The sequence below is a fragment of the Myotis lucifugus genome, unplaced genomic scaffold (genome assembly GCF_000147115.1).
Source record: "Myotis lucifugus unplaced genomic scaffold, Myoluc2.0 scaffold_101, whole genome shotgun sequence".
Classification (NCBI taxonomy): Eukaryota; Metazoa; Chordata; class Mammalia; order Chiroptera; family Vespertilionidae; genus Myotis; species Myotis lucifugus.
The window spans coordinates 2,437,384-2,503,575 of NW_005871149.1; the positions used below are offsets into that span (position 1 = coordinate 2,437,384).

Sequence of the window (66,192 nt, forward strand, 5' to 3'; positions counted from 1 at the left end):
CTGAGGACTGACCCTGGTGCAGGTGAATGAGGTTCAGATAGGCAAACGTGGCTCTGTGATGGGTGCAGCATTAAGAGCCAGTGCCCCTGGCAGGAGTTTGGGTAGAAGGGCATAAACTGAGTGTGAAATCTCAGTGATGTGGACCTGGGAGGGGGGGGGGTGGTGTGAGGGGAGGCTCAGAAGAAGAGGGGTAGGCATTCTACAGCAAGGAGGTCTTCAAAGACAGTCGTCAATAAGGCCCCAGAAGCCTGGCAAGATTGAGTCAGGACCCAGGTCCTAGGAAACAAGTGAAGTGACCACAGTATGTAGAACAGGAAGAGAAATCAAAGCAGAGACCTAGTAACAAGAATGAGGGCACAGGGGTTAGAAACGGCAACAACTCAGAGCAAGGTCACTAGAGTTAGAAGCCACACCAGGGGTCACCTCACCAACGGCGCATGTTGTTACCAAGCCTGCTCCACTGTTGCTCTCAGGAGGCTTAATTATCTCCTGATTTAGGTTAGTAAAGGCCTAAGGAGTGGAGGGTGGGCTGAGTATGCAGGTGGGACTCCAGTGGCCCCAGTGATGGTGCAGAGCAGGAATTCATCTCAAGGCAGCAAAACTCATGTTTTCCCCATTGCACCCATCCAAAAAAGATGAACACTTACACTTCTCCAAGAGAGATCACACGCACACACATACACACACACACACACACACACACACACACTTCTCCAAGAGAGAGAGAGAAAGACACACTAGTTCTTGGGATGTTCACTAGAGCAGAAACCGAGAGAGAGAAAGACACACTAGTTCTTGGGATGTTCACTAGAGCAGAAACCGTTGTATTAGATCACTTGTATTAGGTACTCTCGGAGTGCCTAGCAGGGCCTGGCACATGCTCAAGGAATATTTGTTGAACAGAGACACAGTCTGTATTAGATGGGCATCCACAAGGCTCTCCCAGAGTTTCGGTGAGATTTCCTTGCCCTACACATTCTATGCCCTTCATTGTTTTTATTCCGTGATATCCAAGCAAACTGCTGATAGAAAAGTTGCTCCTCCTGGTTTCTTCATACTGGAAGTGAAGCAGATCCAACTGTTAGTCGTCGTCACTTTTCTGTGGCATTGACTGTGTTGACATCTGGTTAGTACCTTGGTGACATGTGGGTTAGTGGGGAGTGACAGTCTGTGAGCACGGACACCGCATTCTCCCCATTGGCTCATCTACTGGCTCAGACACTGTGGATACAGACAATCAGGTTTTGTCTTGAGAAATCGAAGCATCTCGAACATTGGGTCTACTTCACTGCGTGGCTGCCACCAGTGGCTACCGAGCGATGTTCCTGTTCGTACCAACCTCTGCCCTCTCCTGACCAAGATGCTTCATGTCAGCTGATGTGTATCATCAGGTGTGAACTGTTATTCTTCCAACAAAGTGCAGAGTGAGCTACTGTATTGTGTTCCCTCCAACCATGTATATCACCTGCCTGATGAGTGTCAGCAGTTGAGTGTGAGAACCTTGCTTCACTGGGTAGCTCTTCTGGCCTCCCCAACAACAGCCACCATTCCCCGAGCCCTTATCTACCCAGCACTGACCTAACGCTTTCCAGACATGACCTCTTTCATGCCTCTAAAACCCTATGGAGTAATATGAGCTATCATGTCCATTTTATGAGTGTGGAAGCTGAAGCTCAAAGAGCTAAGTTACTTGCCCAAGATTATAAAACTTCTAATTGGTGACACTGAGATTCAAACTTCGGTCTGCCAGCGTCCCCAGCTGGGACCTTAAAACTTCACATCACTGCCTCCGAGCAGTAATCTTACAACAATGGAATTATTGCTCCCAGGCAGTGTTTCTCCCTCACACTCAGTCCCTGGGGCTGACTACCAGGAAGAGGGGCTGACAGGCCCTGCCCTCCCCCTGGCCATGGTGCCAACCCACTCCTTGTCACTGTCTGATGGAGCTTTGCTTTGTTGGCTCTGAGAGCTGGAGAGGGAGGACAGGCGTGCTGGGGTCACTGTGACTCTGGGCAGCAGCCCATTCATTCATCACTGTCCCTGTTTTGCGTGTGAGCAGCTAGGCCGTCCAGTGCTATCCCACGGTTGTCCCTGGGAAGCTCCTATAAAGGGGCCTGAGCTCTAGCCTCGCAGCTCCCAGACCGTGGACATGGGGAGACTGCTGCTGTGGGTCGGTGAGTGTGTCACTCACCCAGGAGGTGCCAGGCTTCCTCAGTCTGTCAGCCCTCTGGTGCCAGGAGGCAGCCTGGGCCTCCGGGGGCCTGGGTTAGAGAGAGGTGGACGGGACACAGTGAGAGGCCAGAGGGGCCCAGGGAGGAGGGAGGAGGGAGTGGTTGTCAAACCTGGCTGCACATTAAACACTTTTATGTCTGGTTTCCACCTCGGACGAGTGAAATCAGAATCTTGGTAGGGAGGAGCCGGATGCCACTGCTTTTCCATCGGCAGCAGGCTGGGCAGCACTGGCCGGGAGCTGTGGCCGGGACTTCTGAAAGTCCTGGTTGTCCCCGTGCACAGCGTGTGTAGCTACGTGGTGTTCACCAGAGTGAGAAGGAGTTAGGTAGGTCAGCTTAGAGACAAGAAAGAAGTAAATGAACAGCTACGGTGCTGGGCAGGTGGCTGCTCTCGAGGGCTGGAGGGCGTGCTGGGGTGTGTTACTCGCTCTGGGCTATGAGCTCTGGGCGGGCACTGACTTCCTCTGTTTGCTGCAGGGCTGGCTCTTGCGCTGAGACCCCGGGATGAGCCCCCCTCTCCGGAGCCAGGTCGATTCTCTGGCTGAGTCGTGCTCTGCGTTGAGTGTCCCCCGCGTCCTGACCCTGCCCTGGTCCTGTGTCAGGGTCACTGAGCAGCAGAGGATTCTGTCACCTGCTGTTGGTGTCACCGTCTGTGTGCTGGGATCCAGACCCGGAAATCTGCTCTGACCAGGATTTCCCAGGCCATTCTTTTCCTTCTGGGACCTCAGCAGTGGGGGGCGTCCGTGTAGCTTTGGGGTGTATGTCTGTGTGTGTGTGTATGGGGGTGAGGGGTGTGGCAGTGGCCTGGCCTCTCGGGCTGTGTCCACGCTGCTCTGTGGAAGCTGAGCCCCCTCCCCTCCCTCGGTCCCTGTTGACTAATGTTTGCCCTCCCCTGCCAGGCGCTACCCACAAACTGGTGTGTTATTTCACCGACTGGGCACACAATCGACCCGGCCCTGCCTCGGTCTTGCCCAGTGACCTGGACCCTTTTCTCTGCACCCACCTGATATTTGCCTTCGCCTCAATGAATGACAACCAGATGGTGGCTAAGGACCTCCAGGATGAGGAAATCCTCTACCCGGAGTTCAACAAGCTCAAGGAGAGGTGTGTTCACAATGGATGTGGTGGTTGTACTTTCAGATTTTACAGACGGAAGAGAATGAAGACCCCCTTTTTTTTTCGGTTAATCCTCACCCAAGGATATTTTTCCATTGAATATTTTTGAGAGAGTGGAAGGGAGTGGGGGGGAGGGGTAGTGAGAGAGAATGAGAAAGAGAGAGAGAGAGAGAGAGAGAGAGAGAGAGAAACATTGATGTGAGAGAGACACATTGATTAGTGCCTCCCGCAAGGGCCCCAACCGGGGCCAGGGATCGAACCTATAAACCAGGACTCTTCAGTGTATGGGCTGATGCTCTAACCACTGAGCAAGGGCGAGAATGAAGCCTTTTATTATTTGTCAATGTTCCTCCATTCTTCTGGTCTGAGCCTCCCTCAAGCAGGACTCCAGAACTCCCTGAGTTGGGACTGATAAACACCCTGAGCTTTTTCTAGCCCCTGCACCCCCGCCTTTGCCTTTGCAGTGGCTGTTGCCTCTGCCTGGAATGTCCTTCTTGCCCTTCTCGGCCTGGCTACCCCCAACTCTCCCTTTAAGGCCAGTGGGGGAGGATTCCAGGCCTTTATCCTGTTAAAGTGCTTCATCCCAAATGCTTCACAAACACCTGCATTTTCATTGCCTGCAACCCCCAAGTTGTGAACCCCTAAGGGGCTCCCTGGAGGGGGATGCCTGTGGGTGGATTATGCCCCTCTCTTCTACTTTGTTCCCCTTTCCTGTGCTCTGCTCTGCTCCTTCCCTCCTCCTGCCCTTTCACTTTCCCTCCCTCCCACCCCTACTTCCCATTGTTCCGCCAATGAATGCAGCTGCCCACAGACCTCCCCGCATCCTAGGAACCCGGAGCTGAAAACCCTACTGTCCATCGGCGGCTGGAACTTTGGCACATCCAGGTGAAACTTTGCCGTCCCCATCTTCTCTCTGGGCGGGGGCGATGGCAGGTGGGAGGGTGGAGCAGGCTGGTAGGAGCGAGGGCAGGTGGGGAAGCCAGAGGAGCTAATGCAGACGCTCGCCCCAGGTCCTGATCTGGCCCTGGAATCAAGGGCCCCCTGAGCTCTCCACCTGAGTGAGAGACTCAGGGAAGTTCTCACAGGTGATGGGAAAGGGGGTGGGCGAAACGAGGGGCAAAATGGGGTCCTCATAATCGTCCTCCAACCCTTCATAAGAGGCAGGGGTTTTGTCTCACACGGGGGAGCCTTGTTTAGGGCAAGAGGAAGAAACCCCAACCCTCATAGGGCCTGAGTTTGCTCACTTTATAAATGGATATTTACAAATACCCACCTCAAAGGGTTGGTCGGGGTGTGGGGTGTGGGGAGGAAGTAGCGTAAGTGAAATGCCACACGTAGGGCCTTGGCACATGGTGGCCGCTCTGCGAGCCCCTCACCCTCCACGAGGCAGCGTGCAGAGGAAAAACTGCCTTCGTGTTCCCTGAAGGAGCATTTCCCCAATGTCATGGCTGAGGCCAGGGGTAGAGGCCTCCCTGCCTCCTCGCCTGGGAGGAAGGAACCACAGGAGAGGCGACCTGGCCGCCTGGGAGTGCGAGGATGCACCTGTGGGACAGTGGAGGAAGGACTTGGGATGTTGGGTGAGAACTGGCTCCGCCCACCCAGGCCTCCCCTCTCCCTCAGTGGCCACGCCCCTCCCTCTGTGGCCACGCCTCTCCCTCTGTGGCCAGGTTCTGAGCATTGGCCATTGCAGACGCTGGACCAGGAGCTTACACACAAGAGGCCACAGAGTGGTTGTTTGCTTTCCACATTTGCAGAAAAGAGAGCAGGAGTGGGAGGTAAAAGGAACCTGCCCTATTTCATGCAGGTGTCCCTCAGTGATCAGCCGCCAGGAGGTGGCCTGCCTCACCCTGAATCTGGCTGTGTCAATCAATGCACAGAACTAGCCCAGAATTGCTTAAAGTTCAACTCCCATAAATTGGAAGTTTTCCAACAACGGAGAAAAAAGTAGAAAATCATCAAACAGCCAATGAACAGAAGAGCCAAGGGACCAGAACCCCTATCAGAGCCTGGGCCTCTGGCACCACGTTTTGCAGCCCAGGCCCCGGTCAGCTCTGAGATCTCTGTGGAAATGCTGGCCCTTGGCTGGGTCCCTCCCTTACTCGGGCCAGGGAGAGGATGTCCGAGCTAGGACAGGTGGTGGGAATTGAGTTGTTCCCCAGGAGGGCACAGCAGGGGCAGAGTGCCTGGCCCGTGGGCACCGTGTTTTCTGCAGCCGTTGATACTGTGAGCCTGCTTTCCACCCCAGGCCGGCGCTGGTTCTGTGTCTGCCTGAATCCCCATTCCTGGGTACTCAGCCCTGGTGCTGGGAAGGAATTTGAAGACGGTTTGAGATGTTCAAAGACCTGCCTTCCTCTCCTCCAGCCACATCCCTGTGCCCTTCATGGGGACAGGGACCAAGGGACCTTACAGGAAGTCATGGCTCTACAGAGAGAGCTCCTTGCCACCCGCCCCTCCCCGTCTCCCCGCAGGTTCACCACTATGCTGTCCACATCCGCCACCCGGGAAAAGTTCATCAGTTCGGCCATATCCCTCCTGAGGACGCACAACTTCGATGGTCTGGACCTCTGCTTCTTGTACCCTGGGCTGAGAGGCAGCCCCATGTGTGACCGGTGGAATTTCCTCTTCCTAATTCAAGTAAGGCCAGGCCGGCAGCTCCGGAATCTGGAAACCATTCTACTTTGATCATAGGTGGGCTCGTGGCATAGGAGGAGCAGGAGGCCAGGGGCATGGGCAGGAGAGCCGTCAGGGAATGTTCCTTTCCTGCCACCACCCTAGAGGTGTGGGACCAAAGAGCTGCGGGGCAGGTGTCCTGCGGTGGCTCGTGCTCTGTCGTATCCAGCGCTTGCCCCAGGCCTCCCGCCCAGGTGACGCCTTCTCGGGGCAGCGTCCTGGACTCTTGCAGGCAGGCAGTCCGACCCCTTGCTCCGGAGCCTGCCTGCCACCCTCTATGCAATCACTTACCTCTAAAGGGCCTGTGGACAGGGCCTGTGGCTGACTCACCTTTATGCTTCCAGAGCCTGGTCAAGGCTCCGTCTATAAAGGCATCCTGGGTGGTGTCCTCTCTCCCTGACTGTTTGCCTGGTTCTCTGCGTCTCCCTCTCTCACGTCCCAGGAGCTGCTGCTCGCCTTCCAGAAGGAGGCCCAGCTCACCATGTGTCCAAGGCTGCTGCTCTCGGCTGCCGTCTCTGGGGACCCGCAAATCATCCAAACGGCTTACGATGTGCCCCATCTAGGAAGGCGAGTGGGGGCTGCCTCGGGGGGCAGGACATTGAAGGGCAGGAGGCATCTCGCGCTCACACCCCCAGGCCCAGGTGGGGGCAAGGATCGGCTCCATTAGCCCTCGCTTTCTTTAGGCGTCAGAGTGAGGTGATGTGGTACCAGCCCCCCACATCGTCGTGGGGAGCGTCTCTGTGTAGCCCCCTGCTAGGTCTCACAGGAGAGAGTCCCATGAGCCCGGCCTCTGCTGCCCCGGAGGACAGCTGTGGACACTGGCCGTTTGGCAGAGGGCTGGCATTGAGAGGCCGCTGAGTACCAACCACTGACACAGAACCAAGACTGGGCAGGCCCCGTCGGGCCTAGTTTGCAGAGCAGGTTGCACAGCCAGATAAAGAATAGCTCGTAACTCCTTCTGAACGGGCCAGCTCTGGACTGATTTGCTCAGATTTCAAGAATCGAGCATTTACAGAAGGGAAACGGAGGCAGATGCAGAACAAAGAGAGGCTGGGTGCTTCTGTGAGTGGTTACACCAGGGAGTGTGGTTTCAGTGTGAGCAGAAGGGTGGGAGACCCAGGGGGCATGGAGTTTGTGCGTCTTACAGCCAGGCAGGGCTGAGGGGGTCCTGCCTTCCCCAGCTGGGTGACCTTAGGCGAACTGGTTAACCCACCCAGTTTCAGTTTCTCCAGCTTTCAATCGGAGACAGTCACGGTCCTGGGAGTATTGGCCGGATTGAAATGAAATGAGATAAGCCATGTAAACCCTTACACCAGCGACCTGGTAAGGGCTCAATTACACTTGGCCACTAGGACAGCTTTCCGGATGCGGTGGGTTTCAACGTCCCTTGAATTGCAGACGGGCAGAAGCCCTCTCACTGCTGTGGGACGGCACTGCTTTACTCACGTCGGTTTCTGCAGACCTGTTAGTACGTGTGTTTTCTTGTCTGAGTCCTGCCTGTTTCCATGGATACGCTCAGGACGGCATAGGTCCCCAGGCACAGTGGTCCCTACCTAATAGTTTGTTCTAGTGGCAGTATCTTAAGTGGATGGCCCAGTATGGGCAGGCCCATCAGGCAGAAATAGCAGGGAAGCTTGGGTGGCCAATGCACAGCTAGTTAGCTAGTTAGCTAGTTAGTTAGTTAGCTAGTTAGCACAGTGATGATCTGACTTAAACATCTAGCTAGCCCAAACCGTATACACATTTCCTCCTCCTGCCCTGTACAGGCTCCTGGATTTCATCAACGTCTTGACTTTCGACATACATGGGAGCTGGGAAGAGTTCACAGGGCACAACAGCCCCCTGTTCTCTCAGCAAGGAGACCCCAGATCTGTGGTAAGAGAAGGGAAGGTCTCAGAGGCAGCCGGACCTCTGCCCCAGAGCCCAGGCCATAGTAACAGGAGGGTTTGTGATTTCCTACGTGCAGGCGTATGCCATGGATTACTGGCGGAAGCTGGGGGCCCCCTCCGAGAAGCTCCTCGTGGGGTTCCCCACCTATGGGCGGACGTTTCACCTCCTCAAGGACTCTGAGCATTGGTTGCAGGCAGCAGCTGTGGGACCTGCATCCCCAGGGAAGTACACCAGGCAGCCTGGCTTCTTGGCTTACTATGAGGTGACAGGATAGGGACCTCTGTCTATTCGTTAAGGCTCCCCCACCTGCAGTGTGGGCAAGAGTAAGGTCAAGGGGCAAAGGAAGGGCGAGGGCTACAGACAGGATGGAGAGGTAGTTTACTGGGGCAAGGGAAAGCCTCTCTCTGGGGTCGTTTCTTTTTCTTCAGGGAGGTTATTTGAGTCCTTTGTAAGGGATGAGGGGCTAGGTGGAATCTGAATAAAGGGAAACAGATACTTCACTCTTAAAAAGAATCTTAAATGTCATACACGCCAATCCTGACTTACTATACGGTCTAAATATAATTAATATTTGCTATATGTGTAAAATTTCAAACATTTGCATAGTAAAAGAATAGTGTGACCTCCTCTCCCTGCTGCCACTACCACATACCACTCCCCCCACCCCCTGTTTCATTGATTAACCTCTCCTGGCCAATCTTGTTTCATCTCTGCTCCCTGACTCCCTCCCCACTACGAGATTATTTTGAAGCAATTCCAAAAATATCCTCTACTACAGATTCTTCCTTCTCTACCCCAGTTCCACTTCTTTAATCCCGGTCTCAGCAAAGCTTGCTGTTTTGTGGAGGAAAGACCCAAAGACCCAAGGGAATGTAAGACACAAGAGAAGATAATGAGAGGCACAGAGTGTGTGGCTGTAGGATTGGGAAGGGTCTTATGGAGCAGGTAGAGCCCTGATGGGCAGGAATGACAGGGTGGGAAGGACCTCCCAGGCAGAGGACAGGACAGCAGGTACAAGGGTGCCAGAAGGAGACTTACAGCTTTGCCTTAAGTAGTAGTGGCGGGGCCAGTGTCTCTCCAATCTTTGCTCTGTGCTGACCTGCTGGAATGTTTTCCTGCGAATCCAATGAAGCCGAGTGATGAATGGTAGCACAGTGAAATAATGTTCTTGAAGGGCATTATGGGTCAAAGAGCTCTTGATAGAACTTTCAAAGAACAACAACAACAAAAAAGACTTAGTCATTAACTTCTGCAGCCCAGCTTGAACGCTTCTGCTTGCTGGAAACCCAGCTGACATGCAGATGCTGGATTGATTGCAACAACCGACTTCTCTTTGCCTTTTGAGAACTTTAAACTCATCAGAGGTTCAAAGGCTAGTTTGATAACTATCTAGTTGGGGTACTTTATGCCCATTTCTAATGAACAGAGGAGAAACTTGTTCATGAAAACTCTTTAGAAACATACAGGTTTGGTCAAGGGTCAGGTGTGCTACTGTTGGTACGTTGGTGTTGACATTATTCACCAAACCCAGGTTGGGTTTCTTAAGGAAGTCATCCACCTTGGTTCTCTTTCTATCGTTCCCATCATGGACACTAGAGGAAGGAATGTGTAATAGCAGGAACTTACTCAGAATAGATGGGAGGTCCTTCGTGAATGGCTTCCCCACACCCTCTTGGGTCTACCTTTTTCTCACCCCCTGGTGAGGAATTCTTTATTCCTGGGCAAGGAACAGTGTGTCTGCTGGTGCTTCTCTCCATGGCCCTTCACAGAACTAACCTGCGACCCCCCTGGCAGATTTGCTCCTTTCTCCAGGGAGCGAAGAAGTGCTGGATTGAACATCAGCGTGTCCCTTATGCCTACAAGGGGGAGGAGTGGGTCGGCTATGATGACGCCATCAGCTTCAGACACAAGGTGAGGCCTTGGTTCTTTCTTGATCCAGCATATAGTTTCCCTCTGGCTGCCACGAGGCCCTTGTCTGTGCTGTGTGTGTGTGTGTGTGTGTGTGTGTGTGCGTGTGTGCGTGCACACACGCGTGCACTGGGTGGAGGATGAAAATGTGAGGGTAGCGATGTTGGGTGAGTTTTAGGCATACCTGATCTAAATGGGGTTTCCTAATTCCATCTAACCCAACCCTCTTATTTTGAAGAGAAGAAATCTCAGTTTTTCAAGATCCCATAGCTAATAAGTGGTAGAGGCTAGGTTCAAATACAGGTTATCCTCCTACCCATCCTGCTGTATTGCCTCCTGGGAGTCCATCTTCTGTTTTTTGCCATTGTGCTCAATCTGGAGGGCGGCCAGTATAGCAGGTTGACTGACTACTCCTTTGCAGGCATCGTTCATAAAGAAAGAGCACTATGGGGGGGCCATGGTATGGACATTGGACCTGGACGACGTCAGGGGCACTTTCTGTCGTACTGGCCCTTTCCCCCTTGTCTCTGTGTTAAAGAACCTCCTGTTGCAGGCTGGTGAGTAGCTATGACCTGGAAGCTGGGGTCAGAGGTTGTATAAGCAGGCACTGGGTGGGTCCCTTCTGTTAGATCTAAAGGCTTTGGTAAGGCAACATGACATTGAGAAAAGAGCATGAGCTTTGATTATTCTCAGGCCAATCTGTTTTCTAATCTTGGTTTGGATGTGTGCTCCCCTTGATCGCTCTGAGCTTGGTTTCTCTATCTGTAAGATGGGAATCATCCTTATACTCCTGGCATTATTATAAGAACTGGATGAGATATGGAATGAAATCCGTGCTGGCTCATAGTTAGCACTCAGTATATGTTAGTTTATTTCTCTATTTGTTTTTATCTCCTGCTTTCGTGGCCAAGGGCCAAAAAGGAAATTAGACTTCTTTGGCTGCCTCTTTGATTGTAGAGCCTTCCCTGGCAGTTAGGAGATGGCCTCACATGCTAGAGCTGATGGTTGATAGTCCTCATTTTATGGATAAGGAGCTTAGGGCTCAAAAAGGTACCACAGCTATTCGGGGGTGCAGATGGGACTCCAACCTGATTCTTTTTTTAAAAATATATTTTATTGATTTTTTACAGAGAGGAAGGGAGAGGGATAGAGAGCTAGAAACATCGATGAGAGAGAAACATCTATCAGCTGCCTTCTGCACACCCCCTACTGGGGATATGCCCGCAACCAAGGTACATGCCCTTGACCGGAATCGAACCTGGGACCCTTCAGTCCGCAGGCCGATGCTCTATCCACTGAACCAAACCAGTTAGGGCTCCAACCTGATTCTTTATGATATACTGTCCAGAGCAACTTTCTTTCTTTCTTTTTTAAATAGTTTTTTATTGATTTTTAGAGAGAGAGGAAGGGATAGGGATAGAGAAATGGAAACATCGATGAGCGAGAAACATCATCCATCGGCTACCTCCCGCACACCCCCTACTGGGGATCAAGCCCACAACCTGGGCATGTGCCCTGACCAGGAATCAAACCAGCGACCTCTTGGTTCATGGGTCAATGTGCAACCACTGAGCAACACCAGCCAGGCTAGAGCAGCTTTCTTGACCTCAACGCTGCTCCTGGTGCCTCCTACATTGGGGGACACAGGAGATTTATCCTTGAGGACTCAACAAGTAACGAACTAGGCCATGGGGGCAAGGTCTTGCTGAAGGTGCCGCTAGAGAGGTCAGAGTGAGGGCTCAAGGATAGAGAACTGGCAGGCTCCTTCTTGGGGTCATTCACCAGGAATCTAACAATCCCCTGAGTGCCCATGGGCATCTGGGATCCTGTGAACATGATGGGGTGGGGGAGCAGGGCTTCCAAGTGGTGGGATTTTATCTGTGTCCTCAAGTACGTGCATGGTGGGATCCTCCAATTTTGGATTTGGGGAGTAGCCCTGGAGTGGTGCTAGCCCTGCTAGTAGCTATGGGATGGGAAGGAAGGGGTAGGAGTCTCATCTTTTTCTGATGATTTTCTGTAGAGACCAGTTCAACTCTTTCACCAAAATTTTGGCCCTCATCTGCTATGAATTCTTCAAGCACTGGCGCTGGAGGGCTGACTGTGACCAAGGCACTGCCCACTGTTTCGGGGAGTTTGCTCTCAGGAGGAGAGGGTGTGGCCACTGAGACCCAGAGAAAGACTGAAAATGTGACCACAATCCCCAGAGGTGGGATTGTGACCCCTACAAGGGGAGCTGCATCCTTTGTAAAGCACAGTGTAGTTCTACAAGGGAAGACTGAGACTCCTGGGGAAAAGACCATGACCCCTGTGACCCCTGAACAGATGACTATGACCTCTGGGCACCTTGAGACTGAGACCTCCAGAGTGAAGATCATGGTCCGTGGAAGGAAGGCTGTGGCACCTGCAAAGATGATTATCCCTTCGGGAAAGATGACAGTCACCCCCGATGGGAAGACTGAGACTCTAAGAGGAGAGCATTTGACATCGGAGGTGGACACAGACCCCTGACAGGTTACTTTGCTCTTTAGATAGAAGCTGCCCTCTGACCTGTCATCCAGCTCCCAGGACACTCCTTTGGCCTTGGCGACCCCTTTGTTCCCACTGATGGAAACCATTCTGTCAACCGATGATCCTTTCAACCAGGACTCTCTCTCTAAAGATAGGAAACTCTGCTGTGGATCAAGGAGCCTCCGCTCTGTTGGTGGCGGACGCTGGGGAAAGCCCGTGTCTTTTCTTCCAGGTCGCCTGGCAGAAGCCTCCTGTGCCTAACCCTTCATAAACCATTCATGGGCAAAGCAGGTCCCAAAGCCACAGTGAGCTAATCTCTTCTCTGTTTAATAAACTGGAAGCAAAGAATCCATCCGAGTTCTTTGACGTAATTTCTTTCTTTCTTTCTTTCTTTCTTTCTTTCTTTCTTTCTTTCTTTCTTTCTTTCTTTCTTTCTTTCTTTCTTTCTTCTCTTTCTTTCTTCCTTCCTTCCTTCCTTCCTTCCTTCCTTCCTTCCTTCCTTCCTTCCTTCCTTCCTTCCTTCCTTCCTTCCTTTCTCTCTCTCTCTCTCTCTCTCTCTCTCTCTCTCTCTCTCTCTCTCATTTTCTTAATTGACTTTATTGGGGTGACATTGGTTAGTAAAATCATATAGGCTTCAGAGGTACAATTATATAATACATCATCTGTATATTGTATTGTGTGTTCACCACCCAAATCTGAAGTTACTTTCTTTATTTTTAATCCTCACCTGAGGATATTTTTTCATTGATTTTTAGAGAGAGTGGAAGAGAGAGGGAAAGACAGAGAGACATATTGATGTGAGAGAAGCACATCAATTAGTTGCCTCCTGCAAGTGCCCCGACCAGGGCCCGGACCAGGAGGAGCCTGCAACCGAGGTACATGCCCTTGACAGGAATTGAACCTAGGACCCCTCAGTCCTCAGGCTGGTGCTCTATCCACCGAGCAAAACCGGCTAGGGCTGAAGTCAGTTTCTTGAAATGACCTGTATGACCCAGTTTCAGCTTCTCCTTTCCAAGGTCACTTTCCCCTATTGCCATTTTTGGAAAGTGGGAGTTGTGTCTAGCCCACACTGACGTTTTCCACTGTGGACTATGTGTTTCTCTCTCTCCCCTGAATAACCTCTCACTTCACTTTGGTCAGAACCAGAATCTCTTCTAGAGAAGTTTCCTATAACCCTCAAGGGAGGCTGGGAGAAGGAGAGGGGGAGTTGAATCTTCCAATTATATTCCCTGCTTGGTAAAATCTTAGTTGTCTCTAAAAATATATCTCACCCATTCTTTTCCATGAGGAGCAGTTGAGAGGAAGGCAAAACACTGCATTTTGGGGTGTTAACTGTAGGCTTCTCCTAGGTCTCCCCCATAAACACCAATCCTCACTACACATTGCCATCAACCTATGGGGTGTTTTCCTGGGCATGAAGGACCCTCATACGTTAGTATAGACACAGGACCACTTTCTAGTCCTCCCCTCTAGGAGAGGATGATGCTCAGGGTGGGTGTCATACTTATCACCAATGTTACCATTCTTTTGAAAATGCAGTCTCCAAGTCTTAAAATGAGTCTCAAATTAGAATTCCAGTAGTGACTTACCGAACAGGCTAGAGAGGGAAAGGCTAGAATGAGCCCCGTGGTGTTGGAATCAGAGGTATCAATATGAAGTCATGATTCTAAAAGTGTATACAGATAGGTCAGTAGAAAAATTGATATAGAAATACAGTATGTGTATACATAATTATATTCCTAGCTTGGACCACCGAGAGGGCCTGGAAGCAATGACATTTCAGAAGCAATAAGCTCATCTAATGCTCAGATCTTGACTTCTAAATTTTGTTTCTCAATAAAAGGAACTGGGGATCCTTGCAAAGATAGCTGATTCTTGGGCTGGGGCAGGGAAGGCACAAGAAAAGACTAGAATATCTTACGTTTCCATAAAGTAAGGAAGTACTCAAAAATCAATGAGGCCATGTCAGAGGGATACCAGAGCCACCCTGAAAGAGTTCCAAATGGCCCAAATTGGGACAATTTGCACAACAAAATAATAATAGACTTTAACCCATAGAATAAAGTAAATATCATGGGTTCATACGCTATCGATGAATAACTGAATTTAAAAATGGAGAAGAAGGGACAGCTGCTCCTTAAAATAGAATGTCAGTTAATAAATGTTGAAAAAAGAGTCTAGGGTGTGATAAGCATAACCAATGGACATAAGACACTGGAGGGTAGGGGAGGCCAGGGGAATGTCAAGGGGGAGGGAAAAAAAGGAGACATATGTAATACTCTTTGTAATACTTTAAGCAATAAAACAAAATTTTTAAAAAAAAGAGTCTAGGGTGTGACAAGAGACACAGATGTGGGATGGGAGTCTTAGGAACCACCGGCAAGGTGACGATTTGAGAGATTGACATGGGAGAGGGGCAGGGCGCAGGCTCCGAGGGCATGACTAATGAACAGGTATGGTTGTCTACACCCAGGAAAGTGAGCTGAGAAGAAAATGTTATGAGCTTTCGTCACTTTCTAATTTGAATTTTCAAAAAACGATTTTTGTAAGTTAGAAATACTGCCAATAGGTGGCAGCAGCATGCAGGGTTACATTTTTTTACGAGGACCAGAAGAAAACTTGGTCCTTGTGTGTAAATGAATGAAAAAAAATTTTCCCCATAAAATAAAATATCTTTTTTCCCCATAAAATAAAATAACTTTCCACAAAAAAGGGAAAGCAAATATAAATCTCTTTGTTGTTATTATCATTAAGATTGATAGTTTCATGCACATTGAAGCTATGAGAGCTTGCGTACACCAGGCTCAGAGAAGAAGGCTGTGGTTAGGTAGAGGTTGAGTTCAGACACACCAGAGACTTAATCCCACCTCTACCATTTATTGACTATATGATCATGGCCGGGGGGGGGGGGGGGGGGCGGCGGGGGCGGTAATTTGATTATGTGCCAGTCATTTCAGCAGGAATGCAGACATTTGCATACCAGGGCCATTTCTTAATGGTCTTTGCACTTCCAGAGCTCACTACGGAGGTGAGCATAGAGTGGGCCTTCACTACATGTTGACTAATTTGTGAACTGAGACGCTGAAAATGAGGAGCAGAGAGTCGTGGACTATGAGAATCTATGGAAAGCTATAGACGGGACTGATCAGAGGAAGAGGGAGGAGAAAGAGAAGTAGAGAGTAGACCAGTGATGGCGAACCTTCTGAGCTCGGCGTGTCAGCATTTTGAAAAACCCTAACTTAACTCTGGTGCCGTGTCACATATAGAAATTTTTTGATATTTGCAACCATAGTAAAACAAAGACTTATATTTTTGATATTTATTTTATATATTTAAATGCCATTTAACAAAGAAAAACCAACCAAAAAAATGAGTTCGCGTGTCACCTCTGACACGCGTGTCATAGGTTCGCCATCACTGGAGTAGATTGTAAATCTCAAAACAGCACATGCCCTTTGAAGCTAAAGAGCAAACTGTTCCGTTGTTCTGGCAGAAGTTGCTAGCACCCACTTCCCAGCAGGCACGGGCACCAGGATCTTTTGTCTCCAGTAAACTTTACATTTGTTATCACAGCCTAATCTTTAGACTCCATCAGCAAAGCCACTAATTGCTTTTTAAATAGGCCACAGAGTAGATAAAGTCCTTCATGCTTGCCAAAGGGAAAAACAAATAGAATTCATGGAAGTGTAGGGGAACGGGCTGTTACACAAGCAGAAAAGTCCAGGTGCCTAGAGATGAAAAGTGCAGGGAGATCAGGGTATAAGAGAGGGACCCGACCTCCCTCTGTGCGTCCCAACACTTGGGTCTGTCACTGTGTCCTGTGTGTTGGTGAAAATCAGCGCCATGAAGATCCTGGTCTTGGTCTTGGTTTACCTACACCTCTCAGAGGGTGTGGAAAGGTGTGTATTGGGATGCAGCCTCACTGTGAATTCCAGCTCCAAGGGAGCGTGACAAGCTAGAGAAGAGCAAAGGGTTGCAGGTCTCTTGGAGAGGCAGTCAGATTGTACCATGAACTGAACATCCACTGGGAGCCAAGACTTGAAATGGATGGATGGATGGATGGATGGATGGATGGATGGATGGATGGTGTGTGTGTGTGTGTGTGTGTGTGTAAAAGTGGGTTGAGTGTTTTGTTAGTTTAGAAGAATGGACAACCCTTGTCCCAAGCTTATAGCAGGCGCTGGGAAGAAACAGACAGTTATTCTCTGGAAACAAGATATAAGCACAACCCCCCCCCAAATATTATGTAGTGTGTTTCTGTTCTGGAAATCCAGGAATGACTGTAGTGGTCAGAACTTGCTAAAATCCAGGAGGATTTCTTGTATTTCACTCTTCCTGAGCAGAAAGTACTGAAGAGATTTGAAAAAGTTGCTTTGTAAAGTACTGAAGAGATTAGAAAAAGATCATTGGAGAAGTTGCTTTAACAGGGCAAGGTGAAGCTCATTCATTTTTTAACCCTATTCTCTGCAGAATCATTCTTAAAAAAGGCAAGTCTATCCGCCAGACAATGGAGGAGAAGGGCGTCCTGGAGAAGTTCCTAAAGAACCACCGGAAGGAGGACCCAGCTGCCAAGTATCATTTCAACAATGATGCTGTTGCTTACGAACCCATCACTAACTACTTGGATGTGAGTGAAGGTGGAGGGGTGTCCATCTCTTGGCTGATAACCACTTAAAAGTACTCATTTATGCCCCTCATTTGCTCTGATTTGGACTAATTACTAAACCCAAGTCTCACTATCCTACGGAAAGTATCTAAAAAAAATTATGGGTTGGTAGTATCTAATAGGGTAGTAGCTCCCTTTCCTTTCCCCCTTTCTCTTATTACCGGCCCATCGCTCCAAAGCCCCATTTATATGGTTAAGAGACTTATAGGGGTAATGTTCAACTCAATGGAGAGATCCCAGGGAAGTCCTAGCAATGAGCTGCAGGAGAAAGAAGGAAAACATGTGCCTAGCTGGTTTGGCTCAGTGGATAGAGCATCAGCCTACTGACTGACGGGTCCCAGGTTCAATTCCAGTCAAAGGCACAGGTTGCAGGCTTGATCCCTAGTAGGGGACGTGCAGGAGGCAGCCGATCAATGATTCTCTCTCATCATTGATGTTTCTATCTCTCTCTCCCTCTCCCTTCCTCTCTGAAGTCAATAAAAATATATTTTTTTTTAAAAAAAGAAGGAAAACATGTGCAAGGCCACTAGGGAAAATCGCCCCCTTTGGAAAGATACACTGGTGTCCAGAGAAAGTATTAGAATGTTCTCGAGGCTATGATGTCTGCTCAGGGCATCTTGACTTACTGGTGTCCCGTGGACTGTTCTTAGTAAGATGTTATACAGAGCATCAGAGCTGGAAGCCACTTTAGGGAATCACACATGGGGTGGGAAAATTGTGGGAGAAGCCTCTTATTCCCCTAAGGAGTGATTTGGGCAAAATGTGACGCCCAGTGGGTCAGCTTCTTCCCCACCCTTAGGACAAGGCTAAGCTTCGTAATGAGGGCAACGAACCTTTCTTTGCAGGCTTTCTATTTTGGGGAGATAAGCATTGGGACGCCACCCCAAAATTTCCTGGTCCTCTTCGACACGGGCTCTTCCAATCTGTGGGTGCCCTCCACCTATTGCCAGAGCCAGGCCTGCTGTGAGTATACCACCATGCCACCCCTGCCATGGATGAGAGCAGAGTAAGGGGCAGAGTCAGGATTGGCCCAGGTTATGATGTCAAGTACAGAGTTCTTGGTGCATATCCATGATCTCTTCCTTCTTAAATTAGGAACCTCTAGAAATCTTGCCCTCAGTCTTGCCAACAGTTTTGGAGAAAGGCAGCAGACATAGACTAAAACTTCCACTTCTTTCTACATTGTCCCTTTCCCTCCTCTCTCTCCAGTGGGCCAGAATCCCTGACATTTTTGAGGGGACCCATCCCTCAGGGAATGATGGATTGAAAGGAATTCGGGCAATGTTTGCTGCCTAAGGGGACAGACTTTTCTGGGGCTAACACGGGTTGTCTATATTGTGAAGGATCCGAGGCTGAGCCCCATCCCAGACTTGGTCTGAGGATCCCGGGCCATTGAGGATATGTTTCCTCCAAGCATCCTGAAAGCAGTGAACGATGCTAATATTTCATTCTGTCTTTCCACAGCCAATCACAACAGGTTCAACCCCAGCCTGTCCTCCACCTTCAGAAACAACGGGCAGACCTACACACTGTCCTACGGGAGTGGCAGCCTGAGTGTGGTCCTGGGATATGACACTGTGACTGTGAGTGATGTTCTCATAGCCTCTGAGGTTCTGTGCTCTGGCTCCCATTTCTAAAGCCTTAAGTGCTCAGACAAATCCACGATTACCAGTCAGGTCAAACCTTCCCAGGAGCTGAGAGTTGGAAAAGGCATCAAAGGCCATCTCATTCAACCTTCCTCCCAAGACAGGAGTTGCCTCCACAGCAGCCCTGGCTGCAGAAAGCCCGTTATGCTGTGTTGAAACTGTGTGTCTTCCTGTGACTCTGTTCCCTGCTCTTCACTCTACCCTCTGCAACCACACAGAACGTCTGCTTCCTCCTCCATACAACTTCACCTTGGTTACTTGAAGATCTGCCCTTTCACTGTTTTCTTATGTTTTTATGTCTGACACCCATAGCTTCTCTACAGATTTTGCACGTAGACTGCTCAACATAAAACCAGTCGCTGTCCATGGAAATGGAAACGAACTCCAGAAAACAACCGCCTTTGCTTCCCCAGCACCCACGCTTTTTCCTAAAACATACGTGGTTGGGTGACGCTCTTGCCCTTTCACCTCCCACACCCACACCCAGGAGCGAGCTCAGCATGAAAGAAGCCAGCTTCTCCCCCCCAGATCAGGTTCTAGATTCCAGACCCTGGGCACCTACATCCGGGAAGGATTTGTCCACGTTGAGTTGTTCAGCTGCTCTGTCTGCTTGGCCCAGGTTCAGAACATCGTCGTCAATAACCAGGAGTTCGGCCTGAGCGAGAATGAGCCCAACAACCCCTTCTACTACTCAGACTTCGATGGGATCCTGGGGATGGCTTACCCCAACATGGCGGTGGGCAGTGCCCCCACAGTCATGCAGGGGATGCTGCAGCAGGGCCAGCTCACCCTGCCCATCTTCAGCTTCTACTTCTCTCGGTAAGAGCCCTTGTCCCGGGAAGAGGTCAGCAAATGAGGCTCTGTAGGGGCTTTGGACAACTCAACATCAGACAGAGCTCAGGCTGTCGAGTTTTCCGATTCAGTGACTATAATCTGCTATGCATTTCTGAAGATTTATAGACACATTTCTGGGGGAATTTTATTTTAAACGCACTGGAAGGATTTTTAATTGTGGCCATAAACCATACGATGACTCTTTTCTTAAAAAATAAGCAGTAGTCCCTCAATATTTGTCCAGTAAACCTGGAGAATGCTGTGAGTGACCAGCGTAACTGTGGAGCTATAGAACAAGCGCCATGAGCATTGACCAGTGAAGAGAACAATAATGAGATGCTAATTATAACGGCATCTCTGGCTTTATGAAGGGTTCTTGTAGCAGTGACTTCAAATGACATCTTACAAATCCTGTTGTTGGCCTCATTTTTCCAGTGAGGAAATGGAAGCTCAAACAAGTTGTGAATGTTAAGAAAGCTCCACCCATGTGGGTGTAAAGGCGAGACTCAAACACAAACATTTTGATTTGAAAGCTTTTCCTTCTCCCTCTGGCCTTGAACTTTTGTGACATGCATCACTCCCTGCTTTTCTTTTCTACACACACGATCCTCAGGGAACCTAAAGTCCAAATGCCTTTCGACGATGACTGGCAGGTGCAGGGTAGTGAACACAACAGACCCCAATCCTCTCAGCGTTACCTGGTGACCCACCGGGCCACGACAGAAACACCCTCATCTCAGCAGCCTCGGCATCTCTGAGGACATCCGGGTGCTCTCAGAGGGGTTTCTTGCTTTGCCCCAGGCAGGGTGTCTGGGATACTTTTATAGCTTTTTTCCAGGTGCCTGATTTCCAAGTCTATTTTCTTTATGGACATAGTCTCTGTTTCCAATTCTCTGATAATTATTTCCGAGAATGATTGGGTGTCTCTCTGAGATTCCCTTGTACCTTGAGCCGGGTGATGTCTGAAGAGCACCCCTTCGTTCTGCTGTACCCCAGTGTGGGAGGGAGGGAGGGAGGGAGGGAGGGAGAGGAGAGGAGGGAGGGGAACGCCTGACCCATCTGTATTATGGAAACTCATGCACGTTACATTCCTTCTCAGCCAACCAACCTATCAGTACGGTGGAGAGCTCATCCTGGGCGGCGTGGACCAGCGCTTTATTCCGGTCAGATCGTCTGGGCCCCTGTCACCCAGGAACTGTACTGGCAGATTGCCATTCAGGAGTGAGTAGAGAAGCGGAGAGTTCCTGTGGGTGAGGGACACGCGTGGGTGTTTCTCTAGCATGACAGCATTCCCAGTTGCTGGCCTGGCACGGCTTTCTCGAGGAATCACCAAACCCTCAGGCTGAGATAGACTCTGGCATCCAGGTCCTGCCTTCCAAGAGCTTTCAGCCAGAGCTGGAGGGGTTGCCAGACCAAGCCTGAGGGCAACACTCCTGTGGCCAGAAAGGCACAGAAGCACGCCTGGCAGAGGTGTTAGTGTGGCCTGCTTCCTGGAAGAGCCAGAATGCCGCAGCTGGGCGGCTGGTGGGTGAGGGCTGATCATGTTGGTAGCAGACGCTCCTGACTCTCTGTACCCGTGTCCCCTCAGGTTTGCCATCGGTGACCAGGCCACTGGCTGGTGCTCCCAGGGCTGCCAGGCCATCGTGGATACAGGCACCTTCCTGCTGGCAGTTCCCCAGCAGTACATGGACTCCTTCCTGCAAGCGACAGGAGCCCAGCAGGCTCAGAATGGTGATGTGAGTAACCAGAAGCCACGGGAGTCTCTGTACAGCCAGGCAGGCTCAACACAGGAGCCCGAGCTCAGGCAATGAGGTCATCAGAGGGAGGAGGAAGGGCTGGGTGGGCCCCTGAGCCCCTGGCAGGACAGATCGGGTGGGAACACAGCATGAACTCTAGGCGCAAGGAAGGGTAAGGGGGTGAGTAATACTGACTCCATCCAGACTGTGAGTGGGACCAACGGCTATGGGCAGGTGCTCTTAACCCATCGCAGGTCTTAGGAACACACGTCAGCTTGGTCTGGCCATTGTCATTTGACTGCAATGTCATCAGGGCACAGTGCATTTTCCCATTCCACCTGGGTTTCTGTCTTCACTAGGAATACATCTTTGGGTTTTACTCTGAGAAGCCTCCTGTCCTCACCCTTCCTCCTCTTTGCACACATATCAGTAGTTTGCTTCTCCTTGTATGTGCGAGTCTGGGCCCAGACTAAATCCTGGCTCCCCAAGGTGTGTGTGTGTGTGTGTGTGTGTGTGTGTGTGTGTGTGTGTGTCCACACCTTTTCTCTGTAATTTGTGCTTTCTGGGCACAGAAATTGTTGTGGAATGAGCCTAACTCCTTATAGCCATATGGATACAACCCAGGTCTAAGAGCTGAGATGCCTGAAAGGAGAGGATTCCAGAAGAAAGAGGGGGGTCTGGTCAGCGTTGCACGGGAGTCAGGCCTTGCGGTCCTCGCTCTGAGAGAGCCTGTGCTGCAAGGTCAAGCACAGGGTCACCCAGGAAAAGGGGGCTCGCCCTTCGTCTGGGCTCCAGGGGGCGCTCTACAGCTTTGCCTTTTCTGTCTCCCAGTTCGTGGTCGACTGCAACTCCGTGGAGAACTTGCCCACCATCACCTTCATCATCAGCGGGTCCCAGTTCCCTCTGCCTCCCTCCGCCTATGTCCTCAACGTATGTGGTCACTCCCAGGATATGTGGTTGGATGGGCCCTACAGCTGTCCCGTGTCCCAGCTCACATCTGGGCAGCTATGGGGAGTCCCCAGGGCAGGGCTGGGGTGGACAAGAACTCAGAGACCCCAGAGGGTGCCATGGACTACAGGGTGGGGGAAGTTCGGGTGGGGGGAGGTCTCTATAGTGCAAATGGTTATATCCTGGTGTCCCCTGTCCCCTTAGGACAACGGCTACTGCAGGCTGGGGATCGAGGCCACTTACCTGCCCTCCCCCAACGGGCAGCCGCTGTGGATCCTGGGGGACGTCTTCCTCAAGGAGTACTACTCGGTCTACGACATGGCCAACAACAGGGTGGGCTTTGCCTTCGCTGCCTAGACGGCGAGAGGCAGCTGTCCGCACCCCGCACGCAGGGCTGGGGATGCCCTCGGGTGGCTGTGGGCTCACCGCACCATTTCCAACTACCCTGACCCCTTCTGTTCACTACAGTCTTACTTCCTGCAATGAATAAATCGGGGAAACTCCAAACGTCTTTGAAGTTCCTTCCAAAATGTCCTCTTTGTGTGTGTTCTGCTTTTAGTCATTTATTCTAAATGAAACTTAGCAGCAGCTATGTCCGGGGGTCTGTTCACTGAGCGATGGGAGAGAACCCGGGAGGGAGAGCAGGTCTGTGCGCAGACCGGAGGCCGGGGTGGGATCTATGGGAGGCCTCCACCCGAGGTCATGCCCCCTCCCAGCACTCTACTCCAGCGCTTTCCTCTCTCCATTCTGGAAAAGAACATGAACCAGACCAATCCCCAACTTCAGAATGTTGGAGAGAGAAAAAAGAAACCTTCGCATTCCACATAGTTGCTGTGAGGGCCGAAATACAACACCAAACTGGCCTTTATGCTCTCACGGGGTACTTAGGGCCCCTTGCCCCTCCCTGGGCCTCAGGCTGGCTGAGGAGCAGGCCACACAGTGCAGAGGGAGAGGAGCAGCTCGGTCCTCCATTGGGGAGATGCTGTGGTCTGGAGGAGCAGGTGAAGGAAGACCCAGCTTCTGAACCGTAGAACAGGCTCAAGTAGGCCATACGGCTCCGATGTCTTCTGAAGTCCTTGTCGCTGGGCAGCTGCAAGGAGAGAATGTTGTCTCAGACCAAACGCGGAGGAGAGCCCTTTGGCTCTGGTCCTCCTGGCTGTGCAAGATAGAGCTGCCCATGGCAGCCGTTGTGGCCTAGCTAGCCCCCACCCCACAGTCACCTAGCCTCAGTCATCCTCTCAATTATTTAATTAATTAATTTATTTGAGAGAGAGAGAGCGCGGAAGGGAGAGGGAGAGACAGAAAGAAACATCAATATAAGAGTGATTGAGCCCGCAACCCAGGCATGTGCCCTGATCAGGAACCGAATCGGCAACCTTTCAGTGCACGGGACGATGCCCAACCAACTGAGCCACTCCAGCCAGGGCTGATTCTCTCAACGTTTGTATGTACAGTGACTCTTTATCATCTTACTTTGGTGTCTATCATGTTGAGAATTTTTTTTTTTAGTTGGTAAATCTCTAAGAGTTAACTGGTAAACTTCTTGAAAACAAAGATCATATGTTCAATTCTTGAATGTGACCTATAGGCCCTAGCACAATTATACTAATACATCAGGGATGTAATAAGTATATGTGAAATTTATCCAAAATTCCACTAGGAAATAAAAGGCACCTTTGGAATTTATGGTAGCTAACATGTATTAAGCGTTTATTATAGGTTCTGTGTTAAATGCTTTTCTACCTTATCTCAATCTTTACAACCTTATCAGATTGATTATTATACTCATTTTAAAGATATGAAAACTGAGGCTTAGAAAAAGTAGGGGACTTGTCCAAGATCATACATCATGTAAGTACTGGAGCTAGGATTTGAACCCAGGCAGTTGTCCCCAGAATCCATGCTCTTACAGAATGCTCTACAACCCCCTGATGATCTAATACTCAAGTGACAGGATGGAAAGAGCAGGGTTTTTTCCATCATTCTCTAGATGGATCTAGATCTAGATTCATGTGTGGCCTGCAAAAATCACTTAATCTGTCTGAGTCTCAATTTCCTCCTCTATCATACACAGATTAGAGGCCTGGTGCATAACATTTGTGCACTCGGGGAGGGGGGTCCCTCAGCCCGGCCTGCACCCTCTTGCAGTCCAGGATCCCTCAGGGGATGTCTGACTGATGGCTTAGGCCCACTCTCCATGGGACTAACGTCAGTCAGACATCCTTAGTGCTGCTGTGGAGGCGGAAGAGACTACCGCCACTGCGCTTGTCAGCTATGAGCCCCGTTCAGGGCTTCTGGCTGAGTGATGCTCCCCCTGTGGGAGCACACTGACCACCAGGGGGCAGCTCCTGCATTGAGCGTCTGCCTCCTGATTGTCAGTGCGCATCACAGCGACCAGTTGTTCCACCGTTCGGTTGATTTGCATATTAGCCTTTTATTTTATAGGATAATTCTCCTGTACCTACCACAAATTGAGGATTAAATAAGATTCACTAGAACTTTTGTGCAGACATGCACATCTTTAAAAAAAATTTAATAAAATTGCCCTAGCTGGTTTGGCTCAGTGGATAGAGCATTAGCCTGTAGCTGAAGAGTCCCGGGTTCGATTCTGGTCAAGGGCACATGCCTGGATTGCAGGCTTGATCCCCAGTAGGGGGTATGCAGGAGGCAGCCAATCAATGATTCTCTCTCAGCATTGATGTTTCTCTCTCCCTTCTTCTCTGAAATCAATAAAAATATTTTTTTAAAATCTAATAAAATTGTACAACTTTCCCCCAAATTCCTATATGCATATACACACAAAATTGTGCGTATAATTTCAGGGGAACAGGACTCTCCAAAGCTCATTCACAGACTCCCCGTTAGGAGCCCCTATGGAAGAACTAGATAACATTCTACAGAAGCCCAGTGTTGTTACCTCAGCTTTTAGGGTCCTTTTCTGCAGACATGGGATCTGAGCCCAGTCTGGAGATCCAAATTTCATTGGCCAGGTGACTTTTGCGGGCGGCTTTATCTGTGGGTTGTACATGTCAGGGCTAGAAATCAAAACATGCAACATGATGTCAATGACTTAGTGACTATTTGTGAATCCCATCAGTAAGCTGTCCCTGAACTAGGTCTAACTCCTTGATAACAGGCAACAGACTGATCAGGTTTTTAATGTTGGGCAAGCACCTTCAGCTGTTCATGTCTTTCTAATTAGGTGTCACTCACTTTCCCAGAAAGACCTCTCTCCACAACCCTTGATAAAGTAGCCTCCAGTCAATGCATCACTCAGCATTATATCCTCATCCTGTTTTATCGTCCTCATAGTCCATTGCCAGGTCACCGTTCTGCTTGGTTTGCTCACGACAGTCTTGGCTTATGGCTACTGTCTTGGTATAGTTATTCATAAGGTGAACCCTTTAACTCTCGAATGTGTCACGGTCAGACTAATACAGATATGGCCACTCTCCTTCTTACTGTTGATATTTTCTTATTTGCTCCTCATCTATCTGGATTCTAGAATGTAAGCTCCAAGAAATCAGGAGCCTTGTGTGATGGGTTCAATGCAACATCTCTGGAACCCACAGAACTGCCTGGCACATTTATAAATACTTGTTAAACGAATCACTATGATTGACACTTCCATGATGCCAGAGATCTGGAAGGCAAAAGAGGTTGAATCTTAAAGATGAGTGGTTTTGTGCCTGTCCTTCCTTTCCTATCGCTTTCTGTTGAAGTTCCCCAGAAAAGAGGAGACATACCCAGGAAAACTCATGTCCTTTGAGTGTGTCATAAATCGAGGCAACATGACATTAAAGGGAGCAAAACTTTGTTTTTGTTTTCCCTCCTGAAGATTTATTGTCTGGTACGTGGCTGGGTGAGGTGTCAGATCCTGTGTTCAAGAAAAAGATCAATATGTTAGAAGATGATACACAGGTATGCATGTGAAGCCTTGTAAGTAAAACACACACACACACACACACACACCTCAGACTCATCCTCTTCTGGTTCATGTCTGGTTCATGTATCAGCTATGGTTTAACCATCTCAAGCTACAGAAATAGGCCTATGATAGGTAGAAAACCAACTACCTAAAAATGCATCCTGCTTAGGTTGTAGAAATCAACCTCTTCCTGCACGCCCCCCACTGGAGATTGAGTCTGCAAACTGCATCCTGGGCATGTGCCCTGACCAGGGATCGAACCATGACCTCATGATTCATAGGTTGATGTTCAACGACTGAGCCACGCTGGCTGGGCTTGTTTTCTTTTTAATCTTTATCGGAGAATATGTTTATTGAATTAAGAGCAAGGAAGAGGGAGAGAACCCAGGTATGTGACTGGGAATCTGACAACCTTTTGGTGCACTGGATGATGCTCCAACCAACTGAGCCACACCAGTCAGGGTGGAATTTTTTTAAAATATATTTTTATTTATTTCAGAGAAGAAGAGAGAGGGAGAGAGAGATAGAAACATCAATGATGAGAGAGAATCTTTGATCGGCTGCCTTCTGCACGCTCTCTACTGGGGACTCAGCCCTAAACCTGGGCATGTGCCCTGACTCAGAATTGATTGATGCTCAACCACTTTGCCACAACAGGCTGGGCTGTTTTTCTGACAAGATAATCCGATACATATAAACAAAGCTTCCAGTACTTTAACATCAGGTGTCTCAGTCAGCACTGAAACTCTAATTTGGTACCATTTCTCCTGATGATTGTTTCTCACTCTCCCAGACTCTCTCTCTCTCTCTCTCTCTCTCTCTCTCTCTCTCTCTCTCACACACACACACACACACACACACACATTCCCAATGCATTAGCCCAAGCTTTTCAGATAGGCTTAATGGCTTTTGCCTAAATGTCTTTATTTATTTAATTTCAGAGCATACTGTTTAGGTAACCTCCCACTCACTGCCCTGTGCTTCCCAATGCAAATACATACAACACCATGGATCACACGAAAACTGAAGTGCATGCAACCATTTCTAACCTTATTCGGCTTAAACCTCACGGCTGTTCTGGCTCCCAAAATATATCCTTTTTTACTGGTCGGGATTTTGGAGAGGTTGTGTACCCAATCATACCTCTTCGGGTAGAATATTTTTTTTAAAACAAACAAAGAAAGAAAAACACAGAGAACGTTATCGTCATGAAAACAGCATGGACTTAGAAAGAATCTTCTCTGCAGGAGTTGCTCTCTCTTGACTTCTTGACTTCTTGACTTCTGCGACTCAAGACCATAGATACAAGGACATGAGTAACAGGTAACTTTGCAGGGGAATGTGCCTGGGTAAGGCGACATTTCTTTGCCTTCCAGTGAATCCAGTCCTCTGACCACAGAGCTGGATTTGCTCTAATGCAAGTGTATCTGATCATATTATTTCATGAACTCTCCTACCAACACATCTACAATCCAGGCTTGGTCTAATGGGTGGGTAACTGGCATTGGTTCATAAGTCTTTGGAGGTGGGAATGGAGTGGGGCTTGTGTTGGATGGAGGCTGGAAGCGGGGAGGACTGGTCCTTTCATCTATGACATTGACCCTGACAGCTGGCTGCAGAAAATAAGGGCACTTTCTCATTTGGGGACCCTGAAGGTCACACATTCTGTAGTTTTTCTTCCACTGAACTTGGCTATCTTTAAATAGGTGGGGAACTGGAGACGCACCTCAGGGAAGGGGAATACTCACAGTATCTGTTGTGTAACATCCAGGCCCTCTGTGGGGTGCTCCCCTAAGAGGGAGAAACGTGTTTCCCAAAAGGTTGTGTGGATGGAAGTAAGGAAAGATCTTCTTCTCTTCTCCTGTTCCGAAGGGGTGCTGAACCACAGGTCCTGAAGGTCAAGAAAGAGGAGAAGAGCCACTTGGGGGATCTAAGGGAGTGCCTTAGAGGGGGCGGGGAGACACGGGGAGGCTGAGCAGAGGACAGGGCTTTGCAAAAACCAGACCAAAGTCCATGAAGGGGACCCAACGGCCTTTCCTCCACTTCGTCTTTCCCAGCCGCCCCCAGTCTTCCTCCCCTGTACGCTACACCCCTTCACCGCAACCCTCCTCACCCCCTCTGTTGAAGCCCATCCTGACGCTTGTTTGGGTTAGCACTTGTGTACTGCGTTGCCAAGGGAATGGACGCTAGCCTCGCGGGCCTCTGCTCTGAGCTCGCCTGCGCCTGCGCAGCAAGTGGGAGCGCCCGCCCTGGAAGCCAGCCACCTACAGGGCGGGACCGCACCTCCTCCCGGACCCAAAGCCCAGGGGAATGTGGACTCTGCAACTGGGTTGGCGGTAGATGGCTCTGCTGGACCCGTGACTATTGGGGCTGCGGGGGTGAAGGATGGGCCCAAGGGCCACTGGGAGTGTGCTGAGGAGAGAGGGGACACTGGGGCTCAGAATGCCTGGAAATTGGGGCTACTAGGACCAGGGACTAGTAGCAGCCGCTGCAGTGATGGCTTATGGAGGTGCGCTCCCAGGGCAACCCGAGCAGGGGAATTGGGGACCCTATTAGCCCCTCTTAGGCCCCCTTTTTCCTGCTCCTCAAGCCCTTTCCCCATCAGGTAGTCTCCTTGTCCCCCTAAAGCAGTGGTTCTCAACCTTCCTAATGCCGCGACCCTTTTAATACAGTTCCTCATGTTGTGGTGACCCCCAATTTCATTGTTACAAATTGAACATCATTAAAGCATAGTGATTCATCACAAAAACAATATGTAATTATACATGTGTTTTCCGATGGTCTTAGGCGACCCCTGTGAAAGGGTCCTTCGACCCCCAAAGGGGTGGCACCCACAGGTTGAGAACCGCTGCAAAAGGGAGCGAGCGCAAGGTTGTAACAGGGCTGGAAGCCTTAAGAGGAGCAACAAAATCACAGAAGTTTTAATAGTTTTTAAATCGTGGGCAGTCACTTAAATGTCCAAGTCCCCGTTTCCTCATCTCTACATTGAGAATGATAAGAATTCTTCTTGCCGAAACCCAACAGTTGGTGCTGCTCTTCCCTTTGAATATTTGCTAATGAAAAAGCTGGCTGCACAGCAGAAGACTTGAGCAGAACTTTGAACAGTCTCTGAAAGTTGGGGGGCAAAAATTAGGCTGACCCTGGAGGAAGGAGAACTGGAAAACACCTTGGGCTTGTAGTTGGGACCTTAAGGAAATAAACCCTAGGGATAAAGGTGTCCATTTATAATTCTGCTCTTTTATTTTTTTAAAAAAATATATTTTTTTATTGATTTCAGAGAGGAAGGAAGGGAGAGAGATACAAACAATGATGAGAGAGAATCATTGATCTGCTGCCTCCTGCATGCCCTCCACTAGGGACCGAGCCCGAAACCTGAGCATGTGCCCTGACTGGGAATCGAGCCGTGACCTCCTGCTTCATAGCTCAACGCTCAACCACTGAGCCACAATTCTGCTCTTTTATTTTCCTACACTGCTTCTATGAAATGGCATCTAACCTTCTCTCTTAATTCTATACTTATTCATTAGTCATTAAATGGTGCAAGAGTCCTACTACTTCATTGTCTTCTAAAGTAGTCAAATCTGTCTGGCCGATGTGGCTCAGTGGTTGAGTGTCAGACCAGGAACCAGGAGGTCACAGTTTGGTTCCAGTCAGGGCAGGTGCCTGGGTTGTGGGCTCCATCCCCAGTAGGGACATGTGCAGGAGGCAGCCAGTCAATGATTCTCTCTCATCATTGATGTTTCTATCCTATCCCTTTCTCCCTCTCCCTTCCTCTCTCTCTCTCTCAAGTCAATAAAAAACATACAAAAAACTTAGTCATATCTGAGCATTTATATGTTATTTTATTAAGAATTATTTTTTCTCCTTTACATTAAAATTATGGCATTATGTTGTTTTTGAAATTATATGTGGTAGGTAATGTTAGCCATGAATTTGATTTTAGGATAAAATAATTGCAAAATAATGTTTCAAAATGTTACAAATAATTTGTTACTCAAAGCAGGACTTGGGTCTGAATAGGATTGAGAACCCATGACCCAGATTCTGCCAGAGGACGGATGTATCCCGTTTGGAAGAGAGGAAAATAAACTTTCTCAGTCCCACCTTCCAGTCTTTCTTAAATACCAGCCACTCTCTTCCGGGGGGAGAAGAATGAACACAGGCTTTGAAGCCACTCAGAACTGGTTCCCAATAGGGCCTACTAGTCAGTCGTTTACTAGCAACGTGACCTTGTGGAAGTTACCCAATCTCCCTGAGCCTTGGTTCATCTATAAAATGGCTCTCACCATTCATGCCTCTTAAGGCTGCCATGGAATTTAGGAGACACCATGGGACAAATCTTGCACAGCAAGGCACTGACCTATAATTGGAATTTAACAAATGTCCAATGCACTTCCAATCCATCACCTCCATGCCCAGGGCTACAGCTAACTCCAAAGGTACCTTCCTACAAATGAAAAAAACCAGTGCCCTTGCATCTGGGTGGGTGCCACCCCGTGTCAAAGCTCATGGACTTGGTGAGAGGAACACTTCCCCACCCCCAACCCAGATCAGGGACCTGATGGAATCCTGTGCATCCCCCATCTCTTTCCAGTTAGACACCAACATTGAAAGAATGAGTTTTCATGACGTACTGGCGGTGTTCGAGATTTTATCATTGAAGTTCCAAAGTAATGGATGGGTGATCATCTTCTTCTTCTTTTTTTTCTTAGGCAGACTGGGTAGCGAGGTCTTGGAAGAATTCCAAGAAGAATCTCTGGACAAGACCTCCTTCTGAAAGATATTTTCTAAAGTCCATTTTTTCTTATGCATCAGCGCCATGAGTCACTGCTCTCATAAGTGGACTTCAACCAAGAAAATGAAGGCTAGAACCTAAACTGGCTGCTAAGCAATAGCCCCACCTTCGAAGCCCCCTTTCAGGTCTTTGTGACATGACTCTCTTGGAACCAGCACATTGTGGTGTAAAGGGAGCCGGGAAGGCCTCACATTGAAACGCAGCTCTGCTAATTATTAACGACATGATCTTGGGCAAGTTTTCCACCCAACATCTCAGTTTCCTCACCCGTAATACTATGGATATTGTTAGCTAGAAGCTTGTTAGCTCCTATCTCCCTTTCTGCCTTCTTTGATTTATTCATTTAACAAGTACCTTTTAAACTCTTGTAATATGTCAGGCACTGCTTTAGGCAGTGGGAAAAGAGCACTGAACAGAAATTCATGTCTTCATAGAGGTGAATTTTTCTCCAGGCCTTGCCATTCTTTGGCTAGAAATGTAATTACATTTATAACAATACCCAGTTTTACTGACTCTTGCCTTCACCTACTCATTGAGGACCCAGTCAACCTCCAAGACATGTCACGTGAGGGCTCAGAAGTCGATACACTGGCTGCAATCATAGTGAGCATTTTTCCCCCTATGTTCTGTGACAATATTCCAGCGCCCCTTTATCAATGTTGAATTGTCATCACCGCCCCCCCCATCCCTGCTATGCCCTTCTAATGGCTTCCCAGCTCACTTACACTAAAATGCAAACTTGACCACTGTCTTTAGTACCTAGAACATAAGCTGGCACATAATAATCAGTAAGGCCCTAGCCAATTTGGCTCAGTGGATAAAGTGTTGGCCTGCGGATCAAAGGGTTCCGGATTCCATTCTGGCCAAGGGCATGTACCTTCATTGCAGGCTTCTCCCAAGCCTGGGCCCTGGTTGAGTTGCATGCAGGAGGCAACCAATTGATGTGTTTCTTTCACATCAGTCCCTCTCTGCCTCTCCCTCTCTCTTCTACTATCCCTAAAAAATTAATGGAAAAATATCCTCAGGTGAGTATTACCCAATAAGAAGAAGAAGAAGAAGAAGAAGAAGAAGAAGAAGAAGAAGAAGAAGAAGAAGAAGAAGAAGAAGAAAAGGAAATATCAGTAAGTGCTGTGAGCTCATGAATGGTCATTACCCAGAAGGCTGCGAGTGTGTGCCTCATCACTACCAGAATGCTGCCTTCCACCACGAGGACATGGAGGTCTGTGCCAAAGGAGGCAGTAAAATGCAGACACTTTGGAACCAGCTGGCTTGTCTTTGGGTCTGGTTCTGCACCTTATTAGCTGTGTGGTGTTGGGCAGGCCACCTAATTCCTCTGTGCCTCAGTCTCCTGGAATTCATATTACTAGTATATTCCTCACAAGGTTGCTGGGAGAATTAAATGAGTAAATACACGAAAAACAGTTAAGACAGAGTTTGACCTATAGGAAGCATGCCAAGAAAAAACAGGAGCCATTGCATTCCTTTTTATTAGTCAAAGTTCTTTTAGTTGCAAGTAAAAGAAAGAAACTTGAGCCATCTTAAGCAGCAAAGAATTTACCATGTAGTTATAGGGGTGTTTCAGAGTCCACGGGCAGAAATGCGTCTGGGCCTCAGGAAGGAGCTAGAATCCAGTTGGAAAGCCACTGCTAAATGTCCTTTCTCCATGGTGCCTTTCCTCTGTAGTTCCCCGTTAGTGTTCCTGCTCTGTGTCCAGGGCAACTTTCCATTCTCAGTCTCTCACTACAGCTCCAGAGCTGACACATTACAGGCACAGACACTCTCAGGAACCAACAACCAGTCCTTGTTCCCTGTTGCATATTCCGAGAGGCGATCATCTGATTGGCCCTGTGGAGTCTGATGTCCACCCCAGTCAACCAGCTAAGCCAGGGGAGGACATGATGCGGTGCAAGCACAGTGGCTGGTGACCACCACTATGGGCTCAAGGAGGGGGGCAATCTCCTGAGAAAGAGACACTGCTGGCCCATGGGCTGGGCAGACACCCCAAAAGGAGTCCACTGCATAGGTCTTCCCAAAGCTGCCAATCCAGGAGGTGCTGGACTAGCTTGGGGACCTAGGAGATGTGAAGAGAATACCCTAGTCTTCTGCTCTCTGAGTGAGCCAAGCAGGCCTGTGCCCTCTAATCGCACGGAATCACTTTGGCTCCTTCCTGAGGACAGTCACTAGGTGACAGACCGATCTTCGTCATGTCCACATCCCATCCCAGCACCAAACCTTCAAACCTTTCCATCTGACAGCCTCCAGCCTTCATGCCGATCAACGCAGGCAGATAGAGCACTGCGTGGTCATCTCCACCACGTCCTCACGCACCCGCTTCCACTCCTCCACTCCATTTTGCACAGCCTGCATTTTCACATCTAGAGAGGTTTCCACCCAAATCACTTACACCAAGGCCACTTGTGTTTTGACTGATGGATTTTATTGCAGAACTCCAGTTAGAAGCAAGATAAAGAAAGACGACTGTTCAGAACCCTAGGGATTGAAGACTGGTCAGGTTTATGGCCAGTTGCAGCAAGAACAGCTGGGGTCAAAGACAAGCCCGGCCTGGCAGTTCTGCTGGTACGTGATTCCATTCAGGCAGTGCCAGAAGGCATTCGGGTTGTCTGCCACAGGGTAGAGGCCATCGGCTTTGTCAGCACAGAAGCCAGTGCCCCCACTTCCGCTCCCGCTTCCACTTCCGCTCCCGCTCCCGCTCCCCGTGCTGGGAGGAAGAGTTGTTGGTGTAATGGGCTCAGAGGGGGTGGTGCAACCTGGAAAGACACAAGAGCAGACTAGTGACTGGTAGGAGCTCAAGAGCAGACTAGTGACTGGTAGGAGCTCCCAGCTTTGCCTAGAGGTGCAGATACTAGTAGACCTGGGGATGAGGCCTGGATCCAGTTAGCTCTGGATCCCTACAGCTGGGATCCAGTTAGCTCTGGATCCTTACAACTGAAAGGGTTATGGGATAGCTCCACACTCAGTAGGGAAAGCTGTCATTTTAAGCCAGCCTGGTTTCTAAGTTTATTAAGTTCGCACTTCTCTGACAATATCAAAATCATTAAAACAAATTTACTGAGCGCCCAAATGTGAAAAATACTTGTCTAGGGTCTGAGTATAAGCCCTGAGCAAATAAGCTCTAAGAGAAAATCTGGGAAAAGTTCAGGGAGTTGATAATTTTCCTGAATTCCAGATTAGAAATATGTGAGCACTACTAAGGCTTTCTTGTTAAATCTCCCCAGAGGGGCTGAAAGAGACTTTTAATAAAGGGATCATAGAGAAGTAAATGTTTATGTTATAAGGTCAGCCTAATTTCTTGAAGTTTTGCTATACCTTTAAGACTCAGCAGACCTGGAAAACCAACCCAGGTAGGCTTGGTTTCCCATAAGAGCACGACATTTCTGTCATGGAAGTTCAAGGGTAGAGAAAGACTTTAGCACCTATCTCTCAAAAGCAGGGAAATGAAATGGGAAAATGCCCCCTGGTCAATGGGGATGGGCAGATGTGAGAACTATCTTTTGAGTTGGAGAAGGAGCATTTGTAGATCCCTGAACATCCTCCTGCTGTCACTCACTTCCACTCTGCAGGCCCAGGGCGTCCTTCAGGGTGGTGGTCAGGGGGAATTTGCCCTGGTTGCAGAAAGTGCCCGTGAAGTCATCCAGATCGATGGCCCAGATCATGGCGCCTCCAAAGTTGTTCTTCTTCAGCCAGTCAGCCTGTGGTAATTACAGAGAAATCCAATGAAGTGCAGACATCAAGGCCAGCCTGGGGCTCCAGGGCTACAGATGGGAACAAAGAGGCAACAACAATCCATAGAACACAGTCCACCTTGATTTTGAAGCTCTTGGTGTTGTCATAGCCAAGCCACTCGTTGCCTTTGTAAGCGTAGGGGACATCCTGAGCAGCCTCCCACACTTCAGTGGCGCCATTCTTCAGGAAGGGACAGATCTAAGAGGAGGTAAGGGAGAGGTCAAGAGGTGGGCAAAGTGTCCATGTAGCAGGGGTAAAGGGCATGGGGGAGGGAAATAGAGAAGAGATACATGAAAGATACTTGAAAAGGATAGAGCTCTATCAGCAAATTTCTCACTTCATTTATGATTCTAAATCTTTGTCCTATTCATGTAACTTATTTTCAATGTGGGAGAAGCTCTTAAATGAAAGAATGCCTTGGCAGGCAGTGAGCAGTGTCTGTTCACTGATGTAATCTCGCTGATGGTATCTCTTTTTCCCACTCTCTCTGTATTTGGAATCCAGTCTAATGTGCAACATGAGTGCTCATCTTGCCTTCCTTATAAATAGCCAGGAGCATCCACTTTTAGCCCCAACTACATAACTGAGCCAAGATGTGTTGGATTGTTTGTATTGTTAAACCTATGGCCTTTCTCTGTCTCTCTCAGATTGCTAGGAGCATACCTCATAGTAACCCCAGAACCCAGACTGCCTGGTGTAGGGCCCAGCAGGGCCAGGGCCAGTGATAGGAGCCCCGATCCCATGGTTGGAGGGGTTGCTCAGGATGTAGGTGTGTCCATAGGTTGGGAATCCAACGATGAGCTTCTCAGCTGGGGCCCCGTTGTCCTTCCAGTAGTTCATGATGTAATCCTGCAATGGCAGCAGGTCAGAGAGAGGCCCCACCAGGCTGATGGCCCGGGGCTTGGTTATGTTAGACCCCTGTTCTAGCAGGCAAATTGTTTGATCTTAATGACAGAGGATTTGAAAACACATTTTGGTGGAATTATAGTTGAAGAGATTTGATTAGCCACTTAAGGGGACAGTTATAACAAGTGAGACATTTGCAGAATCTATGTTTGTTTGTCCCCAAATCCCCATGTGATTTAGGACACCATCTCTGGTCTGTATATATGTCTGTGTAGGGAGGGACTCACCACATTGAGGTAGGCGTTGCTGCCAGTGTCGGTTGGGTATTTGTAGAGGGGGCTGTTCTCTCCAGTGTAGCCCTCCCAGGAGCCATGGAGGTCATAGGTCATGACATGGATGAAGTCCAGGTACCTGCAGTCCAGGTAAAGCAGGTAAAATCATCTCTGATGGTCATCTCCCACACCTCTGCAGGCAAAGATACCCCTCCCAAAGCCTCCTCAACAAGGTCCCTGAACAGCAAGACAGACTAAGGATGAGCGTCTCTTACATGAGTGACACAGAGGAGCTGGGGACATGTGGTCACTCACTGGGACAGCTGGGGGATCTCATAGCCAGCCTGGATGTTGGAGATGCCACCAGCGACTGCGGCAGTGACCATCAGCCTGGGCTTGTTGACCTGCTTGGCCTCCTGCTCAAAAGCTTCACGCATTTCCTGTGCAAGAGTAGGAGAACGTCTATGAACGTGAACTCTAAGTTGACGTTCATGACTATTCTGTGAATTAAATTTAATCAATCGTCCATCTTTCCTCCTTCAGCATTCTCACGGCACTAGGCATCCAGGTCCTTCCTCTCCCACTCAGGTTGCAGGGAGCTGGGTTTTCTGTTGGCCTCAGTGATCTTGCACATGAAATGGGTTGTGTGCTCTCCAGAAACTAATACCAAATGATATCGAATGCAAACTGGAATTTAAAAATGAAATTTGAATTAAAAAATGACATGGAACACAGCTCACCTGCACCAGGACAGTGAAGAGGTGCTTGTCCTGAGGCGGGCTCCCCCGAGAGCCAGGATACTCCCAGTCAAAGTCCAGCCCGTCAAAGTCATACTGGCGCAGGAATCTGATGACCGAGGCGATGAAAGTCTGGCGGTTCTCAGGAGTGGACACCATGGCAGTGAAACTACGGGAGACCCCAAGGGGGCAGGGTGAGGGCTTGCCTCTGTGGTCCCAACACCTTGTCGTAATATCAAACTCCCATATTTTTGCCTCAAAGCTCTTCACCAGGATCCACAGCCCAAATGAAAGTACGTTCCTGGTTTTCTCCTGTCCTTACAGTGTAATCACTGCTGTGCCCAGCCATGGTACCTCAGTGTTGCCTCTATTTTATTGATCCAACTCTGACCTTTCTGCCAAGTTGCGCTGGTTGCCTTGAACACCTGCCTCCCTCTGCTCATGCTCACAGCTCACTGTGCTCTCTCTCCAAATAGTCCCCCAAGCACATTTGCCCTCAGCCAAGTCTCATTCATTTGCATGCCTTTCCCTTCCCTTCCCCCAGAAGGTAAATAGAGAAAATTGCTCCAACACTTTTCTCAGGGGCTGTGCTCTTGAAAGTCTTTAAGAAGAGATTGTTTTGCAATCCCATTAACTAAACCTTGATGAATAGGATGCCAGAATTCCCACCCACATTTAAATGTCTAAAACCAATCGCATCCTATTTATTATTGAGGCTCTGGTGTAGTAATTTATTTAAGCGGCATATTTGTTTGTTGTGCATCCTTAATACCCTGTCTTAGACTGTGAGGTCTGAAGGGACACACTGGGCTACCTTGTTTTCAATAGCAAATAAGCCCCGGCCTCTCCCATAGGGACTCACGGGGCAGTTCCAAAGTTCCAGCCGCCGATGGCCAGGAGCGTTTTCAGCTGGCTGTTCCTGTAAAGCGAAGGATAGAAAAGAGAAACTTCAAAACCCATGAGCCTCTCTATTGAAACTAACATTGCTTTGGTATTGGGCCCCGTCTTATACCTTGACCTTGCCTTGACATGCTATATTGCAAAACAACTTTCCTCTGCTCCTGAACACTTTCTTTGTAACAATTCTTTGTGTTGTGATCATCATCAATTTACTCAGGGCTCTTTGAGGAAAACTAAATTATGGGAATGGGTTGTCTAAAAAAAAGTATGAATTGGCGACATTTTTGAAATATATATCTATATGTAGCTATTTATATCGATATCTATAGCTCTATCTATCTATCTATCTATCTACCTATCTATCTACTAGTATTTATCTATCCACCTGTCAGCATAATATGCTCATATTCAATTCCATCAGATGAAATGGTAAATGTGGCTTGAGCATAGTGACTTTCTCAGCTTCTATGTGGCTCAGAATTGCACACCTTCTCTGGAATAGTAATTCTCAAATGTCAGTTTATGGAAGAATAAAGTGCAAGGGTCAGAGTGGGAGGGCACCATGAAATGCCAGGTTTATGGCCCTTCTGCCAGAGATTCTGAAGCAGTTGGACTGGGGTAAGCGTTGGCATTTTTATCAAGTGCCCCAGGTGATTTCCAGACAAGTAGTCAAATGGACCACATTTCCAGAAACACCGGTCCAAAGGGTTCATCTCTTAGGGATCAGAACTTAACAGGAGCAGCTGCACCCAGGACAGTGCTACTCCGAATGGAGTGCTGCTTCTCCTACATATCACTAAACCGAACAAATCAGAAATGAAAAGACAGTAGGGTTTTCATTTGTTTGATTTTTTACACAAACTAGAACTCCATTCAAATACAGCAAACTCTTCTGTTCTCTTGGGTTTGACGATGTCTAATCGTTTATATCCTCTGCCTCCTGATCTGAAAGTAGCTGAGACGGCTTGCAGTTTCCTGGGTCTTAAAAAAGATTGACAACGAAAGGAAGAAACGCAACTGATATGTTTCGAATACCTGCTAGAGGAGGCAATGTGCTGTGTTATCTATATTCCTGCTCCTTAAAGTGTGGCTCCTGGGCCAGAAGCATCAGGGAGCTTATTGGAAATGCAGACTCTTGGTTCCCACCCGGACTCGCTGAATCGGAGCTGCATTTTAGAAAGACCCCAGATGATTTGCTTGCACATCATGTTTGGGAAGTACTGAACTGAGAGATACTCTGAGATATTTCCCTCTTCTCTTACTTGTTTTTCAGGCCATTGAAAGCCTGGTAGAGGGTCACATCATTCCATTCGATGGTGGTGATCTCGTTGTTGCGCATCCCGGCGAAGGCGTAGATCAGGTGAGTACAGAGGCAGGGGTCGATGTCATTGGGCGTGAAGCGCCCCAGGCCTGGCCGGTACTGGGCCCAGTTGGTGAAGTAGCATATCAGCTGGTAGGCAGAACCTGTGGGCAGTAAGGAGTAAGGACAATGGCCTGGTTTGGACGCTACTGAAACATGCCACGGGTCTTGTTTCCCTCCCTTTGCCTCAGATGCCCCATCCCTGTGTGTGAGCATTCTCACAGATGAGTTCAAGGATTCTGACTGGGAACTAGTGGGCGACTGGGGGTTGGCTATTTTTAACTTCGACGAATTTATATGGAGATCTTGTATAAACATGGAACCACTGAAGAAAAGATGCCAGGAGTCCTAAGAAGCCCAGTGAATACCCGTTTCTAACTGTTAGGTGGTCATGCTGACGAAGGCAACATGGCAGCCAATCCTAAACCCTAGATCAGGGGTCCTCAAACTTTTTAAACAGGGGTCCAGTTCACTGTCCCTCAGACCGTTGGAGGGCCAGACTATAGTTTAAAAAAAACACTATGAACAAATTTTAAAAATCACATATATTAGCAGATAATTGCAATAGGGAATAATTGATAGAATTTGAGGTTATGGCAGGAAAAGATATGCCAAAGATAAAATCCAGGAATCCTACACCCTAGATTTTCCCCAATGTCAAACCCCACCGTCTATGAAGTAGATCGTAGCTCTCTTTCCTAGTATGGCTTATCTCTTGATACACTTTTGAAAAAAGTATTGGAATATTTAAAAATCACCATATATTAGCAGATAATTGCAATAGGAATAATTGATAAGAATTTGAGGTTTATGGCAGGAAAAGATTATGCCAAAGATAAAATCCAGGACTTACCTAGCTGAGCATTCACCAGAAGGGCCAGACCTAGAGAGAGAGAGAGAGGGAGAGGGAAAAAATATCCTGTAGAATCTAATTCTGAGGACTTGGATGCGTCCTATTTGTCAGAGGTTGTTACAGGCCAAGAGGCACTTAGGGGTCATGCCAAAGAGTAGGCTTCTCAGTGAAATCACTAATAGATCTACCCTTCCCTCCTCTCAGTCAGAAATGGCTACGGCTCTCTCTTCATCCACCTTCCATGTCAGATAACTGTCACTGAAGGCAGAGTTCAAGGCTACCATCTATGGAAGATCTGTTGACGGTAATTACCTGAAATTCACTCTGTTGAGTGACTACACGTACATATACACTTCACCCCCCTGAACTGGGATGTGTACAGCCTTCCACAGACAAGGCATTCTCCGAAGCAGTGAATTCAGTATCTCCTGGAGCCTGGGAATTTTTTTTTTGAACCAACTTTTAGGAGCCCTTATTGCAGAAGAGAATGAGAAACTGAGGCCAGACTCCAGATCCCTCTCCCTGGCTTCTATCAAAGTACTTGCAATATGATTGTTTTATAAATTGAGCTAGAGGTTTCATTTAGAAAAGGTTCTGATATATATGTCACAGCTTGAGAGCAACTAATAAACTATGGATGTAACTTGGTTCTAAACACTTTACTGAATCTACCACTTTGAATGACTGAATTTCTAACAGTAACATTTTTTAAATATATATTTTTTATTGATTTCAGAGAGGAAGAGAGAGGGGTAGATAGAAACATCAGTTATGAGAGAGAATCATTGATCAGCTGCCTCCTGCATGCCCCACACTGGGGATCAAGCCCGCAACCTGGGCATGTGCCCTGCCTGGGAATCGAACCGTGACCTCCTGGTTCATAGGTCAATGCTCAACAACCGAGCCATGCTGGCCAAGCTCTAACAGTGACATTCTTTAGAATACATCAGCAGCTCAGTAGGAAACTAGGGGATAAAAGAGAAATAATTCTGCCCTAACTGGTTTGGCTCAGTGGATAGAGCCTCAGCCTGTGGACTCAAGGGTCCCAGGTTCGATTCTGGTTAAGGGCATGTACTTTGGTTGTGGGCACATCCCCTGTAGGGAGTGTGCAGGAGGCAGCTGATCAATGTTTCTCTCTCATCGATGTTTCTAACTCTTTATCCCTCTCCCTTCCTCTCTGTAAAAAATCAATAAAATATATTTTTTTAAAAAAAGAGAAATAATTCTGAAAACATTAGAAAAAGATAGCTTGTGTAACTGTCTCAGTTCCTACTGATTTTTCCCTCCTGAAAGCTAGACCAAAGACACAAGCATATACATAGAAATAATACCAATTAAAAAGAGGGGGTGCAGGAAGATGAATGGAGGAAAGGAACGACCCAGCCAGAAATGAGAGAGCGAGACAAACACTGGAAGACAACAGCCTTTCTTTTAGGTCCATGGGATTAACGAAGGTGGAAATGTTACCAGAATTAATTAAGAGAACAAGAGGTAGGCTGGCTTGTCTATGTCAGGATTCTCTGGGAAATTTGAAATGATGAACAAAGAATGGAAAAGGATTGAGGTGTAACGTGAAGACTGCTTCCCACCTGCCAGATCCAGAAAGAAAAGAGCTATCAGCGGAGGCAGAACAGGCGCTATATCTGACTACAAACCCACCTGTGAGGAGAAGAAGCTTTGCCATGGCTGCTGTCGGTACTGGTCTAGAAGGGCCCGGATTGGCTTTTTATGCCATGTGAGTTGCTGGTTATCATGAGGGCTTCCAAATGGAGAACATTTAACCCAGGTGTGCCTATAGCTTATCAGGAACCAACAGACCTCCTTCCTGCAAACACTGCTTGGTGGACCTCCAACCTCCGTTCTCCCACCACCACTCTCCTTGCTCCATGAGGACAGAACATGCCGTGGCTCCCAGCAGGGTGGCGGAGACCATCACCATGGAAAGCACCAGCCTAATAGCGTTTTTGGCAGTTCCCAGGGTTGATAAGCATCTGTTTCACCATGCGGTTAGGTTTTTATGTTGTGGACATTTCGTGCCTAGCACCAAAGCTTGTGTTTATTGGAAAGTAAATAATGAAAGACTTTGGAAGTTATTAGCTGTTCTTGAAATTTTTAATGGAATTACTTGTATGTAATTTGTACAATCAGTGCCTAAGGAACATTTCTACTTTAGGTGCTGCTTTTTTGAATATTCTACCCACTCTGGAATGACCTTAAGTCATTCTTTTTTTTTTTTTAAATCCTCACCTGAGGATATTTTTCTATTGATTCTAAAGGAGAATGGAAGAGAGAGGGAAAGACAGAGAGAAATATCGATGTGAGAGAAACACATTGATTGGTTGCCTCCTGCATGAACCCCGACCAGGGCCCAGGCCCAGGGAGGAGCCTGCAACCAAGGTATGTGCCCTTGACCAGAATTGAACCCGGGACCCTTTGGTCTGCAGGCCAACACTCTTATCCACTGAGCCAAACCAGCTAGGGCAGTGATGGCGAACCTTTTGAGCTCGGCGTGTCAGCATTTTGAAAAACTCTAACTTAACTCTGGTGCCGTGTCACATATGTAATTTTTTGATATTTGCAACCATAGTAAAACAAAGACTTATATTTTTGATATTTATTTTATATATTTAAATGCCACTTAACAAAGAAAAATCAACCAAAAAAATGAGTTCGCATGTCACCTCTGATACGCGTGTCATAAGTTCGCCATCACTGAGCTAGGGCAACCTTAAGTCATTCTTATACAATAATTTTATCTAGGAATGTATGAGTCCCTACATATCCCTTCCAAAGGTCACAGAATGCTCTCTAGGGCTCCACAGTTCCAAATTACCTCCAGAAGAGGTGGAAACATATTTCATATTGCTGATAGAGACAATGGTGATGATATTGAAGAGAATCTCTTTTGATAGAAATATTTGCAACTTGACTATTTCTAGAATTTCTTGTTTGAAATTTATTTCAAACCACCTTTCCAAAAATTATCCATTGTTTTATAATAAATTTCTGCTTCAGCAAAATGACATAATTCATTATCCCTAAATATATCACATGTATTTGTTCTCACTATCCCTCTACCCTTTGCCTGTAATGTCTTCCCTTTTCCTCACTGTCTACCCTGATGTTTCAATTCTTCAACACCCAGCTCAGATCCTCTCGTTGAAGCTCAATGGTCTCTCCTTCCTCTGAAGTTCTTTATAGACTCTAGTACATATTGTCTATACCGCTTATTGTCCTGTGACAATACCTGGAATGCAGATGGTGGGCATCCCCATCATGGGATGTCAGCACCTTAGCAGACTTATTGTGAATCCAGACAAGTTTGGTGAAGGAAAGGACAGGGCACTTGGATTTTCATTTCCATCAGGACTGGTCACAAAATGAAATTCAAAAGAATGGAGAGTGGATGCCGAGTGACCAAAAAACAATGAATGTTCACCAGGGGGCTCTACTCATTATTTAATTTACCTATGAAAAGAATCCTTACTATCAGCCCAATTTTGTAGTCGAGAAAATGAACCAAATCTTAAGCACCAGATCCAGGACTCAGTGCCAAAATTTGCCTCTAGAATGAAAATCTAACATTTACACTGTGCTGCCTCCTTATATTAATTGAGTAGGCTGGTTGGTGGTCTAGGTTGAACTGGGATAGGCCTTTTCCTGAGACACCCAGGAGAATAATGTTGGGACTAAGAGCCAGAATTGTGGCAAATCATGGTTAAGTCAAGGACTTGCAAAAACAAGCAGCAAGGCAGTAATCTCAGGTTTGTCCTATTTGACTATCAGGTCTAGCTGCTGTGTAAACTTAGTGAAGTATTTTCTGTTGAATTTGGCACCCCTGGCGCCATATGAGTGACCTGCAGATAAAGCATCCCTTCTTAATAGCTCCTTAAACATTCCAGGTGAGTCCCCTCCAGCTTGCCTGCCATCTGAGCACTTGTGTGTTGGAAAGAATTCCCATCCTTGTGGTCATACAGTAGTTGGAGCACTTTGTTTGCACCAGCACCATGATAAGAATGGCTTCTCAGTGCCCACGTGGCAGAGTTCAGGGCCCAGAGCCCGGAAAATAATGGACACAGCTGTGATTGGGTAGGCCATCAACAGCCAGGTAGAGATAGCTGCGACCCAGGTTACTCTCCACTCATTCCTTAGCACAGGGTGCAATCTGACTTCACAGTCACCAAGAGAGCAGGGCTGGGGGAATAGAAAGGAAAAAAAGGTACCTGGATTGGGTTCTCAATCCACAGTTATTTGGCACCAGAAAACTTCCTGTTTTATTTTTCTTATCTTAGACTCAAATAAAATTAAATACATAATTTTGTTGGGGAAAAAAAGCATTTCTACTATAATTTACAAAATTATTTCTGTCTGGCCTGACCAGCCTGGCTCAGTAGTTGAGTATCGACCTATGAACCAGGAGGTCACGGTTTAATTCCCAGTCAGGGCACATGCCCTGGTTGCAGGCTCAATCCCCAGCGTGGGGCGTGTAGGAGGCAACCAATCAATGATTCTTTCTCAGCATTTACATTTCTATATATCTCTCTCCCTCTCCCTTCCTCTCTGAAACCAATAAAAATATATTTATAAAAAAATTATTTTTGTCTGGCTATTGATTCTTTCACTTATACATATAATGGCTAATGGTTACATAATATTTATTAATACTAAGTAATATAGTTGATGAAATTGACCCTCTAAGGAACTGTGTATTTTTGACTTCTTAATTATATACATGTATTATATTGACCAAGATGAAATTTAAATTTAAAAAGAGATAAAGGCTGAGAATGAAAAAGATGATATAATTTTGGTGGTAAACATGAACAAAATTTAAAAAGTAGCTTACATTTTCCAGACTATAATTTGTTGTTAAAAACTAAGATCCCTGGCCATGTATGAAAAGCTCAGAGCTAACATAAAAGTCTATGTGAAAAGATGGAAGTTTTTTTCTGTAAGATCAGGAATAAGTCAAGGATGCCCCTTCCCACTCTCTTCAACATAGCACTGGAAGTCTTAGCCAGAGGAATGGAGCAAAAGAAGCAATCAACAAAATGGGAGAAAATATTTACATGCCATATATCAGATAAGGGATTAATATCTAAAACACATAAAGAACTCATACAACTCATTAACAACAACAACAACAAAACCTCAACCACAATTTGATTTAAAAAATGGGCAACCCCAGCTGGTTTGGCTCAGTGGAAAGAGTGTCAGCCTGTGGACTGAAGCGTCCCGGGTTTGATTCCGGTCAAGGGCACGTATCTGGTCAGGGCGTGCACACAAGGCAACCAGTTGATGTGTTTCCCTCACATCCACATTTCTCTTTGTCTTTCCCTCTCTCTCTAAAAATCAATGGGAACATATCCTTGGGTGAGGATTTAGAAAACAAAAAAAAATGGGCAGAGGAAGTGAATAAATATTTTCCAAAGAAGACATCCAAATGGCCAACAGGTGCGTGAAAAGATGTTTATCATCACTAAGCACCAGGAAGATGCGTATCAGAAGCACAGTGACATGTCACCACACACCTGTTAGAATGGCTCTCATCGAGAAGGCAAGAGATAGTAAGTATTGCCAAGGATGTGGAGAAAAGGGCACCCTCGTGTACTGTTGGTAGAAATGTAAATTGGTGCAGCCACTATGGAAAACAATATGGAGCTTCTCCAAAAAATTAAGAACAAAACTACTATATAATCCAACAGTCCACTTCTAGATATATCTCCAAAGGCATGAAAGCACTTTGTCAAGGAGACACCTGCACCCCTGTTCATAGCGGCAATATTTGTAAACCAAGATGTGGAAACAATCTAAGTGTCCATTGATGGATAAATTCAACCTCCAATTTATCAAAGTGATTTAAATTCTTAAGTTTATTTTAAATAATAAAGCTTAATTTGTTTGGGTTTAGCTCAAGAAATTTACATACAACCTCCCAACTTTTACCTGGGCCAGGCTCCTCGCTTTAAATTGCCTTCCCAGAGTACCCCATCTCCTCCATCTCACTATCCCTCCTAATCCGCCCCAATCCTGCTCAAACTCACTTCCTCTCTTATTTTCACATATAAATTACCTCCAAATCTTCACTATCGCATCCCTTGAACATCTAGAAATAGTTCTCTAAAACCGCAATGTTCAACCTTTTTTGTCTCATGGCACACATAAACTAATTACTAAAATTCTGCAACACCAAAAAAAAAAAATAGGTATAATTTTGATTCATTCACACTGGATGGCTATTGTTGTGCTGTCTGTGGTCATTTTTTTATTTGATGTTCTCAGGGAAAAGAGGTCAGTGCATCTGCCTAAAGAGTCAGCTATTGCATGTTTTAAAAATTCTTGGCACACCAGTTGGAAATCTCTGCTCTAAAGGAATGTATAGAGACACGTTTGTTTATGGGTCTTTATTATTTGACTCTTTCATCCTTGTCTCCTCCCATCCTCCTCTGAGTACATGTTTTGAGAATGAAAGGACCAGGCATCTTCCTTGAATCCCTCCACTCCCTCCACCCAGCACCCAGGAGAGAGCCGTGCCTGCTGTGGGTGATCACCATAGAAACCACGTGGCTGGTGGGCTGGTGGAGCTATCGGATGTCATTGGGAGACTGGGGTTAACTACACTCAAGACCCTACAGGAAAGAAGTAGAAGCTACTGCACAGTAATGCTCAACCCTTTATTGTACAACAATTTCTGAGCTGGAATGAGGGACGTGGTGTCTGGCAAAGACATCACCAGTTGCAGCAGGAGCAGGAGGCATCAAAGACCAGGCCGGACTGGCAGTGCTGAATGAAGGTGTGTCCGTTCACACAGTTGTAGAAGGCGTTTTTGTCAGTGGGGTCGGGGTACAGGCCACTGGCCCTGTTGGCACAGAATCCGCTGCCACCAGGGCTGCTTCCAGAGCTGCCACTGCCACTGCCGCTGCCGCTGCCACTGCCTCCACCTGTACTGGGAGCCTCGGTGATGGGAGCAATGGGCTGGGCTGGGGCTTTGCAACCTAAAAGAAAGAAACCAGATCCTGAGCCCCCCTGCTTTCTGTTAGTGTGTCTGATGCATGAGAACGAATATCCTGGACTTGCTTCTTAGCTACTCCTTCCACGTCTGTGCATATTTCAGTCTCCTGATCTGGTACGCCTGCCCTCCCCTCTCCTTTGCTTATCAACGAACTCCCTCTTCATCCTTAAAAGCATAGTTTGTCTTTTCTTCCTCCTTCCTAGTTCCCCCTGATGCATTGAGACCTTAATGACATAACGTCACAAGGAAGTTTCTTATCCCTTTTCTGGGATTTCACCACAGAATATCTTCTGTGTTGTTATCTAGCTTTGAAATCTCATCAATAGTATCTCTCCCAGTAGATTGTAAGCTTCTATAGAGTAGAGGTTGTGACTTATGTATTCAGGATCCTCTGTCATACCTACTCAGTGCTAATACCTAATAGATGCTAAAATCTTGCTAGTGAAATGAATTATGGATAAAGGAATGGTGGAGAACCCTGTTTGTTCTCCCCACCATTATTGAAACATTACCAAATATGAATAGAGCAATAGTCATCAAATCCCTTGGACCATGACTCCTTGACTTTCAAGAAAGCTTTGAAATGTCTCTCAAGTTTGAGGCTTAGGGTCTCAAGTCCAACTCACTTTCGCTCTGCAGACCCAGGGCGTCTTTCAGGGTGGTGGTCAGGGGGAATTTGCCCTGGTTGCAGAAAGTGCCCGTGAAGTCATCCAGATCGATGGCCCAGACCATGGCGCCTCCAAAGTTGTTCTTCTTCAGCCAGTCAGCCTGTGGTAATTACAGAGAAATCCAATGAAGTGCAGACATCAAGGCCAGCCTGGGGCTCCAGGGCTACAGATGGGAACAAAGAGGCAACAACAATCCATAGAACACAGTCCACCTTGATTTTGAAGCTCTTGGTGTTGTCATAGCCAAGCCACTCATTGCCTTTGTAAGCGTAGGGCACATCCTCAGCAGCCTCCCACACTTCAGTGGCGCCATTCTTCAGGAAGGGGCAGATCTAAGAGGAGGTAAGGGAGAGGTCAAGAGGTGGGCAAAGTGTCCATGTAGCAGGAGGAAAGGGCATGGGGGAGGGAAATAGAGAAGGGATGCATGAAGCTACTTGAAAAGGAAGGCCTAGAGCTCTATCAGCAAATTTCTCAGTTCCTTTAGGATTTGATCCTTTGTTACATGTGGGTCATTTATTTTCAATGTGGGAGAAGCTCTTAAATGAAAGAATGCCTTGGCAGGCAGGGAGCAGTGTCAGTTCACTGATGTAATCTCGCTGATGGTATCTCTTTTTCCTACTCTCTCTGTATTTGGAATCCAGCCTAACGTGCCACATGAGTGCTCATCTTGCCACCCGTAATGAGCCAACTACTTGTTAAGTGAGCCAAGACGTGTTGGACTTTTATATTGTTAAACCCCTGGCCTAGAGAAAGCCACCTTTCTCTGTCTCTCTCAGATTGCCGGGAGCCTACCTCATAGTAGGCCCAGAACCCAGACTGCCTGGTGTAGGGCCCAGCAGGGCCAGGGCCAGTGATAGGAGCCCCGATCCCATGGTTGGAGGGGTTGCTCAGGATGAAGGTGTGTCCATAGGATGGGAATCCAACGATGAGCTTCTCAGCCGGGGCCCCGTTGTCCTTCCAGTAGTTCATGACGTAATCCTGCAATGGCAGCAGGTTAGAGAGAGACCCCACCAGGCTGATGGCCTGGTAATTAGTTATTAGCCAGTGTTTGTGTATGGTTGTGCCTGCTGAACAAAGTGCTTTAGAGCATCACTGATGTACCTCTACTGAAGTGGTTTGTCCTTATCTCAACTAACTTCTTTTAATGACACCCCAATATGAAAGCTTTAGGTAAACTTTTCCCATTCAAACCATGAGTGAAGGACTAAGTTATTTTTTCTCATGATTTTCCTGGTATGATCTGTTGGTGAATGGCTGAAATTCTGCATGGCATACATGTGCAAAGATTGGAATAATAGAATTAGACAAGGCAACCGGGGAATAGGAAGACAGGAAAGATCAGAGAAGCATTTTTTAATTTATTAAAATATGAGTAGTAGTGCCTCATTTTCTTTTATTAAAGAAGCACTTGTTATTAATCTTCTTTCCTACCTAATAAAATTGGCAGTTTGGTGTTAATTAGTTGGTGATTTTTTTTTGTAAATGGGAACTAGTTAATTAATTATAGCAACTTGATTTTCCATTTGAGAACCTGACTAAATTTATGATGCCTTTTGTCCCCGAATCCCCATGTGATTTAGGACACCGTATCTGGTCTGTATATATGTCTGTGTAGGGACTCACCACATTGAGGTAGGCGTTGCTGCCAGTGTCGGTTGGGTATTTGTAGAGGGGGCTGTTCTCTCCAGTGTAGCCCTCCCAGGAGCCATGGAGGTCATAGGTCATGACATGGATGAAGTCCAGGTACCTGCAGTCCAGGTAAAGCAGGTAAAACCATCTCTGATGGTCATCTCCCACACCTCTGCAGGCAAAGATACCCCTCCCAAAGCCTCCTCAACAAGGTCCCTGAACAGCAAGACAGACTAAGGATGAGCATCTCTTACACGAGTGACACAGAGGAGCTGGGGACAAGTGGTCACTCACTGGGACAGCTGGGGGATCTCATAGCCAGCCTGGATGTTGGAGATGCCACCAGCGACCGCGGCAGTGACCATCAGCCTGGGCTTGTTGACCTGCTTGGCCTCCTGCTCAAAAGCTTCACGCATTTCCTGTGCAAGAGTAGGAGAACGTCTATGAACGTGAACTCTAAGTTGACGTTCATGACTATTCTGTGAATTAAATTTAATCAATCGTCCATGTTTCATTCTTCAGCATTCTCACGGCACTAGGCATCCAGGTCCTTCCTCTCCCACTGAGGTTGCAGGGAGCTGGGTTCTCTACGGCCTCAGTGATCTTGCACATGAAATGGATTGTGTACTCTCCAGAAACTAATACCAAATGATATCGAATGCAAACTGGAATTTAAAAATGAATTTGAATTAAAAAATGACATGGAACACAGCTCACCTGCACCAGGACAGTGAAGAGGTGCTTGTCCTGAGGCGGGCTCCCCCGCGAGCCAGGATACTCCCAGTCAAAGTCCAGCCCGTCAAAGTCATACTGGCGCAGGAATCTGATGACCGAGGCGATGAAAGTCTGGCGGTTCTCAGGAGTGGACACCATGGCAGTGAAACTACGGGAGACCCCAAGCGGGCAGGGTGAGGGCTTGCCTCTGTGGTACCAACACCTTGCCATAACATCGGTGTAGGAAGTCATCTTGCAAAACTTACGGGGCAGTCCCGAAGTTCCAGCCGCCAATGGCCAGGAGCGTTTTCAGTTGACTGTTTCTGAAGGGAAAGAAGCAAAGAGTGTGTCAGAACAAATGGAAAGAAAGAGAAATCATTTCAACATCACCTGGTTTCATGATTGCTAAGCCAGGAGAAGTCTCACGCCAACTCTCATACTGGTTTCTTCATTCTCATCCATTCCTCCTCAACTGTGGGAGCGGTGGCATTAGATGGTGGACACGGTGTGCTCATGAGTGCCAGCTTCAGGTTGCTTCCAAGTTGAAGGTTGTTCCCAGTTGAGTCCATAGCACTTGGACTTTTCTAAACTTCCCTGGGCAACTGAGCTAGACTTCAGTGGATGACCCCCTCCTGAGAGCCAGCCATTGCCCTGAAGTGAGGGTCACCCCTGTCGTGGAAACTGTCAGAAAGCTGGGAGTTTATCTGTGTGCTGCTTGTTGGCCTGTTTGGAATTTCAGCCTGGTGGCTACTGTGCAAGGTTTCATCCAAACTATTCTCAAAGGTTAAAAGATTTCAAACTTCAGTCCTTTCATCCCTTACTTGTTTTTCAGGCCATTGAAAGCCTGGTAGAGGGTCACGTCATTCCATTCGATGGTGGTGATCTCGTTGTTGCGCATCCCGGCGAAGGCGTAGATCAGGTGAGTGCAGAGGCAGGGGTCGATGTCATCGGGCGTGAAGCGCCCCAGGCCTGGCCGGTACTGGGCCCAGTTGGTGAAGTAGCATGTCAGGTGATAGGCAGAACCTGTTCCCCAGAGGAAGAGGTGAGAAACAATGAGAGAGCGAGCTCCCTGGGGATGACACCATCTCTGATTGCCTGAGAAACCACAGACCTCCAAATGAATCTCACGGGGATGGGGGAGATGTGCCTGAGATCTCTGTGTATTGTGGCCACCCCATAATTAGCAGGCAATTTAGGGCTGAAGATATCTGTCAGAGGTAGCTCTGTCCCTCAAGAGAGAATTAAAGACCCTTAGAAATCAGTGCCCTTTGCTGAGATAAAACCTTAAAGCAGTAAACTCTGACTTAAATTGATCTTAGTCCCTTCAGCATGCTAATTAATACTAGCAATCACTAATGCTCACTTAGCATTTATGTACCAAGCACTGCCCTCAGTAATTTATTTAAATTCATTCAATAATCATCACCAAAATCCTATGAAGTAGGTGCTACTATTCTTCCCATTTTACTCATTTGGAAACTACAACCCAGATAGGATGATGGTATAAGTCCTTGTAGCATGTGTAGCTGTCTCCCTGAGTAATAACTTCACTCAGAAGGAAACAAACCATCCCCTCACAGTCAAGAGTTCTGGCTCCAGGTTTAGATTCTGCCCTGACCTCCCTATATTTCCTGGGACAAGTCATATGATAAGTCATTCTCTGCCTTAGTTTACGGGGCTGCGAGATGGGTGTAATGCCTTTTCCTCCTCTCAGCGAATAGTTGTTTTATAGACTCACTGAGATGACAGACTTGAAAATGCTTTAACAGAGCAGACAGCACCATGAAGATGCCTCGTCATGTTATTTTTTATTAACATTTATGTGTGAGACCACTGTCTAGTCAATATTAGCGTTGGGGTTTTAGAATGATCCCAATCCTTAACTTGGTTAAGGAATTTCCAACTCTCTAAAAAAAATTAATTAATAGTCTTTGTTTTACGTAGAAGGACGGAGGGCCATGCTGAGTTTCCAATTGATGAAGAAATGAAAAAGGAACAATATGGGGTCCCTGCCAAGAAGCATACATACCTATCTCAGCTGTCAGCACCAGGAGCAGACCTTAAAGCAACAGAGAGAACAATGAGCTGGAGGAATGCGTCTGCGGACACAGCAGCCTTTCCACCCAGTGCTTCATGCACAGTAGCATGTTCCCTACACTTCACTCTTCGAGACCTTTTAACACCTCTGTACCCTCCAACCTACTGAGGCCGATAAAGTCCTAAGGTTTCTCCTAGAAGCCCACTCCCCTCTACTTCCGCTCACAGGACCACTAAAGGGCCATGAGCCTTGAGGCTTGGGGAAGGGAGGGGCCCGCAGAGCAGTGGGAGACCTATCACCAGGGAAGGAACAGGGTCCCTGTGCTTTCCCCAAAGCGATCATCTCAGGGTTGGGTTGAGTTCTAAGGTTTTAAAGGGGCAGAAAAGCAGGAGGGAGAGAGTGGCTCAAGGGCACAGAGTGGCGGTGGTTGCTTACCAGTGAGGAGGGTGAGCTTGGCCATCTTGCCTCAGTGGTAGAAGCTCCCTTGTTCAACCTGCCTTTTATACCCCCCTCCTGTGACTTATCAGTTTCTCATTTGTCGCAATTGCCTCCAAAGTCAATGTTGGTATTGGTAGTGCTCAAAAACCTCAAACCCATTTAAGAACCCATTATTGACAGGGAAACCATATTATCTTGATTTCACTGTACAAGAAGAAAGGATTGGGCTCAAGCCCAGACACCATACTAATAAGCTCCATTACGGAATAGCTTACATAATTCAAAATGGTTTTGTACAATGGGCTACACTCTGTGTAGATAGCGCCAAGTGGCTATTTCACCCTCATCTATTGGTAGCAAATTGTTTCCACGGTCCTTTCCAGAAACAGGTTAACATGCTCTCACTCTATCTCTTTCCCCTGATGCTAGAATATCTAACAGCCTTTTTCAAAAATAGAATAAATGTCCAGATACTCAAATTTCCTATGTACAGTTTTCTAGAATGTATTTGCCTGAAGACTAGTCTGCACTCTGAAGATGTTCCTTCCTTGTTTCCCTTTTCACAACTGTTATTCCCCTCCAAAGAGGAGAAGAAGGAGAATTTGAAATGTGAGTCAAGAAGGAGTGTAGATTTAGCTCTTTCTCTCCAATGAGGCAGCCAATCGACAGATGCAGATCTTTGTGAGACACTGATGGCCAAGATCATCGCCCTTGAGGTTGAACCCAGTAACACCATTGAGAATGTTAAAGCCCAATTTCAAGACAAGGAGGGCACCCTGCCCAGCCAGCAGCATCTGATTCTTGTGAGTAAACAGCTAGAGGATGGCCACACTCAGACTTTACCATCCAGAAAAAATTCACCCTGAACCTGGTGCTTTGCCTGCCAAGTGGCATTAGTGAGCCTTCCCTCCTCCAGCTCATTCAGAAATGCAACTTCCACAAAATGATCTGCCCCAAGTGTTTCCCTTGCCTGAACTTCTGCGCTGTTAAATGTTACAAACCACCACCAACATCCACCCTAAAAAGAAGGTCAAATGCACGCCCTCCAGCCCTGCAGGGTGGCCTCCTGCATAAGCCCCATGGGTGTGAGGTCTCAGTAAAGGTTCCCTTTAGTTAGTTGACTAGAGTAGTAAAAAAAGAAGAAAAAAAGTAGGTTTAAACCTAAATACACCAGTAATTACATTAAATGTAAATGGACTAAACATTCTAGGTTGTCAATATATCTTCTTGTTTTAAAAATGCTTAAGTATATGCTGAGAGTGTTGTCATAGGACTTAGCATATGGGAAATCAGGCAGGACCTATTTTTTTAAAAAGCATTCCTCCAGTAAAATGTGAGTCACAAATTGGAAGGAAGAAAGGGAGGAGGCACAATTCCTGTCTTCTATAACCTGCTAGTCAATACTGCACTTAGAGTAAATACCAGGGGAATGCACCTGTTTCAAGCTATTTATTAATGTTCATTCACTTATTTAATCATGACCTACACTGTGTCAGGTACCATGTGAGTGCTGGACTGTTTGAGTAAACAAGACACAAGGCTCACTATCACTGCTGCAGGCAGATAATGAAAGAGGAAATTATGACCTGTTGAATTAAGTGCTATAGGACAAGTTAGTCCAGAGTAACTGTTAGAACCAACTAAAAAGGAGTCCAGCTGGATGAGTGGGCAGCTACGCATCTGGATTTAAGGGTTCCAAAGAAATGGGAAGAGGTAGGTGGAGAGAATCAAGAAGATGTTTTTGGAGAAGATTGCTTTTAGAATATCCAGCCTGACCTGGGAGTGAGAGGTAGTCTCATGGCGTGGTTGCACCAAAGGACAGCCCAGGGTGTGGGAAAGGTCACAGACACCAGAACCACACTGCCAGCTTTCCAATGCATTTCCAAGGTGCAGGACTCTATGCCATTTCTCAGCCTCTCTGTGCCATGTTCCTGAAAGTGGGCATCATCACCATGACTACCTAGAGCAGTGGTTCTCAACCTTCTGGCCCTTTAAATACAGTTCCTCATGTTGTGACCCAACCATAAAATTATTTCCGTTGCTACTTCATAACTGTAATGTTGCTACTGTTATGAATCGTAATGTAAATATCTGATATGCAGGATGGTCTTAGGCGACCCCTGTGAAAGGGTCATTCGACCGCCAAAGGGGTCGTGACCCACAGGTTGAGAACCGCTGACCTAGGGGGTCTTATGAAGATTCAGCGAGTGGATGTTTCTATGGGGCCTGCCCATCAAGTGCCCTGTAAGTGTTGGCTTCATAAATAAAGCAGCAGGAAGGGACTTGGAGTGAGGACTGGGGGAATACCAAGAGTGACTTCCTTCCCGCAGAGCCAGGGCAATGCGATAAGGAGCCATTCGGGTGTGTAGACTCTTAAGATGAAGACAGCAACCTAGACACGTACAAAGGCTGAAGTACAAGGGACCACAGGGAGGCCTGGGGAACCATGAGTCAGAAATGCTTTTGTGGCTGTGAAATATGTGCTAAAGATGTCAAATCCATGAGAAATTAAGCTCAAGTTCTCGTTTTGTAGTTAGCTTACAGAATGGCTGAGTCAGCACTTGGTGCAAATCTGGGGACTTCTTTGCTGCCGACTTATGAGGACATTCAGTACACAATGGGACATCTGGTCAACAATTCTGAGTCCCTTCACTTAATTCACCATCCAAACCCAGACACACATGAGAGTGAGAGGGGCATCAGAATTGTGTAATTTTTAAAATGTTTATTTGTAATTGGTGTTTTTGTTACACAAATGAACGTAGCACCTTAAGTACCGCTCAGGAGTTTTCTCGTGTTTCGCGCGCCATCTGTTATGGACCTTAGATGTCAACACACTGTCTTGTCCACTGTGGGGCGCGGTTACAGTGTTTTGGCCAGGTTCAAGCCTCGGACTAATGAAAGGATACTGCCACGTGCAAGTCCCAGCTGGAGGGCAGGGCCCTCCCAGCACAAACATAGCCAACGGCTGTGGTTGTAAGCTTGAACCTATGGTCCGAACACGTAGCCCCACGTGCCTTGTGATAGAGTTTAGGTGCATGTAGTTGAGTAGGGTTGAGACTCACGAGAATGCTGTAAACACTACGGTGTCGGGTGAATTTCCCGCCAAAATATAAGATGGTGCGGGCAATTATTCAGGTTTCCCGCGCAAAATCAGAGTTAGTTTAAAATGCCTATATCTTTTGAAGTATGGGTTCGATTGAAATGAAATTTTCGGTACTCGACCAGCGCCATAAAGTGTTCTCTACTTACAAGGGATTTTTATGATACCTATTACCCCAATGGGTATGAAACGGTTCGCATACACAGGTAGGTATCTTTGTGAACGGCAAACAAACAAATATTTGGTAATACGCAGTTACAATCGGCCCGAGTTTACACGTTTCCCGCACTCCACCGCAAATCTATATGAACCGAGTTAAGACGGCTCCCGCGGAGTACGCGCAATTCACGCGAGCCGACTTAACTCGTTTCCCGCAACCCAAGTGTAAACAACGTGATCACGCCCCTACTTTGCCTCGTGGCATCTGCTATAAAATAAAGACATGGCTTGTGGGCGCTGGTGTTGTCTCCTCTTCAGGGAGGCAGCGTCCCACCGAGACCCAGCTATTATTCTCTTGTCTGTCTTTCCTTAATCCTTTCACCCCCCCACTCAGAGACACCCTTGGCCGTGCTGGCGCGGCACAGTCCACATCGAATGAAGCGATCTCAATTGTGGAAACCGTGCAGGTCAATCTACGAAAAACTATATAATTGCACGAACCCATAAAGCATTGCAGTTACATTGTATTTTGGTCATTCGAATAGTCTTCGTCTTCAAGTTCCTGGCGCTTTTAGAAATGCCCTCTCTTAGAAAAAGGAAGGAAACCAACGAAACTGATACACTTCCGGAAGTATTTAATGATAATTTATCAGATATTCCTAGTGAGATCGAAGATGCGGATGACTGTTTTGACGATTCCGGAGACGATTCTACTGATTCTACTGACAGTGAAATTATTAGACCTGTAAGGAAGCGCAAGGTGGCGGTGCTTTCAAGTGATTCTGACACTGATGAAGCTACTGATAATTGTTGGTCTGAAATTGACACACCACCACGCTTACAAATGTTTGAAGTTCATGCTGGGGTCACTACATTTCCGTCTCAGTGTGACTCTGTACCCTCTGTGACCAATCTCTTTTTTGGTGATGAATTGTTTGAGATGTTGTGCAAAGAGCTGTCCAACTATCACGATCAAACCGCAATGAAACGCAAAACACCATCTAGAACACTAAAGTGGTCTTCGGTTACACAGAAGGACATCAAGAAATTCCTTGGCCTAATTATTCTGATGGGTCAAACAAGAAAAGATAGCTTGAAAGACTATTGGTCAACAGATCCTTTGATATGTACCCCTATATTTCCACAGACAATGAGTCGCCATAGATTTGAGCAAATATGGACATTCTGGCATTTCAATGATAACGCCAAAATGGACAGTCGCTCGGGGAGACTTTTCAAGATCCAATCTGTGCTGGATTATTTCCTGCATAAACTTCGAACAATATACAAACCAAAGCAACAGTTGTCTTTGGACGAGGGAATGATTCATGGAGAGGACGTTTCAAATTTCGCACGTACAACCCAGCGAAAATAACAAAATACGGTTTACTTGTTCGGATGGTGTGCGAGAGTGACACCGGCTATAATTGCAAGAAACTGTTCTTTCAGTCCTTGGACCCTATCTTGGCATCTGGCACCATATTTACCAGGGTAATTATTACAACGCTACATCTACTGCTGAATTGCTGCTACAGAACAAAACTAGAGTCTGTGGGACTATTAGGGAGAGTAGAGGTTTACCGCCAAATTTGAAAATGAAAACATCAAGAATGAAGAAAGGTGACATAATATTTTCCAGAAAAGGCGATATTCTTCTCCTAGCATGGGAAGCACCTAGAAAAATGCCCAACCTAGTAGTCACCCAGTAAATAAGCTCAGCGTTTAATTGGCACAAGACCATCTTAGGTTCTATTGGGAGCTCGAGTATAGGTTGATGTGGGATGCACCACAGTTCACAAACTCCAGGGGGCAGTCTTCACAATGACCCCAGGAGGGCACCTCCCGGGATACACAGACTGCAAGGCTGAGAATCTGGTGAGAAAATAATTCAGAAAAATGACAGCACCCTGCCTGTCCTGGGCAGAGCATGCTGACGGCCCTGCCAATGAGGCCTGAGAGCGACTGGTCAGAACTCAAAGACTAGGCGTCCTGGTGTTGGTCTCTCTCGGGGAACTTCCTAAAGGCCCATTTGGAAACCTCCAACCCAGCATTGAGCCCAAGCCCATGCCTCACTAGTTCTTGAGGCCATTGATGCCGGCGTAGAGGACCTTATCGTTCCACTCGATGGTTGTGATCTGGTTGTTGGCCATGCCAGCGAAGGCATAGATGATGTGCGTGCACAGACAAGGGGCCACGTTCTCGGGCAGGTAGCTGGCAATGCCAGGGCGGTATTGGCTCCCGTTGGTGAAGTAGCACACAATTTTGGTTGCTGTTCCTGGAGTGGCAGGGAGGTTAGAGATGACCCCCTTCCCCCAGGGGACCCTGGCACTCCCCACCCTCACATGGGGCACTTACCCAGCTGCAGCAGGAGGGCCAGCCACCAAAAAGAAAAGAGACCTTGGTCAGAGGGGGCGGGTCACCCTTTCCCTGCAGGGAGCGGACTAGTAAGTAGAGAACACAGGCCAGTAAGTGGAGAAGAGCAGCTGAGCACTGATGTCCCCTCTGCTGTACAGACCCTTCCCCAACATGGACCCCGCCTGATGCTTTGGGGGAAGGCAGCTAAGGTAGGATTCAGTGAGCGACCTGGACGCTCAGATGACAGTGCGGAGCTCAGGAACCAGGGAGATTTGTTATTTTTATTTATTTTTATTTTTGGTTAATCCTCACTGGAGGATATTTTTCCATTATTTTAAAGAGAGAGTAGAAAGGAGAGGGAGAGACAGAGAGAAACATCGATGTGAGAGAGACACATTGATTGGTTGTCTCCCACATGCACCCCATCCAGAGCTGGGGATCGACCCTGCAACTGAGGTACATGCCCTTGACCGGAATCAAACCCGGGACCCCTCAGTCCGAGGGCTGACGCTCTATCCACTGAGCCAAACTGGCCAGGGCTGTTATTCTTCTAGAAACTCCTATTAAGTGATGGGTGCTGGAGATAGAAAGGTAAAATTAGACATGGCCCCTGCCCTCCAGGAGCTCACAGTCTGGCGGGAAAGTCAAACCTGTGAGCCCAAAGGTGCTGCAATGCAACGTGACACGTGATGAAACTGGGACGCGCACCGAGTGTCATGGAAGACTTCCCCAGAGGGTGGCATTCGGGCTGGGTCTCTGCTCTCCCTCCAGGCTCCTCGGGTATTTGCGGTGGCTTATCTCCATCACCAAACTTACCGCACTGACAGATAACGGTCTGCTGGACTTCCCATTAGACTGAGCTCCTCAGGGCAGGGACTGTGCTTGCCCCGCTGAGTCCGCGCTACCCAGCAGAACCCCTGGTACATAGTTAACCCTATGAATGGATCCTAAAGATAAGGTCATTCTGAATGAATGGACCCTAAAGATAAGCCAAATGGTGGAGAAGGGCAGAGGAGGAACTGAGGTGTCCAAGGCGGGTTTCAGGCCGAGGGCCCCTTTGCATGGCGGCCCCTTCACTCTGACAACCAGAACTCACCTTTTCTAGCACCAGCTCCACTATACTGGTACTTTTCAACTCAAAGGATGCTTCTGAATTTGATTCCCTTTCAAGCCACCCAATCATAAGCGGGAGGAGCTGTTGTGCCCCACCCACCGATCCCTCTCATTGGGCTGCTAGCCACAGTGGGCATGCTCTGTGGGGAGGAGCTAACTGCATTAGCTCTTTAAGGCCTTTCCTGCCTCCCTCCCCAGGCCCTCACACCTGTCCCCGCAGTAAGTATTCAGATAAAATCTGCCTCGTCCGTTTCTTTTTTCCTATTAATTGCTCCTGTCAGCTGATGAATCCTCGGTCAGGACCGTGCACTGAGCTCCTGCTCTGTGGCTGGCCGTGAGGAGGAATCACAGGACATTAGAATGGGAGAGGCCAGCCCGAGGCTTCAGCGTCCTACCCGGGGGAAATGAGCTTCTCCTGGTCACCAGGTATCCATTCCCCTCCTACCTGAAGCCCTCGGTTGCTCAGGGGGGCCCTTCCTTCCTCCCTCCCTCCCTCCCTCCCTTCTTTCCTTCCTTCCTTCCTTCCTTCCTTCCTTCCTTCCTTCCTTCCTTCCTTCCTTCCTTCCTTCCCCACTATGTCATGATCCCAAGAGAGAAAGGGACAGCGCAGGCGACCTTGGAGCACAGGGAGTGGGGGGGCGGGGGGTGGAGGGGAGCGGGGGGAGTGAATGGAGGAGAAAGAGCAGCTTCTCTGAGAGCTGACCTGGGCCACCTGGGAAGACTCACCAGCAAGAATCAGCAACCTGCCCATTTTGGTGGGAAGTCCTACCTGCGCTTTCCAGGCCTGAGTGAGCACCTAGGTGCTTTTTATAGGGATCACGGCAGGCCCTGCCACCCCGCACCTGGCCCCCATCATCGGGCCGGGGGGGAGTCAGGAATAAAGGGGCAGCGGGATCACCTGGCTCCGTTTACCTTCTGACTCTTATCTGTGTTTTCCTTCTTGGTAATCAACCCAGGACACAATGGAGGCTCCGTGAGAACAGCCTTGAAAGGCTGTTGACTGAAGGTACATTTAGGGAAATGGCATATCTGGCACGGGTATGAGGCTGGCCTCGGGTTCAAAGTCATTTCAGAGTAGGCCCCGCATGTCCAAGAGGCCAGCTGGACCCTAGGGGAGGAGTATGGGCAAGGGAAGTCAGGCCGCAGGTGTGGCTGACCCTGCCCACCCTCCAGCTCCTTCATTTTTCTTCTTTTTTTTTAAATCCTCACCTGAGAATATTTTTCCCATTGATTTTTAGAGAGGGTGGAAGAGAGAGGGAAAGACAGAGAGAAACGTCGATGTGAGAGAAACACATCAATTAGTTGCCTCCTGCACGAGACCCCACCAGGGCCCAGGCCGGGGAGGAGCCTGCAACCGAGGTATGTGTTTTTGACCTGAATCAAACCCAGGACCCTTCAGTTCTCAGGCTGACGGTCTATCCACTGAGCCAAACCGGCTACGGCCGTCTCCTCAACTCGATTGCAGTGATTGATGTCAGGCAGTGGCTGGGAGTCGGGGAGGTGTCACCAAGTCTGGAGTGAGAAAGCGTTACCTGCCAAGGTCGCTTCTGTTTAATTGAAGGTGGTAGGGTTTACAGAGGCTGCAGGGAATTCAGGGGGGCAGACATTTCTAATTGGGTTTGACTGAAGGGAGAAGCAGCGAGGCCTGGGACAAGGAGCCATGGAACCCAAGAAAAGACAGCTGCAAAGATGCCGGTGGATGGAGGCTGAGGATCACAATGTTTTAGGACGTCCCTCCACTCCACTCCACTCCACTCCACTCCACTCCACTCCACTCCACTCCCAGCCTTACTACCCATGCAGAAAGGGCTGTTCCTACAGGAAGCCCACCAGGATGCCACATCACTGGTGTCCAGATCACCTCTGAGGGCTCCCCAGGCAACCCAGGGAGGAGCAAAGGCATGACCTTTGGCGTGGAAACCAGCTCCAGGGGATCCACCCAGCCTGACCACAACCCCAGTTAGGACGGCAGCGGCGGCACTGTGGGAGGCTGGGGGACGTGGCGCCCTCTGGTGGTGGCTGAAAGGAGGCTCAATACCTGGTGGGCGTGGCCTTGTGTCCTGCAAGGGTCTCTTTGGGGATGGGGATTGTCTCAGAGAAGGTGAAAGGATGAGTAGGGGACAGGATGGGTCCCTGACCTGGCTCACTGTGGCACAGGTGGACCCAAAAAAGGAGGAAGCAGAGGGAGAGCTTCGGGGAAGGTCAAAGGGGCAAATGCAGAAAATCCATTTCTTCTGTGCAGCTCTAAATATGGAGACATGGATTTTCCTCATTTGCCCCAACACGCAAGCATTCCTGAGGCTTGGCACCTCCCCTTCTTGTTTTCTGGGCCTGGCTCAGACCTAACCTTGGCATAACGACAAGGGGCTTTTGTTAATGAGCCTCTGGGCAGGAGCGACGGGACTCTTCCCACATATGCCAGCCTGGGACATGTGGAACGCGTGCAAAGAAAGCCCCACCCACAAGGCGGGACGCCGGGAGGGAGGGCAGCCGAGGCCAAGTGTCCATCAGGGGAAGAGAGGAGAGAGAGCAGATTCAGGAGGCCTAGTAGTTCCCTGGTGAGAGGGGCAGGCCTCAGAGGCACCCGGAGAACCTAATTAGAAAGGCCCAGCCCCCCAAAAAGAACTAGGGAGGAAGAAAACAAACAGCAGGAGACACCCAAATGTCCACCTTGTCCGGGAACCCCTGTGGCGTGAGAAGTTACTATCCAACCTGAACTGAGAATCTCTCGGACATTCTTCGGGACTTTGTGAGTGAGACTGGACTAGAGTGAAGTCGTTGAATAGTGGACTCTAAGCCTCCTCCCTCCCACCAACGGAAATGTGAGGTCAAAACTTGACTAGCTCCCCACCAGATCTTCAAGACTTGTCTCAAGCAAAAAGGGATCTCAGTAAGTCGTTGTTGAATAAACAAGTGTGAGAATAAATGATAGGTCCTTCACCGGTGTCCTTCCAGCCAGCGCCTGCACACAGCAGGCCCATCGCTGGGAGTTCGTCATTGATACGTGAGTGAATACATGAATGGGAGCCTAGACTTGGTGGCCGCCAGGCTAGCCATAAGTTGAATGGTGTTACATAAAGGCTTGTCTGGGTTGAACCACTCGTGAGAACTTCGCTCAGGTACAGGATGTGGGCTGAGAGCATCGTACCTTCCTAGTTTCGAGAGTGGGGTTGGGCACGGAAAGTGCCTCTGATTTGTTTAGTGGGGCCCGTGTGGGGGCGGCCAGATCTGCAGAATTGAGAGCTGGGGGAGGAAGGAGGCGCCGGAGCGTGGAAGCAGGAGGCAGAGATGAAAAGGAAGCCGTTGTCAGGGCTCAGGCTGCAGAAGATAGGGCCCAGGGCCTGGAGGGGGCCTGAGATAATGATGCATCTTCTATCCCGGGGCCTGCCCCGACTCTGCAGACAGAGGCCAGGGAAGGTCTTTACAGATGGGGAGGATAAGATGGCCTTCCCCACGGGAGTGTTTGGGGGATTACATGTGATCATGCATGTGAGCCACTTAGCGAGTGCCTGGATCAGAATGGACTCTCAGCCCTAACCGATTTGGCTCAGTGGATAGAGCATCGGCCTGCGGACTGAAGGGTCCCAGGTTCAACTCCAGTCAAGGGCACATCCCCAGTAGGGGGTGTGCAAGAGGCAGCTGATCGATGTTTCTCTCTCATCGATGTTCCTAACCCTCTATCCCTCTCCCTTCCTCTCTGTAAAAAATCAGTAAAATATATTTTTTAAAAAAAAGAATGGACTCTCAATAAGTATCCAGTGGGTCAGGGTGCCCTTCCTGTGGACTCATCACCCACCACCTGACCTTGAGGCGCTGGCTGCGGGGGACCCGGGCTCCATGTGCTGCCAACGCCCAGTGGTGGTTCTCTGTCACATGCCAGGTGCTCTGGAAACAGGTGGAGTCAGAGCTCGGGCACAAGCCATTTACCAGGAATCGTTACCCGTGAAAGGAAGGGGGAGGGGACAGGACTGTACAGGGGGAAGCTGAGCCATGATGCGGCTCTGACAAAGCTTTGGCCAACCTGGACTCACTGCATCAGCGTTGTCCAGCTTCACACCAAAATGCCTGGGCCTGTCCTCCCACCGCACTGAGTCCCAGAGGTGGGCCACCCTGGGAAGGGCATGGGCTTGGGGGAGGAGGACACTGCAGGCCCTGGGAAACCAAGAGCAGGAGGCCCTCTGCCTGGGCACCCACAGCTGGCACAGATCTACAGTGAGTGCAGGAGGCCCTCCCCTAGGCGCCCACAGCTGGCACAGCTCCTACAGTGAGTGCTCCAGGACCCTCAGCCCCTAGTGGCCTGACACGCAGAGCCCGATGGTCATTGCTCTCGTTATTTCCCGATGGCTCCCGTTTGCTTAAGTATTGCTGCTCACAACACAGTTTCAGACATGCGAGGGGCCTTTGGGGCAAACCTGAAGCTGATAGGATCGTGGGGAGAATCAGAAAGCTCGTCCCACTGGCCTGTGATGCAGCGGGTCTCCGTCCTCTGTGGTCTGAGTACACCTGGGCCAGGAAGGCCGCCCTTGCTGGTCTGAAAGAGGGTGTGGGAAGGTGTTGGGGGGGGGGGAGGGGCTGGCTAAAGAAGTCGGTATTCACGGCAGGAACGGAGGGACAGGGAGTGCTCAGAGGAGCTAAGCTGGGGTAAAATGATATAATCTGAGCACAAAGAACAGCCTGAGAATGCAGAGCACCTGGACACTCCTCCTCGCTGCAAGGACTTCCCCAAACCGAGTTTTGATTCCTCTGGCACATGCCTGTGAACTCACACTCAATTTCACACCCTCGTCACTAGCAGAGCTAAAATGTACTAGATATTTAAGCAGTGCTTGCGGTCACCTCCAGTTATGGCAGAGTAGCCCCGGTGCCATAAACTAGAGAACTAGATTAAAAACATTAAACCATAGATCCAGAGACACAGAAGCATAGAACAGAGTGCAGAACCTCAGAGGGAAGGCTGGGGAGGGTGGGCGGGCGGGAAGAGATCAACCGGAGACCTCGTACACATATAACCATGGACATAGTCAATAGGGTGGTGAAGGCCTGGGGTGGGGGGTGAGGGGTGGTGGTAGGCTAGAAGGGGTCAATGGGGCGAAAGGAGGACATATGTAATACTTTCAACAATAAAGACTTAAAAGCAAAACAAAACAAAAAACGTGAAGCCAGAGTTTCAGATGGTAGGCGACAGGCAGCGCAGCACTGGGAACCCCGAGAGAGGGAAAGCGAAGGGCAGGAGCCCTGTGGCTGCCCCAGATTCCTGCCTGGGGACAATTTCCAGACCGCACCCCAGGAGGCGGGTCCCTTGGAGAACAGGGCGGTCTCCCTGGGCTGAGGAGACAGAAATTGGAGTTGGACGAGGGCGAGGTATGTGGACATTGTGCAGTAGAATGCCAGGGATGAGGGGGCCAATTCAGAAGAAAGAGCCTCAGGAGTCTGCGTGGGGCTCCCTCGGATCTTTGTCTAGATGGAAACTTGTACAGACACAGGGTGAAACTCCAGAAAGACGGGCGAAGAACAATGACGGAGGAAAAACACCGCCAGGGAGCTGAGAGCTGAACAAACAGCAGGGCTCGCCCAGGCCTGGGAGACATTTGATATGAGACTGGCCAGAGGGGGAAGTCTCGGTTGAGCAGCTGGGAATTGAATTGGGAGTTCACAGGCTCAAGCCTATGGAAGGGCACCTGGGCCCTGCGGAGGACGCTAGACGTCCCCTAACACGGCTTACACATTGGCTTCCCCGTGCGCAGGTCAGTCTGCAAGGAAACGAACTGCCTGCCGACTCAATCTAAACATTCGATGACAGTTATGATGTCCAGCATCCAACAAAAAATCACCGGGTAGGCCCTGGCAGGGTAGCCCAGTGGGTTAGAGCATTATTCTAATATGCCAAGGTTGTGGGTTCAATCTCAGGTCAGGGCCCATACAAGAAGCAATTAATGAATGCATAAAAGAGTGGAGCAACAAATCAATATTTCTCTCTCAACTAAAAAATATTTACAGATATGCCAAAGAAACAGGAAATGTGACATAACCAGGAGAAAAAGCGTCAAGAGAAACAGATTAGAAATGACAGAGATTAACATACAAGAGCCTTAAAGTAGCTACTGTAAATGTACGCAAGGATGGAAAGGGAACATGAATAGAACGATGAGAGAAATAGGCATAATGTCCGCGCCCAGGGAAGGAGAAATGGCAAGGAGACACACAGGGCCGGCCAGTTGAATTTGTTCCTTTTCATTCAAGAAAGCCAAAGCTCTCCTGGAAGCCACATCCGTAGCCAACCTTAGGAGAATGGGGTTACTGTGTGTGGTGGGGGGACTGCGATTCGTTCCTGGTGCCAGAGCAGGGTCTTCTCTCCCCCAACTCAAAGGGTTTCCACTAGTGGAAACAAATCCCGCTCTGTCCGCAGAGCAGAGGGGCCTGCATGGGAGGCATGTCAGGTCGGTGATGGACACTTTCCACAATGGATTGCTTTCACAGATCAGTTACAATCTTTGCTCAGTGGTTAGAGCGTTGGCCTGTGCACGGAAGGGTCTCGGGTTCGATTCCCAGTCAAGAGGATGTGCTTTGGTTGCAGGATCCATCTCCAGCTCTGATCGGGGCAAGTGTGGGAGGCAACGAATTGATGTGTTTCTTTCACATCGATGTTTCTCTCTCTCTCTCTCTCTCTCTCTCTCTCTCTCTCTCTCCTTCCATTCCTCCCTTCCACTCTTTCTAAAAAAAAAAAAAAAAAAAAAAAAAAGAAGCAATGGAAAACATATATCCTCCATTGAGAATTAAAAAAAAATTGTTACAAAAACAACTCCCACCCCCGGTGTGTGTATAGGCTAAACATGTATTGCTCCAATGTTGGCTCAGTGCACAGTGACTTTGGGAGACGCCATAAGTAAGCTGACAGAAAGAAAGACGGAGGAGGGACATGAGGGGCAAGGGGTTGGTTGAGAGGGCGTGGTTGGTTCAGGCTGGAGCAATGCCCTGGGCAGGCATGCGGCTGTAGGAAATGGCCGGTTTGGCTGTCTCATTCATTTCAAGTTACATTGAGAAATGAGGGGGTGCAGAGTGAAGAACCAGGACAGCCGGGAGGGCAAATAAATGCACGTTCTGTGAAAGCTGGAGGCAGAATTGCCTTTGGAGAAGAAAGGTGTTGTTGTTAGCAACATAGTCATTTAATTCTGAAAAGTTAGGGCCAGGATCTGGTTTAGAGGGCCGAAAAATGAAACAAAGAACGTGCAATTGCTTTGCAAAATAAACTAAGGAGAGTTCTGAGTTTTGGCTGGCCGTGGAAGAGGAGGGTAAAGGGACGCTGGGATCTGGGAGGGAAAAGGGGGAACATTACATGAAGGGTGGGAGAGAGAGTAGCTCACCCTCACAGCTAGTG

General features: G+C 48.2%; 4 protein-coding genes across 6 annotated transcripts; 2 read left to right on the plus strand and 2 right to left on the minus strand.

The window, feature by feature from the left end:
• Positions 1-2,149: 2,149 nt before the first annotated feature.
• Positions 2,150-12,580, plus strand: OVGP1 (oviductal glycoprotein 1). Its single transcript, XM_023757022.1, has 10 exons — positions 2,150-2,198; positions 3,131-3,335; positions 4,176-4,232; positions 5,816-5,981; positions 6,460-6,584; positions 7,784-7,892; positions 7,984-8,169; positions 9,702-9,818; positions 10,237-10,372; positions 11,836-12,580. Exons 1-10 carry the CDS (start codon positions 2,150-2,152, stop codon positions 12,321-12,323), a joined length of 1,638 nt encoding a protein of 545 aa, XP_023612790.1. The 3' UTR covers positions 12,324-12,580.
• A 3,586-nt stretch (positions 12,581-16,166) lies between these two features.
• LOC102420032 (gastricsin-like) lies at positions 16,167-22,510 on the plus strand. Its single transcript, XM_014459007.2, is given in 11 exon segments — positions 16,167-16,222; positions 16,794-16,950; positions 17,835-17,952; positions 18,454-18,572; positions 19,255-19,454; positions 19,485-19,497; positions 20,585-20,615; positions 20,618-20,690; positions 21,058-21,205; positions 22,037-22,135; positions 22,358-22,510. Coding segments are annotated over 11 exon segments (1,167 nt in total).
• A 508-nt stretch (positions 22,511-23,018) lies between these two features.
• PIFO (primary cilia formation) lies at positions 23,019-28,213 on the minus strand. Its single transcript, XM_006092628.3, has 6 exons — positions 28,195-28,213; positions 27,830-27,972; positions 27,131-27,226; positions 25,900-26,030; positions 25,071-25,188; positions 23,019-23,243 (listed from the first exon to the last, which is right to left on the minus strand). Exons 1-6 carry the CDS (start codon positions 28,211-28,213, stop codon positions 23,019-23,021), a joined length of 732 nt encoding a protein of 243 aa, XP_006092690.1.
• A 5,081-nt stretch (positions 28,214-33,294) lies between these two features.
• CHIA (chitinase, acidic) lies at positions 33,295-51,702 on the minus strand. Of its 3 annotated transcripts, XM_006092543.2 has the most exons (11): positions 41,248-41,272; positions 39,589-39,618; positions 38,638-38,839; positions 37,338-37,394; positions 36,479-36,644; positions 36,054-36,178; positions 35,754-35,877; positions 35,284-35,469; positions 34,699-34,818; positions 34,445-34,586; positions 33,391-33,644 (listed from the first exon to the last, which is right to left on the minus strand). In XM_006092543.2, the coding sequence occupies exons 1-11, from the start codon at positions 41,270-41,272 to the stop codon at positions 33,391-33,393; spliced, it is 1,431 nt and encodes a 476-aa protein (XP_006092605.1). The 3 variants fall into 3 exon arrangements, with proteins under 3 accessions (XP_023612890.1, XP_006092605.1, XP_023612889.1); XM_023757121.1 differs by lacking the exons at positions 33,391-33,644; positions 34,445-34,586; positions 34,699-34,818; ... (6 more) ...; positions 39,589-39,618; positions 41,248-41,272 and adding exons at positions 46,290-46,583; positions 47,227-47,368; positions 47,481-47,600; ... (5 more) ...; positions 50,433-50,634; positions 51,641-51,702; XM_023757122.1 differs by lacking the exons at positions 36,479-36,644; positions 37,338-37,394; positions 38,638-38,839; positions 39,589-39,618; positions 41,248-41,272 and adding an exon at positions 49,878-49,927 and having other exon boundaries at positions 33,295-33,644.
• Between the last annotated feature and the right edge of the window lie 14,490 nt (positions 51,703-66,192).

Excerpts from the sequence above, each read along its gene's own strand:
- OVGP1 (XM_023757022.1), top strand. The coding sequence starts at position 2,150 with ATGGGGAGACTGCTGCTGTGGGTCGGTGAGTGTGTCACTCACCCAGGA. Across the intron at positions 8,170-9,701 it reads GCTTCTTGGCTTACTATGAG|ATTTGCTCCTTTCTCCAGGG; the intron begins GTGACAGGATAG and ends CCCCCCTGGCAG. Across the intron at positions 10,373-11,835 it reads GAACCTCCTGTTGCAGGCTG|AGACCAGTTCAACTCTTTCA; the intron begins GTGAGTAGCTAT and ends GATTTTCTGTAG.
- CHIA (XM_006092543.2), bottom strand. The coding sequence starts at position 41,272 with ATGGCAAAGCTTCTTCTCCTCACAG. Across the intron at positions 35,878-36,053 it reads GAGATCCCCCAGCTGTCCCA|GTACCTGGACTTCATCCATG; the intron begins GTGAGTGACCAC and ends CCTGGACTGCAG. Across the intron at positions 33,645-34,444 it reads CCTGGGCCTGCAGAGTGGAA|GTTGCACCACCCCCTCTGAG; the intron begins GTGAGTGACAGC and ends GTGTCTTTCCAG.
- PIFO (XM_006092628.3), bottom strand. Across the intron at positions 27,227-27,829 it reads GATGTTACACAACAGATACT|AGGTATGATTGGGTACACAA; the intron begins GTGAGTATTCCC and ends TTCTACCCGAAG. Across the intron at positions 23,244-25,070 it reads AAAGGACCCTAAAAGCTGAG|CTGCCCAGCGACAAGGACTT; the intron begins GTAACAACACTG and ends CTCTCCTTGCAG.